The sequence below is a fragment of the Plectropomus leopardus genome, chromosome 11, assembly GCF_008729295.1.
Source record: "Plectropomus leopardus isolate mb chromosome 11, YSFRI_Pleo_2.0, whole genome shotgun sequence".
Lineage (NCBI taxonomy): Eukaryota > Metazoa > Chordata > Actinopteri > Perciformes > Serranidae > Plectropomus > Plectropomus leopardus.
Window position 1 is genome coordinate 17702849 of NC_056473.1, and position 64728 is coordinate 17767576.

Sequence of the window (64728 nt, forward strand, 5' to 3'; positions counted from 1 at the left end):
ATCTAATAATCAAAATAAACAATGTATTGAGAAAATAAACTGAAATGCGATATTTCATTAACAGACTGGGAACAAATGCAAGACGATAAATCAAAATAAAAATCTAAGTTTCGGAGAGAATGTGGTGAAGACCAAGTGCACCATATACTTTAGTCATGTAATGTTGTAAATGGTCTGTGGGAAAATTCAGATAGAGAATCACTAAAATCTTTGACACATACAGTTTATTAACAAAAAGACACTGTGTTAACTTCTAGGGAAAATACCTGAAGAAACTGAGAGGAAAAATTCATATTTGTGTTAATGATAAAGGTAGCAATTAAACAAGTAACAAGAAATTGGTTAAATAATGACAATCTGAATAATAATAAATGGAAAGATCTTGTGAACTAAATTTATGAAATGGAAAAGATCACTATGAGAATAAGAAACCAATACATATATATTGAAAAAAGACGGTAGAAACTGATTAAATATATAACATGAAGAACTTTCTTCTTTTCCTCTCTATTTGTCTCACCTGCTAACTTAGTAATACTGTAACATGAAATTACTCTATATATCAACCTATAAATTTTGAATATTTGCAATCTGCATATCATTTATGAACTCCCCTGAATGTTTTATTATTATTATGTATATTTATTTTAATTTTTCTTCTTTGTCTGTCGTTATTTACATATATTCATATATATTTAGCCTTTTTGATAGTTTTTGTATGTCATTTGTTTTGTTCATTTAACTTAAAAAATGCTTAAAGAATAACAGATAAAAAAAAAATATTAATAAATAAATAAAAAGGATAGTTTTGGCTCATTACTAAGAGCTCGCGCGCACGGGGGCCCCTTGTCCCCACCTTACGCCGCTGCTGCGGTGTTAGCAGGCAGTGAATGATCGGTGATAAATGAGCATGCAGAAGTATTGGTACGGTCCTTTGTAGGCTTGTTCCATAAATGCCCCGGGGGGTTCCCTGCTGTGGATTTTGAGAGCGCGTTGTGAACTGTGGGAACTGTGAGCGTGGTGAGACGGTCTCTTTAAGGCTGGACTGGATGATCCCTGAGGAAGGACGGCAGCAGACAGCGGCAGAGGCGGGTCTCTCCTGCCGTTCACTCCCGGTTCAGACCTGTCAACAGGACGCTGCAAAGCCGCCTGACCGCCCGAACCAGCGTTTCGTCGTTTACCAGCGTTTACTGAAGCGTTTCTCACTAAAGAGGTCCGCGAAGGATCCGAGGCGAGCAGCGGCGGAGGGAGGGAGAGGGAAGGCGGGGGACGGAGGACACACAGCCGGCTCTGCTGGACATTCAGGCGGCCGCAAACCCTGCTTCTGCTGCAGACACAAACTGAACCAAAGCCCGACCTCTGTCCACTGCTGGATGTTTGCCCCCGCGGAATGGACGGAGGAGGACTGACACCCGGGGAGCCGTGAACAAACAAACCGCCTTCTGTTGGAAAAGTAGCATCTGGAAAGAAAAAAGCCCACCGTGTGTTTCCAGCCAGGAGCCGAGCAGAGTGACAGCACCAGCAAAATGTCTGTCCCTGTAAGTATGTCAGCCCTGCGGCTCAGGAAATACTTCCACAGACAGCTTGTCTGCTTTTTCTGTCCTTCAGTGTTTCATATTAGCTGTTTAGAGACACGATAGAACAAGACATGACACGTCCAATGAGAGACAGTCAGTGCATCACACACCCAGCTCCACCTGAGCAGCATTTCAATTATTCATGTGTCAACTTTTTCAACTGCTATTAACGTGTTTTTCATGAAAGCAATCCTAAAAATGCACATTATATTGACCGGCTCTTTAAAACCTGAGCAAATTGGTTTGTTTTCTTGCAAAAACATTGGAAGAAGGCAGCTAGCAACTTAGCAAGACATAGCCTAAGCATTAGCAAATAATTAGTGCCGAAAAATATCTGAAAATGTCCAAACAAAAAGGTAAATAAAAAGAAAAAAGAAAGGGATGATTTTGGGGATTTTTCTGATATCTCATATGCTATTATATAAAAACTCATTTGGCTGATAAACAATACTGATATTGATAAATCCACTTTTTTTTCCACCTAATTTTAGTGATAATCAAGTCTCTCCTGAGGTGGAATGAACATCATGTAATGCATACTCTTACTGTGATATGAGACATGAAATACAGTACTTTTCAGTGTATGCAATATTCATTCATTGTGCAAAATAAGAAAAATGCTTTTGTACATCTTCACATCATCGAAAAAAAAAAAGAAAGAGAAAAAGGTTTGTCATATCAGCAGAAATCAGCATGTTGGCTGATGCCGATATTTAATTTTAAAGCCACCACCTGCTGATACCGATGACATGCTGATACTACTTTGTATCCCTATAAAAATATATGCATATAAAATTTTTTTTTTTTCTGTGACATTGTTTTAAATATATAACTATAATAATTATCAGTATAGTTTTCTGGACATTTTCCCTTTTTTAAAAACTTGCCTCTTAAAAAAACAGTTCTTTTTCATGCCACCTTTTACTAATTTCTTGCAACTTGTGAGACATTGTGTGACAAATTGCTCACTACAGATTGCCCATCCTGTCCAAAGAAATCAACCCAATTTGCTCAGTTTTCAAAGGGTTAAAGTGTTCTTCTTGGTTTGTCATACAAGTGGAATTTGCTGGAAGAACCACTGACTGATAATGTGTAATACTACCAAGCTACTGTGCAGCCTGGCTCATTAGTGAAGGGGCATTAGTGTGGCAGTTTAGTGAGTGCTCTTTGGTTTGAGGCCACATACTGTGTTTGTAGTGCCATAGCTATTCTTGGCAGGCCTGGCCTGTCAACACATTTAGACAGCTGATATTACTGCTTGTGTGTGTCCTCGGGATGGATTTATATGATGTTGCTTTTGCACGCAGTCTTAGATGTTTTAGTGCTCGCTGCTGCTGCTGCTGCTGCTGTTGGAAATCGTCTTTATGGAGCTTGTTTGTTTGTTCTTTATCGCATTCCTGAAGATCTCTTTCACAAACTCTGCCTGGAGGGCCTGATGGAGAGCTGTGTGCGTGCCTGCGTGCGTGCGTGCGTGCATGTGTGCGTGCATGTGTATTTAGCAACACCCCAAATGAAATGGGCCTAGATATTTCGATTATTAGGAATGCACAACATTTACATTGTTAGTCACATCTGATAGCAGATGCTTTCCACAGGCGTTGTGTTGATAATAATAATAATAATAATAATAATAACAATAATAACAACCAGAGGTGTCGGCTAAAGTCACATGACTTGATCTCAACTCAGACTCGAATCACAAATTTGATTACTTCAGACTCGACTTGATTTTGATTTGGTATTTTAAGCTGTAGTTCCACTAATGACCAGTAGATGCTGGCTCTCGGAAAAGTAAGGTATTACAGATGAGACAGGTACGTTTTGAGGTGTATGGTTGATTGACAGCTGTCTCGGCCTATCACAGCCCGCTGAGGAGGCTGCTGCTCTCTGATCAAAGCCTTCGTAAGAATTCCTCCATAATTTGTCAACTATCTCGCCGTAGCAGAGTTGAATGGTCACGTGACTCAAACCTCGTCTCCTAAACAGCTGTTTGATGGATTATATGTGAAAAGAGAGCAGTGCTGCAAAGGACTTATCCACGAGGCTTTGCTCCTCTGCACGGCTGTCATCTCTAGTAATGTCGATTAGTTGCAGCGTAGAAAGGTGTTTCCACCCACTGAGGCGCAGAGGCGGCGGCTGCAGCTCACCTTCTCAGCGTGGCAGGATGTGTTCTGATCTGCTAAACTTGGCATTCACACATGGACCTGCTGCCTCCTGCTATTTGATGAGACACACTGCAGATCTGTGTGTGTGTGTGTGTGTGTGTGTGTGTCAAGCATGTGCGTTCCTGCCACAGAGGGGGAGATTGTGCAACACAAAGGCAGAAACTGTGATGATGACAGTGATGCATTCACTGTGTACTTGATGCACCTGTTGTGTGTGTGTGTGTGTGTGTGTGTGTGTGTGTGTGTAGGTTCTCACCAAAGAAGAGACAGTCAGTGGTTTCTTCTTTAGACAGCTCTCATGTCCTCTGACAGATTAGTCAAACAGACAGACAGATGGCAGGTTGTACTTTCCCCTCAGCAGGGAGGACAATAAGTAGGTCTCCATTCGCCAAACTTCTGCTCACAACACTTTAAAAGTACACATGGTACCAAATATTCAACTGAGTCGTTCCCTCAACATTTCCTTTGTGAAATCTCAGTAGAATAGTGCACTTTTCAGGATAACCTCAATGACTGCGGTTACATGCTCACCAGCATTCCCCTGTTATTTCAAATATACAATATTCAGAATTTGAGGGTCATATGAACTCTGTTTGAATATTCAGAATTAAGCTGTTTCATGAATTAAACATTTTCCAATAAGACATGTGGGATATGACAGTATTATTCAGGTTGAAGGAGCATTCTTTCAACATGTATACTGCCTATTCAGAATAGTCAACTGTTTTTACCGCAGTTTGCGACACATGGCCTCTTATCTGTTCACTGTCGGCTCTGTGCACTGTCATGGATATGTTGTACACGACTCACTAAAAGTTTTCAAAATTGTGGAGTACTGATGCATGCAAAAGAAAATCACCTGCTTTTAAACTTAATGAAGGATATCATCAGATTTTTTGGATGCGTGCAAATATCTCAGTGCTCACCTTTTTAAGAAGGTGAATGAAGGAAAGAGAGTCCAACGAGTCCTTTAGGAAAAACAACTGTTTTGATGCAAAAAGGGGCAAAATGACAAGCAGCTCCAGCTGTTCTACTTTTCCATATTTTGATGTGATGAAGGACATGTTAAGGAGGCGCTGCTTGACTCAGAATTATATCAACCGAATCAGATGTGGCTGTTCGATATGAATATGCAGTGATTCCTTTTGTTCCCCATATAATGTTTTAAAGTTTGAATGGGCTCAGCCTCAGTGAGACATTTGGTGGCTGTGTACCATTTTCACGTCAGTGTACGCCTACGGTCCGCCAAGGAGGCGGAGTCTGCACACCTTTTGACAGGTGTCATAGGAGACAGATGCGCCGTTCTTGCTGCTTAAATTTAAGCAGCAAAAAACGGAGGCAGAAGAAACGGAGATCAAACAGTAAAACGAAGCAGCGCTGATCAAATATAAACCAAGATTCTGTTACGGAGTTGCGTGTTTGTTGCCTTTTTCAGAAACATGTTTTAGCTTACCGTTTAACTGTAATACAAGATTTGGCCGGCCCGCCATTCTTACACACGGACCATTCCACGTCATGTCGCCCACCAGTGGGAGCGTTTATCGGTCTGATCAGGCACGTAGCATTCTGGTAGTTGTAGGTTTTCTACCTCCTGAGCAAAATCACCCTTTTACTCCATTTTCTCTGGTCATAGCACATATTTCAAAAGTATTTGCATCTTTCTCCTGCAGAGACAGCCCAGTTTTATGTGCTGACCCTCTTTATATCAGTAAAATACTTCTCAATGACCTAAAATTTAATGTTTAACATTATAAATTGACACATGTACTCTGATATAGGGCTGATTAAAAGTCTGTTGATCGATTAATCAACTATTTAGACATTTTTTTGACTTCTACTTTGATAATAACTGGAATGATTTCACACATCATTACATGATCCAAGATGTTTCCTGTCTCGTGTTGGCCCTCCAGTGTGACCAGTCAAACACACACAAACAGGATTTCTCTGTGGTGATAGTGTTGGTTCAGCTGCATGTTGCTATGGTTACTGAAAAATAATACAGGTGTTTGCCTACCTGGGTGATAGTGGGGTCACTGCTGATGTGTGTGTGAGTGTGTGCGTGTGCGCACATGTGCACTGTGTATTTACTCAGTGAGTTGGAGAAATGAAGTGCAACCTGCAGTCTGTTTGTTGTGCGTCTCATGCACCGCTCCGTTATTCTGTCACCTTCTGCCATCGCTCCTATTGACATTAGTGACATCATCACACCTGCGCTGTCAGTGAGATCCTAGTTGCCACAGCAACCATTCCCATGATCCCTCTCACCTGGTCACATGTCTCTGCTGTCACGCACGCGAACGCGCGCACACACACACACTATACACTTTCCATGACGTACATAGCAGGTTTGTTCCTAGAGATGGTGTGTGCGTGCGTGTGTGTGTGTGTGTGTGAGAGTGTGTTCGGAGCATGTTCAGCTTTGCGTGGCCTGATTTGCTGATCACACAGAAAAAATAACCAGGATGTGTTTGAATTTCATACTCGGATGTTTGTCTGTTTGATCGCTCTGTTTCTATGTGGAGCAAAACCTGCCAGACTGTGGCTGGAGGATCTTCTAGTGTGTATTATTTTTCAGACACACGCTTCTACTGTAGCAGCAGAAAGGCGGGATGGGTCAGATAAATATAGAATTTGAAGAGAGTGGCCTGATTTTCAGAGGCTCCGAGGAGGACACAGGCTGTTTGTACATGATACATACACACAAACACATTAATAAATGTGAATAGACACAATTCACATTGAACTTAGATGGTTTGACACCCATAGCTCACTATTAACTTATATTAGCACGTACCTTTTACATTTAGTCCCTATACAGATTTAAGCAACTGTAACATGAAATAGCTGAAACAAAGATTTGTTATTTTGTTGTTATATTTGTTATTCCAAATATTTCAGTCAGTAGAAGTGAAAGGCGGGCTGTTGGTGTGCCTATACAAAATAATATGTGAGAAAATAACTATATAGGGAATGATGATACTAGGTAGTATATATACCATCATATGTATGCGTGTGTGTGTACACTATATATGAAAATATGCAATAAACTTTACTGTAAAAAATGCCATCAGTGCACTGAAACGGTAAACTTCATTGAAAATTTAATTATCTTTTTCTGCATTATGTTATGTTAAAAATACGTGTTTCATATTGTGCATATTTGACAATAAATAAGCTGTTACGATATATCCGTGATTGGCCAATATCAGCCGATAAATTCGGCCGACTGGTATATTTGTTGGGCTCGACTTGTGACATCAAAACTTCACAGAAGTCCTGACAGCTCATTTAAAGGCACATTTTCTATAGGGACTGGACCTTTCCATTTGGACTGATTCTTTCACAATATTTATATAACACCTATAGTTGCTTTGTAATAAAAAATACATGGAAATCAATTTTTTACAATGTGTCAACAATTTTCTCAGCTGACGGATTAAAGGTGTAGTCTGTTGTACGAAAATAGTGAAAAATGCCCATTGTAGCATTTTCACCAAGTGTACACTGCATATTTGTGCAGAGAGGGAAATACAAATATTATAATCGGGGTCAGTATCTCACACTCAGTCAAAAACAATCACATTTTATTTGAAATGTGTTAAAAAGAAACAAACTAGTGCTGACTGTTCAGACTGAGCCCTGATGTAGTAGTGGTGTGTGCAGTTTGTTGCTGCAGAGTGTGTGAGATGGCAGAGAGGAGAAGGGCCTGGGGTTAAGTGTTTGTCATGCCGAGTGTGTTTTCTCCTGTTTGCCTCCTCCGTGTGTGTGTGAGATCTCTAAATGGACACATGAATATATAAATCCAGTTTTAAAATTTGATGAAGGCTGAATTGATTTTACATTCATGCATGTATGCATGATACAGGTGTGTGTATGTGTGTGTGTGTGTGAGAGAGAGAGTGTGTGTGTGTGTAAGAGAGTGTGTGTGTGTGTGTGTGTGAGAGTGTTTGTTTTTGTGTGCGCCCTGAAACAGTTGTTCATACATCTCATTTTTTAAATGCAGGTGGGACATATGCATAAATACATACATACATACAATACATACTTAAGTGTGTGTATGTTCATTCATGCAACCTGTTCATGATTATTTGCAATGCTGAATGTGTGTGTCACATTGTTGTGCTGTCCATACATGCTATTTGTGTGTTTGTCCTTATTTAAGACCCACTAAGGGAAGCCCCCCCCCCACACACACACACATATAAATGCCGCCATCTTTAGTAGGATGGGTGGGGTTTCCTGAGAGTATCAACAGGGACTGTTTGGCCAGTACGATGCGAGCACCGTTTGTGTGTGGGTTTGCAATTGCAAAGCTTTTCACTTCAATATTAATCATTGCTGCTTAGATATAGAAGCCCTTCCTCCACACACACACACACACACACACACACACACTCTCGCACACACTCACCTTGCATCTCAATGTCCCTCAGCTCTCCTCGTCAGCAGAGAGTTGCTAGGGGCAACAGGAGGGTTTGCTCAGTGTGTCAGTCACATATAGTGTGTGTTATGATATACGGACAGGTAAAAATCCTGAAGGTTGCATTAGTGCAGCATGAGAGTAACCGGAGGCTGCCGTGCGATGCTGTCATCAGGACGCCATCACTCACACACTGAGATCAGAGCTGCTCACTTTGTGTTTCTACAGTTTCATCTAAATATATGTATATAGATATAGATATAGATATAGACATAGATATAGCTATAGATATATATATAATCAGTTTGTGATATCGGCAAAATTAGCATGTTGGCCAGTTCCCATATTTAATTTTAAAGCCAATACCTGCTGATACAGATGGCATGCTGATATTATCTTGCATCCCTAACCCAGACTGTCTATTTTTTAGGCTTAGGGCTTGGTAAAGCTACTGTGAGGTATTCAGTTAACCTTTGAGGTGTTGACTAAAATAACCTACTACAAAGTAGTTTCAAAATGTCTTCACTTAAACAATGCCTGCATTCCATCCTTTTTGTGCTGCGATTTGCGGACCGTCCTGAGTCTCCGCTGGATCAGCAAACTTTCTGTTGCTTCCCTCTTTGCAGCTGCTCTCCTTGTAGAATGGTCAGTTCAACGTCTGTACGGTTAGCATGAGCTAAGATAGCTGCAGCAGCTAAAATACAACACAAAGCCAATAACCGACAAACTCACACCAAGACCAAAACGACTCTGTCAAATCAGTTAATAAGGAAAGTAACATTAGCTGCGTGATGCCAACAGTTAGCCTTGGCACTGTGTGTGTATCACAACGCAGACTCTCGCAACAGTTCAGAGTTCATAATCCTGCAGAAGCAGCTAATGATACAACCCGTACAGTTTGGAGTGTGATGAGTTCGAGCATGGTGTATTTGACAGAGTTTAGCGTGCAGAGGTGCCACCAAATTTTTCGTAAGTATGGCTATACTACACGCCACTCTATGTGCATTTTAAGTATTGAACAAAGAACTTCACTTAAAGGGTGAGTGTTGGTACTGTTATTGGTACTACTTAGCCCAAATTGTGCCACACAGTTTTCCTTTGTAATGACGGATTATTTGCAACATTTCAACTTAGTTCAATTTTAGTTTGACCTCCAAATAAAGTAGTTTAAATGATCTGAATTAACTCAAAACTGATATAAATAATGACCACAACTACAAAAGTATGACCTAAGTTGTTATAGCGCATCTCCTTTAGCAATCCAAGCTTAGGGTTTGATCCGTAACTGTCTCAGTCTGAGGCTACAGCAGCCTTTTTTTATTGCCTCCATAACTTGCTGAGTTTGCATTATCACTAAGCTAAAATCACAAAAGGTCAGTCTCACTGTTTGATATTGTCGCCACGTTCCTTGAGCTCAGTTGTGTTTGCCTTTGAACAGACAGTGTGGAAACATCCAGTGCAAATGTGATGTACAAAATGATGCAATTCTCTTCTTTCCTTTTCCTCCTAAACCCCGAGTGAAGCTGCAGCACTGATCTGATGGCAGTGACAGTGATGTGGCTCTGAACAGCATATGATTGGTTGACACTATGAAAGCTTTGTGGGTTTTAGCTGATGTTCAAATCGATTTCAGCTGCTGAAATGACACCTGTCACCATGAGATTTTATCAGCTGGATGTAATTATCATAATCTGCGTTTGTCTGGTGTCTGTATTTGTGTGCGTGCGTGTGTGCGTGTGTGTGTGTGTGTAATTTACAGTGAGTTAAATACTTTTGGTTAAAAAAAATGTCAGCGTCACTGTGAATCATTTCGATATAAAGTGGACTGTTTAATATTAATGAGGTCAGAAATGTCTAATCATGTCATTTTAATAATTAAGAGCACATGAAATTATGTGTGGAAGGCTTTACGGTTTATAATTTCATTTGACTTTTTTTGTGTTTGTAACTCACGATACGATACTATGATACTTGGCCTAAAATATTGATACCATCATGACATTGCTATTTTGTAATAATCAATATATTGCAAGACAATTCATCTGTGATACATCACAATATCTGTGACTGAAGAAGAAAAAGTACCCCTCCAAAGGCAAACAGCAGTAATTATGTATTTTTTCACTGCATTTGGGTGTCAGTTTCGCAGAATTTGAACCGAGATGAAACACAGGACAAAGTGCACAGGCAGAGCATAGTGCCTCTTACACACACTGACTGACATTCCAATGTAATACAAACATAAGCTGGCAAAACGCTAAACTGCCAGAAAGCAGAACAGTTCTGGAGTTAAATATTTTAAGGACGCAAACAACTATGCCTTACTTGAGACAGTGAAAATGAAGTATATATAACATTTCAGTGCTTAACAAGCATAACCAATGTGTTTTATGTAACCAGCGATAGGCCTAGTGATAGCCATACCCCTCTGGGTCATAAGAGAAAGCTTTGCTTTAAGCCCGCTATACACTGCTATTTTGGGCTGTTCCAGATGAGAGGTGACCATCATGAAAGAAACATGCCGATATCTTAGGTCGTGGCCCTAAAACAGTGGTCCCACGTCACACAGCAATAGAGGTTTAAAGGATGGCCATTGCCTGGGATGGCTGTATTTGATCAATGTGACCTTTTGTGCTTTTATGCATGAAACACTAAATAAATTTAAATAATTATATAAACCAGATTGAAAATGGAAATACAGGCGAAATGCAACAGTCACACCCCTTCCTCCCAGCCCCACAAGTTTAGTGTTTCATGTGTAAAACATGATATGTTTCACTGAGCAGCTGTATTGATGAGCTAATGCAGTATCTGCTGAATAGGTGCAATGTAATATGAATGAGTGTAAAAACAGAGATATAAATATGCAGGTGCAGAGCTGTCAGTGCTATCAGCACATTTCACACATTGTTGCGTCTGTGTAAACTGTCCGTCTGTTCAAACAGTGTCCTGTACAGCTGCAGTGTGTGAGCTGACTGTTGCAGTTACCCATCCACGCCTCAGTGTTTGACTGCGATCAGCACAGCAGAACACTGACTAACAATGTCGTTGAAGGATTTTTCATGTTATAATTGTAAAAGATGCCTCGTGTGATTGTGTTTAAGTGAGGCAGATATGCAAATTTTTTCCCTTAAAAATCCCAGTCCGGTTTTACTGTATTTGCACATCTTGAATACATTTTAACTAGCAACAGGGGTTCCACAAGACACAGTCATGGGCCCAGTCCTCTTCTTTGTCAACACAAGATGCTGCTGTCATAAACTTGTATGGCTTCTCTGACTACTGTCATGCTGATGACACCCAGCTTTTCTGACTTCCCCTCCTCCACACATTCAGGTGATGGTACACATCACTGTTTTCCCAACAGATGTTAGTAAATGACAAATCTTAAACTTGAACAAGACTAAACTTTTGTTCCTGTTAAAGGAGACCTGTTCATCAACATTGCCTGCCCTCCACTGAGCCATGGTCAAACCCCTTACATCTGCATAACCGATGTGCTCCTCTGCCTCTGGATGATTGGCAACCATATTCATTTTGTCATATTATGAGTATTTGAAAAGACAATAGCTGGTTATACTGAACTGTGGTTGAATATTCCATACAAGCAAATTCAAGCATTTCAGCATCATCCTTAGTTTATCTCAGACGTACTGTGTCACATATATGCTTGAAGTGCAGAAATGTCATAGATAGGTGTGAGGTTAGAAACAGTGTGTCAATGATGTAGTTTGTCCACCAGCGGTGGGTTACTGTTACACAGCAAAATGTCCCACTCACTGCATAGCTTGATCACAGTTCTTTCAAAAAACGACTTCAATGGATGTTGATTAAAATATTTGATTATATTATGAGGTTATGTTATAAAAGCAAGTAACTACTGATACATCATTTGTTTCAGATGTCATTATTAGTCTTACAAATCTCTCATTTTGTCCTATCAAATTAGCATATGTGTGCTGCACAATGGATCATGTCATAGACAGCAGCACAGACAATAATTGACTATTTTTAAAAACTGCCGCAACCAGTAGTGAAAAGGTATAACTCATTCACATGCATGCTGCACATGTTTTAAAAAACTATTGTGTGGAGCCAGGTAGGTGAGTGGGGTACAGCACCCAAATAAGTATTAATCACACAGTTGATAAGTAGCTCAAAAGCGTAGCATGGTAAAGCTAATGCAAAAGCAAAAGCTAGTAACTGATTAAGCATGATCTGATCGCACCCCCACCATCCTGAGAAATAGTTTGAACAGCCAAATTAGCTGTCTTTGATCAAGGTTTTCTAATAGTTATGAACATTTGTTTTCTTTGAGATTTTTGTTGTTGCTTAATGAGACACTCATCGTTAATATATGCATTTTTATTGGTATCGGCTAATATTGGCTTTAAAATGAAATAGACAAAACATACTTATTTTTGCTGATATGAGAAACCCATTATTTTTATGTTATTTTTTTACTTACAAAGAGAACATGTATAAAATATCACTTAATGATACAGAGAAGGTAAAAAAAAAATTATCTGAAAGGTATAGGCACAACAAGTATGTATGAAGAACATAAATGACAAAAATAAAACAGGCAGATAAACAAATGATAAAATAATTAAGTAAATAAATTAAAATACATATAAAAACAAAATTAAACTGAGGCATAATTATACAGATAAATAGGTATATTCAGTCAGAGGATAAGGGGAAGAAAGTTGCAGAATTTTCCAAAAAGTGGATATATTGATATCGGTTTCGGTTATTGGCCAAATTTTAAATTGCTATTTTTTTGCATATTGAATATCAGCAAAAAATCCAATATTGTGAATGCCTACTATCTCAAGTCAAGTTTCCAGTGGATTAAAAGAAAAGTTCCAGATATTTTTGTATATGCTGGTAATTTTAGCCTGTAGAAAAAAAGGAAATCAGAATCTGCAGGTCAGACCTTTAAATAATTGGAAAACGGAATCAGCCAAAAAATTGCAATTGGTGCATCTCTGCCTCAGTCCCACAGTATGAACCTTATTTGTATAGTATACTCTACAGTGTGCTTGGTTGTTGTGTTGTGTGGCTATCTGTGCCTCCATTAGCCAGAAATGGTTTAGTATTGATTAGTTAGTATGCTTAGTACAGAGCTTATTGCTTGATTGCTACATACAGTACATGTTGAGTTTAAATCAAATTTACTGAACCAAATTACAGTCTCCATTCTCTGAAATCTACCTAATCCTCAACAGGACACACTCTCTTCAATCAACCTTTTCTACTGCGCGTGTGTGTGTTTGCTTGTTCTTAATGTAGTTGTTGTGTTGCCCTTTAGTACCTCAGCTATCTATCAAAATATTTTTTCTCATTGCCATACAGTGTTGTAGTTTTGCATATAAAGGATCAGTCTAAATGTTGCACTTGTACGATTGCCTCGGCCACCAGTGTATGAATGTCAGTGTGACTCGTATTATAAAAGACGTTTGATTGGTTGAACGATTAGAAAAGTGCTATACAAGTGCAGGATCCATTTACCATTTACATAAATGAAAAGATTGATGTCAGCTTCATTGCTGTGTGTTTGCTACAGCAATGTCTTTAGCCTAGCTTAGCACAAAGAGTGGAAGCATTGGGAAACTGCTAGCCTGTTTCAGTATCATAGTGAACTGGCATTGATCAACATCCCTTGAAAAACCCTGCTGGCAAATAATGGTCGTTTTGTGCAATGAGGCAGTTTATGATTTTGAGTGATCCATTAAATGCAGCTTTAAAGAGTGTGTGTGTGTGTGTGTGTGTGTGTGTGTGTGTGTGTGTGTGGTGTGTGTGTGTGTGTGTGTGTGTGTGTGTGTGTGTGTCTGTGTGTATGCGCCTTGCTGACATTTTTTTAAAGGGATTCCTGTGAATTAACATTTTTAATGCATGTCCTCTGGTTCCTAGAGGGAATGTATAATATTTTTATGTAAATTTAAAGGTTCGTGAATCATATATGTTACAATGTACTTATTTCTGAAAGCAAATGGCTTAATACTCAGTTTTATTAATAGAAGATTTGTTCATGAAAATTAGAAACATTCAACAAATAAAAAATATTTGGTGCTTTTCTGTATGCATTACTCAAAACCATTGAAATATGCATTCACATTTGCTCTGTGATTTTAAGAAACAAAGAAGAAGCATAGTGACCTCTGGTTCATTCTGATTCATTCTTGCCTCTGCCTGACTGTCTGTCTGCCCTTACCCTCTTCTTCACACCTCTGCTACCTCCTTTGCATCTGATTGTCCATCTGCGAGGCTTTGGCAGTATCACAGTGTCACGATATACCAAGGTATTTAAAAATCCCGAAGGTATGTTTTTCAATATTGGCATAAATACAGGTGCTCCTCTTTCTATTAAACTCATTGTATGTAGTGCACAGCATGCACCAGCAGAGCTCCAGTCTCTACTGGTGGAACAGGCAGTTGAGCTGAAAGACATTACGACACCTAGGGGTTGAAAGATTAATTACAGGACTGTGAACAGCTGGTGGCCAGCAACAACAGAAAGAAACCATAGGGAATAACGGCTTGCTTATTACACATAACTCTGTGAATTATTGATTTATTTCCGCCAAGCTGCTGCTTATTGTTGGAACAGTGGACTTATTAACTACATTACTAGCAAGAGAAACCAGGACGATTTGGCTGAGTTTTATTTTGTTTCTATTGAGTTTTAATGAAGTTGGTTAAGGAGGCAAAAAGTCTTGCCAGTCTTTTGGACCAAGAGAAAGTTGAATTCAAAAGGTGTGCAGTCGTATTTCTCTGTTTTTATAAGGTAAATAAGCGTGAGAAGGTTTTCCTAACATTTTGGGGGTGTCTATTGTGTATTTATTAGTCTGGAAAGGCTGAAAGCATGTAGTCCATATACTGTATACCCCAGTGAAATTTCAGGAAGGAATGAAAGTATGAAATATTACATACCCCCTAAGCCTAGTGTGTGCCTTTACCTCCTTTATCTACTCCCTCTATCTTTCCCTATGTGTCGTCCTTCAGTGTAAATGGCAAAAAATGGAAACATGTTGTAGAAAGGGAGGTCAGACACTCTTGGAATAAGATCTTGGAACAAAACTCGATTGTTGAAGTCCAATTTGACAGTTGTTCACTTCGGGTTCAGGGATCTAGTGATGTGTATTTTTGACTCTTTTCTGAAACTTTAATAGACTCAACAATTCTTCAGGTAATCAGGAAAAAAAACAATCAACAATTTAATCAATAATGAAAATAACAGTTTTCATCAATCTCATCTTGGAACTGCAAAGCTCAGTCTTATTTTCACCTTGAATCACTGAATACCTCCATTTTTCCAGCCATTTCCCCTCCCTCCATCCATCCTCCCAATAGGAACACGCCTCATCCCAGTTTGTCTGTGCTTGACCTCTGGTCTCTGTCATGATGGGGTCTACATCCAGCCTGATTGGATGATTTACACACTGTGGAGAGGCAGACGAGGAAGAGGGAGAGAGGGGAGGGGCGGGAGAAAAAACTGGAAGGAGGGAATGAGAGTGGGATAATGACGTGGTAAATGGATGGAGGAGAAAGGGAAAGACGGAGAGATTAATGATGTGAAGAGGTAGATATTACTGTGCTCGGACTGAGAGATGGAGGGCTTGGTGTAATTTCCCCTGCAGATAGTTTTTCACTCGCCTTTCACTACCTTCCGTTTACCTCACTCCCTCATTGAGCATTCCCATATTCAATCATCTCTCACTTCACCCGCTCTGCCTTCTTCCTCCTATCTCACATACAGCATCACATTTCAAAATCAAATGATTTGTGAGTCCTGACTGATCAGCTGCACTTGGGAAAACGGTGGAACCCATGACTAGCGTTGTTGCCCATCTTTGGGTTCCTCAATAAATCATGGAGAGAACATTTTGACTCAAATTAGCCCCGTTCAAACTTTCAAACTTTATATGGATAAAAAACAAATCATTGAATATTCGGATTTAATGGCCTAATCCAATTCAGCCGGCATAATTCTGAGTCGGATACAGCCCTTGTTAAAAGTCACCCCATCACACATCTTTTGTGTCCTTGATGCTGGCATGCTGTCTAAAATCACACCCTGAAGTGGCACGATGCTGCTGTTGTTTACCTCTGTGTTAAAATGTAAAGGAGGCATAAATAAGGGACTTGGTAGTGGCTCTATAGTACGATCTCTGTGTAAAAAGGGCATCTGCATCTTCAGATAGCAGACATATTGTGTGTTGTAAGTGGGAATCACCACAACTGCAGTGGGACTTTAAAATCATGAATTTCTTGATGAATTTCTTGATGGATGTTTTAAACAGTGATTGATTACATCAGCCTTGGTTGTAGATCTGGTTTGCACCCTGCCCCCATCTTTAACATCGTTCGGGGTGCTGCCCTTGCATTACCACCCTTTTTTTTCTTATCTTTTCTTATTTTAGCCTTGAGAAATTCTTGTTTCTTGTCTATTTGCGAAACATAAATTAGTAAAAATCTTAATAGTGGAAGCTTAAAGTGTATTTCATTAGTTTCACCTTGAGATACTTCTTATTCACAGTTTTTAGGGAGCCTTTAGGCTCTGCCATGGGCAGAGGTTTCTCTACGGAGTGAAGACTGACTCTCTAAAAGTGCAAAATAAACATACACCTATTAAAAGCAATGAAGGGGCCTCAGGCAAGGAGGGTGCGCTTTGAAATTCCTTTAAAAGCATCATTTTAGCCAACAAAAAACATTTTGTAGAGCATTAAGCTGTTGTAGTAGGAGATCTTAACACATTTCTATGTTCTGCATTTTAGATCACACTGTGTGGTTTGTGAGGGGGCTGTTTGAAGCCAGCAGGGTCACATGTCATGCTAGTTTGGAAATGGTATAATTAGATGAGGATTAAAACCTACGTGTTGCCTACGTGTCGAAGCAGGACAGCATGAGTTCAGCTTCAGCTGCCGTTGATTCTTCTGCTGTGTGTTGGCACAAAGACTGTGAGTCACTGAGATAAGAGTTCTGGCATGTTGAGAGTCAACAATGAGAATCCGAACCTCTGCACATTTCTCATTCTGTGTGCACTGAGCACACTCACGTCATGTGTGCTCGGGAGTTTGAATTGGTGGCCGGAGGCCAAAACTCTTCTCAAGCTGTTGTGCGCCTGACAGGGCAGCAGCAGGAGGTATACTGTAGCTCCTAACTGTTGGGCCAACAAGTGTTGGTGCTGAAGGTGGTCCTGCAGGGCTCCTGGCTGCCTCCTTCAAACACCTTTCTCAGCTTGTCCTCCCAGCACCTCAGTGATACGGCTGTTGGAGTCACTAAAGCAGTCTTGGAGCGGGTCTCTTCTCATCTGTGTAAAAGGAGGTTGGTGATTTTAATGAAGTAAAACTGTAAACGTTGACCACAAAATAGGATTTTCTTGCTAACTGGATTTTCAGATCCTTGTTGCTATGTGGATGCGAAAAAATATAGACCAGCCTGTATTAGAGGCCTTGTTGGCTCCTCGTTCAGCCAGCTTTTCATTGTAGAGCTCTCAGCTTTGCCACTGGCCATTGATGCAGTCATTTCTGTGGTTTCCATGCAAATGTTTAAAGATGTAGACTTTTTCAGGTTGGGATTGAAAGTTCATTGTTGACCATAGAAAGAGCAGATGATGAAACAATCCTCCACTTTTCAGCCAATATGGATAAGAAGTCCTTAATAGTTGCCTTACACCAGACAGATTTCCAGATGATTTCCTGTGATGTTGATCATTTAGTATAAGGAGGTCATAAAACTCAGTCCAAGCTGTCGTAAGTTGGTCTTTTTCTCATTTAATGTTCCAACAAAATCCATCGTGTTTAATATTACTGTAAGTTTTTAGTCCTGGTTCTCTCTCTGCTGTGAAAAAAAGGCTTGTTGTTGTTCTGCCCAGTGCGAAATAACGCTGATAGCAATGTTACCAGGGCAGTGGAGCCACTGGGACTGGACACAGGAACGTGTGTTTGTATGCATTTGAACACATCATGGCATTTTTTTTAAACTTGATTTGACAGCCATAAATAGTAGTATTGATCTACTCAGTGTCCTAAATGAAGGACTGCGTGACAGAATTACCAGCAGGTTACATCTTGCCGATATTTGTCCAGCCTCTGTACCAACTGTTCAGCATCACCTCAGTGCTACATATAAAGGCTCCAGTGAGCGCAGTGCCACAGTCAGAGAGGCAGCTGGCAAACAGAAGCTGCTCCTGTGGGACAAAGTGCTGCTGTGACCTCTGCTTCACAGCTCTGAGCTCCCTGCTAACTGTGTGTGAGAGGCAGAGTGGACTCTAAACCCTGCTGTCTCTAATGCACACACACACCTACACGTCACAGAGGAGCACACACATTCATGCAGCCAACTCTCCTGCAGCTCTGTCTGTCTGTGTCGTGTCAACATGTTGTCACCTCTCTACAAGAAGACATGCAGGAAGTCGTAGGTGATAGCTTCAGTTTGATTTCATTTCTATAGTAAGATTGATAAGTACTGATAGTCTGTAACAAGCCTTAAACATAATTATTATAATTCTGATCCTGCAGTACCCATGAAGATGTTGTGTTTTGATATTTTCCTTTTTTTTTCAGTCCTCATTAGGAGTCGACCTCTTCAGAAACAAATCATGTATACTGCGTATACTGTGTTCATGCTGGAAAAAGTTTTTCATTTCATTTTCATAGTTTGAAAAAAACTGGTGAAAATATCTCTATAAATTCATTGAATCAAATTGTGCTGCAATGATGAAATCATGGACCGGTTTACCTGTAACCATTTTGAAAATGGTGATGGGTGATTTCCCTGTTCCCTGACATAGACTAAACCTGTGCAGTCTAGCCTGGGCCTCTCTAATGCTAATGGTAAGTTAGCAAGATAAGCTGACCAAATCATTACAATGATATAACACAACGTGACTCAGGTAATGTGAGTAAAGCTGTCATATTTCTGTATCTATTGCCTCAGTCTCGTCAGACAGACTTTCATTGCTACTTCAAGTCATCAAAGTCCGTATTCTGGTATTGTTTTGACTGAGAAACAGCAGAAATTTTAAACCGTGAGTGTAAAACTTGTACAGAAAGTACTAACCACAGTTGAGGTTTTTTGTTTAGTCTGTTTATTCTGTTTCCATTGTCGGCTAAAGCACTTTATACCAGCAGGTAGAGCTGATGATGACGTCATCATAGGCAGTCAGAGCTTATTTATGTGACAGTGTGTGTTGCCCTCTCAGAGAGGACTGTAAGAGCTAAACACCCCCTCATCCCCTTCACCTTTATCTCTCTGTCCATCCAGTCTGTCCATCACTCCTCACCTCCCTGTAAACAGTGCCTTCACTTCCTTCCTCTCATTCCCCCTCCCTCAATTCCCAGCATCCCTCTCTCATTTGCCCTGATCCTTCCAGCCCCGTCTCCCTCTGTATCCCCATCATCTATCCAGCCCTCCACATCTTTCTGCTACAGCGCTCTTCATCCTACACATATTCCATCTATCCCTCCCCTCCCAACCCATCTCAATTCCATCGCACACACACACACACACACACACACACACACACACACACACACACACACACAGGGCTCAGTGGTGTGGAATGGCCTTTGTGAGGAGTAAATTGCTTGGCCTCTCAGTTCACAACCAATTCACAGGATGGCAGCTGGGCAGATTAAACTCACAGCTCCCATAGTGTGTGTGTGTGTGTGTGCGCGCGTGCGTGCATGTGCGCGCACGTGAACACGACTGACCACCCAAGCTGCAGTCACCTTAATGTCAGGATGTGTGTTTGTGTAAGCTTGTTTCAGCTCAGAATGTACTTCATGAATAGAGAGTGAGTAGATGGATGGAGAGGAGATGGAGATGAGCTGCTGATTATTGTGCTGATCAGCTGCACTTCCTCCAAGTCATTAAAACAAACAAACAAAGAAGACTGTAATTTGTGAAAGTATAGAATGCTTGCACCACTAATTGTCAGCTAAACTGTTGCATTATTGATTTTTCTCCTTTTTTAAGGATCATTCTGCTTTAATACAACCAGACTTTTATTTTTGTAGTTTGGGCCATCGTTCATATCATTTATACACACTCACCTAAAGCTGATGTTGTTCTATATGGTTTCTTAATATCAACAAATGCCATGTGTATAATGTGATTTAATACACAATCGATGGCAGTGTGTTGGAGTAGGTCTAGTGTCACTGTGAGTCTTCTCAGTGCCCCTGAGAGGAAACGGTTTATAAAACACGCGTATTCCCAGCACTGACACTGAGCGTCCTCAGACCCATCTGTTCCTGCATCACTTCTCTCTGCAAAGCAACTCCTGTTCAGAGAGAAGACAATTTGGAACATGTACATCTATGTAAATATATGTATAAATGACTCTTTTTTCTTTGGACAATCTGTTCATCATGATCTTATTTGGGCCTGTACTTTGGGTCATTCTGCAGGTCCTCTTCTCTCAGCAGATGACCTCAGTGTTTTATGACACTAATCTATCATAAATTCAAATAGTAATAAAAAAGAGAAGCTATTATTAAAATTAAAAAAATGAATTCAAAACCGAATTCCAAAATAACATGAAAAATTACCAATATCAAATAATTAATAATGATATTTTTTTTCAATAGGATTTGCGGCTGAGTGCAAGAGAGAAACAAAATATAGAAAATATCATGAGTGTGCAGCTGAATCTGGAGCCTCTCAGCTCGAGGTCAGTAAACTTCCAGGAGACTGGAGCACTGTGATAAATTTGCAGGGACAAAGACAGAAGGCACATATGTCATATGTCAACCCTTGAATATTTGCACAGTTGTCATAACCTGCGGTTACATGGACATTATTTCTCCAATCTGATTACAGATTCCAACTTAGCTGTTTATGTGAAAACTAAACAAAGTGATCTGATAAGACGTGCATTTACATGCCCCAAAGCAATTAGTCAGAATTCAACATTTTGACTTTTGCAAGAAGCTAATACCTTGAAATGACATAACTGCGTGGCCAGAGAAAGGGGAGCCAAAACTGACGTCTCTGTTTGGTTATTTCATCTATCAACAGTTGATTTAACATTAAATTTACTATATTGTGTAATATCCATATTGTGAGATAAAATTACATGCGAGTGACGGATGATCGTAGCCATATCGCCCACTGTGTGCGGATTGGTCGCTATAATACATCTTTTTTAGACACTGTGGTTTAGACAAAGAGAGGAGTGGAGACGACATCAGTGGAGTTTCTGCTGAGTGAAGCTTTTAACACCGAGATTTTCTGCTGACTGCTCCAGTAATAGCACTGCACATCAGCCTCAGATGTTACATTCATTAGGGTGTGTGTGTGTGTGTGTGTGTGCGTGCTTGTCCTCCTGTATGCTGGCACTCTACTAATGAGCCTAACAATGGACAGTCAGAGAGAGGAAGACAAAAAAAGAGGGTGTTAGTGTGTCTGCTGATAGAATGATGACTTCGAGAGAATACACTGAGTCAGCACATACACAAGCATGCGCACACACACACACACACACACACACACACACACACACACACACATAAACACAGTCAGCATCATACCCAGTTGATACTTATATTTGTCCATTTTAATTATATGATGCTTTTAGTGAAGCTTACTGACAAAATAAATGTGTGTCATGGATATCTGCATTGTAATATACAGCAGGACTGAAGTGAATTTAAGACTGTTAAAGATCTGGTGTGTTGGATTCAGTGGCACCTGGTGGTGAGCTTGCAGATTGTAACCAAGTGAAAATTTTCCCGTGTGCCAACCATAGACGTGTAATAAAATGGACTGTTATTGAGTCTTGAGTTTGGTATATTTGCTGTTGCCATCTTGGATTTTTGGAGCTAGGGGTGACCACATTTTTGTCCATCCATTTTCTGCAACCACTCATCCCATTATGGGGATGGGGGCTGGAGCCGATCCCAGCCAACATTGGCAGGAGGTGGGATACAACCTTGATAGATCGCCAGACTATTACAGGGTTGGTTACATACATTTAATGTTCGTAATTTGAAAAAAAGAGAGAGGACGCATGTGCAACCAGTGGAAGGATGATAGTTTTGCATGAGTGAATTTAATTAGGAGCTGATTTCATTTTTTAGGAATATGTGAAGGAGGAGTGGTCAAGCTAGAACATGGTGTTAAGTAGCTCTTTAAACAGAGAATCAAACCTCTCAGTCCTGATATTCAGCCGTCTGCACAGACACAGGTACTAGAAATGTTTTGCAACCACCAGTCAACCACAGTCATTGTAGCAGCAGTGTATTTCTGCACCGAGGCTGTCTTTCATCTGCAGTACCACACTTGCCAGTGTATTGACTCATAAAATCTGACCCCTTGCTATTTTTACACGGATATAACAACTGCTCTATTTTTAACTACAGCTCCCAGGGGACTTATTTCAGTTGCTGGAGATGTGAAAGCCTGTGAAAGATAGTAAAAAGAAAAAAATGTCTAACTGTAAGGAAATAACAATCTTAATGACTTCCTCCTCCCCCCAACTCTATATTCAAAGTACTACACATATACTACTAAATGCAAATAAATCAGATATAAATAAATAAATCAATCTTGCTCTATAATATAACAGTTAAAAGTAACTACAAATTTACTTCCTAACTGAACTGGGATGTACAGATTTTAAAATTTCTGGGCTGATACCAAAAACAATGTTAAAGTAACAATTTTGCCAATAGGCGATACCAATGTTTTTATATTATTGTTTATTGTGTTTTTGTTGTTATTTATTCTTCTCCTGTGCCAGGGAAACACAGAAATCTAAGCTAAAAAAATAACTAAATGTTTTAAAGTAATTTAGCCCTTCATCAGTCTACTTATGAATGAACATAAAGTCTAAGATAAACATTTATGAAACAACCTTTAAATAACCTTCTTTCACATGAAAAAACTATTTTTTAAAAAACAAATAAGCAAAAACCCTTTTACTATTTATATAATAACTCTCCAATGTATATATTTTATGTTGCTGTTATTTCTTCTTCAAACTTCTTTTTTGTTCAGGTTTCTCACCAAAAGCTACACTTAACAAGATGACACTGAACACACCATGAGAACGTTACAGTTTAACTACACATTTTTACTGAACAGAGCATCAAAATGTAACCCAAAGTAACCTCCATGAGGTGTTCATTGCGATTTATAATAGATCCATGGTTCACTGTGGCCACAAGCTGCTTAGAGGAAATGTTAATTGACTCTCCTCCTACTGATTTCGGTACAGATTTGTTGGCTTTTTTCCATCTTCTTTCTCTTCACATACACTCCTCAGGGGTGTAGTGGTAGTTGATGAGGTGGGCGGTCTACTAGTTAGATGGGTGGAGGAAGGAAGGAAGAGGAGGAAGTAGTTATACTCTTCTATATATTCCAGTGGCTTTGTGTCTGATGGTGGAAAGAAGTAATCTGACATCCACTTGACATGCGCATCACGCATTGTTTAGACTGTGATGATGAGCTGTAATTCTGCGCGTAATTTTTGTGCCTCGCTCCCCCTTGGGATGGCGCCCAAGCCGGCTGCCTATATCACCTTTGGCAAGTGCCGCCACTATCCTCACCATTATCAACAAACCCTAATCTTAAGCTTTAACCAGCATCAAATATATCCCAAATTCACTTCAGTTGATTTAGGCAGATCTCATGGATGTGAGTCATGTAGTTATTATTGTTCCACTGTCACACTGCCATGTAAACTTGTATCACATCATGCATTTAAATGTCACCAAAGCTCTTAGTTCCTGGAGCTCTTGGAAAAGTACACTTGAAAGATGTTTCCAGAAAAGCAGGAAAATGGCTCAGAACAGGAATGTAGATTTGAATGGGAAACAGCGGAGTGGTTTCAGTAGCTGTTGTATGTACTACCAGCAAAGACTATTTCCTTATCAAGCCGCTGGGATCTGTTCAGAGGCCTGCTGGGAAGCAGTCAGTGTGCAGTGATCACAACACACAGGAAGCGGAGCATTCCTTTGGCCAGACAGAGAAGGAAGTAAGACGTAAGCCAGACTGCACCGTGTGTGTGTGTGTGTGTGTGTGTGTGTGTGTGTGTGTGTGTGTGTGTGTGTGTGTGTTTGTATGTGTGTGTGTGTGTGCGTCTGTCTGTGCGCCCAGAGAGAGAGAGGTGAGGAGAAGGGGTAAGACAGGCCAGATTATGCACTTCTTCTGCTCTGTGTGTATGTGTGTGTGTGTGTGTGTGTGTGTGTGTGTGTGTGTGTGTGTGTGTGTGAGTAGTTGAGTGTATCTGTACATCTCTCAAACACAATTCTTGACCTCGCTGGAGGAGTGTAGCAGTGAAATTAGGTCAGGATTATTCCAGCTCACATTACAGTAGTCTCCCACCAGACCTTATGTAAGAAACGGCCGGCTCCCTCAGACTGTTGTAACATTGTCCTCATTTGTACAGTAGCTTTACATTAAGCTGCTGCGCTGTATATCCTCTGCGCTTCACTGCACAGACAGCCAGACAGCGGTGTGACAAAGATCTCAAAGCATCTCATCTGCTACTGGCCAGATGTCATGACATTTAATACACGTTCATGTTCCCCAGAGGATAATCCCAATGCTGTTCACGGCCCTGACCTTTCCTCTGGCACCACTCGAGTCAGAATGTTAACTTCGCCATTATAATTGCAGTGGATGTTCATGTTCCCCAGAGAATTAGACTATTGATGTTGATGATCGTGCAGCCTTGGAAACAAATAGATTTGCTGCTGTAGTCTGTGTAACCAGTGTTTCACTGTGTTTGGGCATACACATAACAGTACTTGCCCTCTGCTTTTTTTGCTTTTTTTTTAATCAATAAGTTGGATGAAGAATTCTTTATTTTTAAGCTCAGAGCATTTGCTCCATACAGCAGCATCAGAAATGCAGCAAAGATTACGCAGGGGGTGAATTTCAAGTTACAAGAGAATGCACCGACTACCGATTTTAGCTCACAGCATACAGGAGTTGCTGGTCTGTCGCTGACTTAATTGTTAGGTTTGTTTGTGAAATGTGTGACTTTCGGAACCGTATGGTTCACAGCAGTACGTGGAGTAATGTGGCAAAAACATCCTGCAGAAACCTATATGAGGTCACGTGGAATTTATTTATTTATTTATTTAAAAAATACCATTTTGATGCTAAAACATGCACACTTAGGTTAAAATTAAAAATTTCATATTTAAATACATGTAATGCACTACTACTACTATCTACAGAATGATTTAAAAAAACGAATAAAACATTGAGGGATCTTGGATGAGAGTTGCTTCGTTTATGTTGTAAAAGTCAGAATATTTCATAAAATAGTTTTGTTTTGTGACAGGTAATTTTTATTAAGGACAAAAATCACTTTTAAAGGAACTTCTCTCCTCCTCTTGTGAGCTCCCTCTGCTCCAGTTCATTAACAGCCTGAGAGGACAGAAACCTGCTGAAACTATCTAGTGTTAAATGAGGTGATATTAAAGGCATTTAGATTACTAGTTGTGGAAAAATGTAATTAAACAAAAACACATAAGTATTACATGTCACCATTATTAACTGTACTGAGGAACATTTAGCTGAAAGCAGTCTACATAAACTATACAGCTGAATGAATCTCAGCGGCTTCCTGGATTATAGCATAAATGGATAGAAATGAATACATGTAAGAAGCATCACAGTTGTTCACTGACTCTGCTCTATTAGAATAATGTAGGTCAGTCATGTTACTGTGTGCCTTGTTCAAACTGACATGCTGTGTGCTCCTCCTGTTCACCCTGCCTTCCTTCACTTTACTCATCCTGCATTTACAGTTACTTATTTCAGATAGTCAGTGTGTGAAAGAATCGTACAAATAACAAGTTAATAAAAAATCAGAAGGTTTACAAAAAACATCTTTGCAATACTGAGTGCTTGTATGACTGCACAGTGTCGTTTATCGTAAAGAATAGTGTAACACTGAAAGGGCAGATGCATTGATCAAACCTAGATGACTAGAAGACAGGAAGAACAGTTTGTCCTAAGGGGGACACTAGACTCCACTGTGTCCAAAAATGACTTCTGACTTTTCTGAGAGTCAGAATCTCAGACGTCATTCACAGATTGCTAGAATTAGTGTTATTTACTCTCTTCAGTGATGAATGTGGATAAATCTGCTTAGAAGGCATATTAAAAATATACTCCTTATAATTCAGCTCTTGCCTCATAATTATTATGTACTGACATTTTTTTCCACATCGGTGCAGTCCAATAATAGTTGTCTGTCTCCATGGTTACAGGGTAAAACAGAAAGTGATGCAGCGTTACTCTTCGTGGGGCAGATTTATATACATTTGAAAACATAAAGGTTAAAAGATATCAGGGTGAAGTTAACTTCGCTTAGTGATCCCACAGCAGAATTATCCCTCATCATTAAATCATCCAAACATGATGGGGACCCTGGTGCAAAAATCTTAATCTTCCGCTCACAGTCTAAAGACATGCAGGTCACTTTTTGGCTCTAAATCGGCGGTCAGTGTGAATGTGAATGGTTGTCTGTCTCTGTGTGTCAGCCCTGCGATAGTCTGGCGACCTGTCCAGGGTGTACCCCGCCTCTCGCCCAGTGTCTGCTGGGATAGGCTCCAGCCTCCCTGCAACCCCTAACAGAATAAGAGGTTGGTAAATTAATTTTGCTACTCTTCAGTTTACTGCACTGTGCCTCCCTCAGGTATGGTAGGAGCTAGCTAGCTAGCAGCACCACTAATTTGGCGATTATCGTGATTGATCACCCAACAGCATTGCTGGGGAAACTGTCGTCGCCCCACAGCTCGCTTGGCAGTGGGGCACTGGATTTTTTTTTTAATTAACTGATTAATTATTGGCCCATCGAAAGAAAAAAATGACTGAAACTGATATCCCTAATACAGATGTTTGTGGTGTGTTGAAATCTAAACAGTTTTCACTTGTCACAGAAGTTCCAGCACGTCTTATACGACTGACAAATTTCATCACAATCTTTTCTCATATTGTCCAGATATCTAGGTCAGGACCAAAGTGTAAGTCAGCTGTTGGTTAAAGATAAAGAGAAGATTAATATGATTGGTGATACAATAGTATTATTCAACAGGCCTCAACACAGGTTCTGTAGGAGACCCGATGGTGCAAATCTATCTGTAATCCACACAAATCTCTTCTAATCTACATATTACGTGGATTAAAGAGCAGCCAGTTGCAGCTGCTGATCAGCCTCCTGCGAGGACAAAAGGTCGCTGATGCAGCGTGATGCTTTAAAACTCATCAGTCAGTTCTTAATATCAGCTCTAAAGCTAACAGTCACCCAGAGTGAAGAGCCTAAACGGAGCTTGAGATGATCTTTCTGTGTTGTTGCAGCAGACCATGGCCAAGCGTTCTGCTGCTCTATATTAAGGCAGAATGCTAATTAGCCTACTCCACTTCTGATGGCCTATAAAAAGACAGCATGGCCTCTGGAGGACTTTGAGGGACTGATCTGTCCTTCTGCCTTCCCTCTCTTCTGCAGTGTGATGATGTAAATGGATCTGTGTATTTACAGGAGATAGACTTCCATTACAGCACATAGGCCTGACGCTGGCTTCATGTTGCAGAGAATGGGATGAGGAACGTGGAGGAACAGGTTAAAGACAGATAGATTCCTGAAAAAGATACTTGTTATATAGGTAAACACAGAAACACAGACAACCCGTAAAGATGTAATCAATGCAGAGAACTGTTTTCTAGGGATCCAGAGACAGCACTCCTTAAAATGTTCGAAAAAAAATTGATTAAATTAAGTTGTTTTTTTTAATTGGTCATGCATAGGTATTGAACTAAGCTTGTTTGGTATCACAGCATTACGGTATTTTGGGATATTTAGAAATCCCTAGCATATGTTTTTCAATACCCTCATACATACAGGCACTCTTCTTTCTAATGAACTGATTGTATGTAGTGCACAGCATGGATCACCAGGGCTCAGTCCCATAGACTGTATATAAAAAAGGATGACACAACACAACAGCTCCCCAAAAGTGAGGTCAAAACATCTTGATCGCCCCCTGGTGTCTGGCTGCAGTACAAGCCATAAAGCCTGCTTCCTCAGTGTCAGTGAATGGGACATGAGCCAAAGTAAAAACTCAAAGTACACGCCAAATACATTCTTCCCAAAGATGGTTTCTGTCATTTAGGGTAGTTCTTATCACTCTAATGTATGTTCAAGTGATCTTTTGTCTGATAAAATTGTTTTTAATTTGTTATTTAATTATAAAAAGTTTTTTTTTCCCACCATATTGACAGCTGTTAATCTGTGTGCTCATGCTTAATGGCGCGGCTCACGATTGGTTGGATGGGTGTTTTGGTGGGAACTCTAGATTGCGACTGTGCAGACTCTGGCTCCAAATAACGCGACCAGCGCAAGATGGCAGCGACTGTATCCTGGATATTTTTGGCTTCAGTCAAGCACAACGGGGGGAAGTGGGGACATGTCCATCTTTATATACAATCTATGCTCAGTCTCCAGTCCAAACAGGAACAAGCAATTTAGCTGAAAGCTTTGTGTGCCATACACTTATACCATCATATACTGTACCTCTGTGAAATTTCAGGAAGTCCTGAACGTATGAAATATTACATATTCCCAAAGCCTATATTGAACATTCACATGATATTGACCATTATACAAAAATGTCTTTAGGGTGCCATCAAGCTCAACATGCATGTAACAGTGTGTGTTGTCTGTCTAATGGACTGTGACAATAGCAAGCAGTTACTGCTGGCAATAGTAGGCTTTCTGTGTGGGAGTATAATGTAGCGGTAGCTTCTGGACCACAACTTATTTCCTGACAGTCTGACTATTGAACATCATATCACTTTGTATTGCATAAATCAGGCAGCAGAATTTGACAGTAGACTGTCTACTGGAAGAGCTCGAAGGCTGACTAGAGCATGTAGAAACAGGGGCAAACATTTTTCAGACTCACATGGCCATCAATAAAGCCAAAAAGATGAAGGTAAATCAACTGGAAAAAAAGGTTTTAAAGGCCTAGCAAGAGGGATTTAGTGGCATTTATAGATGAGTTTATAGATGAGTTTGCAGATTACAGCACCTGTGTGCCAAGTGTGTAGGTGAACTGCAGTAGCTGACCATAGACTGTATAAATAAATGGATAACGAAATTAGCCATTGAGCACTCTAAGGATGACATTTTTCTGCAGTCCGGTGTGAAAGCTTCGCACTGGTTCCCTTGTCAAAAAGCCAATGGGATTTTTCCAATGAATTTTGGATTATTGCAGAAAATAAGATCTGCTACAAACAAACGTTTTTGATACTTACACATTTTGTTCATCAAGAAAATTAATGCAAAAAAAATCACAGTGGGGTATTTACTGACATTTTATGTTTTCATAAAAATCAAGACAGTCTCTTCAGCTTGTGTTAACCACAGACCTTATTTTAGGACTCAAACCAAAGAACATAAAAACTAACTGACGTTGAGTTGAGGGAACCAGCTGTGCTGAAATGCCAACTCATTTACAGCCTTTAGGACTCTAAAACCATTTTTTGTACCATATAAGCATGTTTATAACTCAAAAATCCCATTGGCTTTTTGACAAGGGAACCAGGGCGGCTCATAAATGGCTCATTTTAAGGTAACGAAAACAGAGCAGTTCTTATTTTAAGGTTCTTAAAAACATAGTTATGAATATAATATTGCATTTAGGCCAATATATATCCCTAAATCCTGTACACTTGACCTTTAAATCCATCATTTCATTTTCCAGTCCTTGTAAAGGTCCTGTCATGTAAAAGCCATCACAAAACATTTATGTAACAGACTTATGATTGTATGATAAAAAGGCCATTACTTTAATATATCTTACTCTAAATATCTTATAATCTGCCATTGAATTACAGGAGCTGTCGTTTTTGACAGTATTGTATTTATTCTCTCCATCATGAGCCCGTTTCCATCCCTATATATAATCCCCAAGCTGTCATATTCATCATTTTTCCTGAACATGTCCTCCTGTCAGGGTGGAGGGTTGTTTAAAGTATTTACTGCTTCTGGAAAACCTAACTATGCATTCTTGTGTTGAATCAAATTCTTATATGTGTCATTGTAATCAGTGTAGTGTTAATAAATGTGGTAAATATGTTACATTAACCCTTTGAAACTTGAGCAAATTGGCCTGATTTCTATGAAAAACGTGAAGAAGGCAATAAGCAATGAAAGACGAAATGACCCAAAAATTAGCAAGAAATAGTGAAGAGTACAAGAAAATTACAGTACAAAAAAGAAATTTACCTGGGAAAAGTTCTTAAAATATAATTAATTCTGTAACATAATTTTGAATGTGCACTTATTACCATTATGAATAAGGTTTTTCCCTAGCTTTAAAAAAAAACATTTTCTAAATCTACCAATTTCTTGCAATTTGTCGAACATTTCTAAGTTTCTCATTACATTTTTCCCACGTTTTAAAGAAATTGCACCAATTTGCTCAGGGTTCAAAAGTTTAAACACGTGTGAAAGGCGTCTGAAAGCATCACAGATTAGTGATATGTTTCCAGGTTTCAAAGGGTTAGATATCTGATCAAACTGTGTTTTCTGCATCATGTTAGAGGAACAAGCCAAAGCAGCTTTTCAGTATGTTGAATGCGTTCAGTGTGTGAATGTGTGTTTCATATACTGCACCATCTGTTTGTGTTGTCTGGACATGCAGGTGCATGTATGTATGTTTGTGCTTATCCTGTGTTTTGTGTGAAGATGTGTGTGCTGTGCAACTGCAAGTGTGTGTGTGTGTGTGTGTCCTTTATATGTGTTATCAGCAGATCTAGATCAGTCCAGACTGATTCACTGGCCCTTCAGGCTTGGTTGCCATAGTAACCTCCCTATGTGTGCGTATGTGTGTGAGGAAGGTTCGGGCCAGATTTCTAATGATAGCCTGTATGATCTGAAGGTAAGCCTCAGTCCCATCGGGTTGAGGTGTGTTTTGCAGACAGTTATAAAGAAGTCTCCATAAGGTATAGAACATAAAAACATTCTCCGTTTATGAAAATTATCTTTGCCACACACAGTTTTCCTGGTACATATCTATGCTCTGTGCTCATGTCTGTGCTGCTGTATAGATTTTGATGTCCCTTCCTGTCCTGCAGGTGTTCTGTAGAATGTTTGACTGCCTGCAGGGGGCACCACAGGTGGAGGTAGGTGTGACAGCATGGAGTGGAGCAGTAACAGCTGACCTCTGCTCTCGTAGATCGTTTGATGTGTCGAGATAGAACAACAGAGGAGTGATGTTTGAACACTGCAGCTGGGTTTAGTGACTCACAGGATGCATGTTGCACACAGTGTCATGATCTCCAACAGTGTGGTGAAGTGACATTTAATAAGTGTCATTTAATATTGATTAAAATAGTCTAATCTTAAAATGTAAGGTATTAAAACTGACAGTGTTTGACACAGCTTTTAATTGATATATTTTGATATATCAGGTAGTCCTGATCTCAGGGTTCCTGCAGATCCTTTAAAATTCATAAAAGGTATTAAAATCATTAATCCAAAATAAGGCATTAATTAGCATTAAGATGTACTGAATGCCTCTAATACCAAACAACACCAAAGAGTCATGTTTTATATTCCGATAAATATTTGAAAAATAAAATAAGAAAAAAATAATACTAAATAATGTTGGTAAGTTTTTTTTTCATTGGCTACTGTAAAATTAGTTATAAATTGGCATTAATGGAGTTTTCAAAAGTCTAAATTCCACTTGACTTAAGTTGTAGGAACCCTGTGATCTGCTCTATGACAGTGTTGTAGAAGTTTTACCCGTAAGTCGATATAAAGGAAAAGTGAAGCTTTTTTTAAATGTGCTCTTTTTAATCAAGAGCCAGATGATCTGAGGTGTGAAGCTGCATGGAGTGGAGCTTCAAAAGGCGCCATGCGGCTTGAGCACATTAAAATTTGTCATGTTAGTTTATATGTAGATGCTGCCAACACATTTAATGGATAAGTGGTTTTACTTACTTTACTTTACTGGGACTTGGAGCATTAATCAGTGTGATGTTGAAGAGTGATACAAGCCCTAAGACTGCAGACTGTGTGGACTGTTACCGCATGTATTTGTTGAAATCTATACCTGTGTGAACTAATACGCAAGCGAGACTAATTTATTGAGCTGGTGTCTCTCACTTTGTAACAGTCTGAGCATGTTCTCTTTGTTGGGGGCTGCCAGTGATGTGAATTAGCTTTTTTTTCCATTGAGATTTTCAAATGCAATCATTCTTTTTAAATTTTAGGCTTCAACAGTGAAGAAAATCATGCTGATCAAAACTCAGAATACTGAGACCTTAATATAAAAGCAGCTCATTTTAAGTGCGACAGAACACAGCTGGCTCAGTGTTACAGATTTCCAGTACAGTGGAATAAGTCAGGCAATTAATTGTAGTGTACAGCACTTACTACCAGAGGTCCGTCTGTACTGTTGAAACTGATAACTCAACTAAGAAAGATGGCATCAGTGAGAGGTGGAGATAACATTACAGGACTTCTAAACAGCTGGCCAACAGCTGAGTTGGCCCGTGAGGAAACAAAAGCAGTACACCCAACAAATTTTCACATAAACTTAGCGATTTAATTCTTTTTTTTTTTTGACCAAACCAGAGTTAGTGTTCGCTGGAGCAATGTAAAGACTTACTAAGGCGGTTTTGTCAATATTTATTTTGTGTCTGTATGTATATATGGTGTATTTTACAAAAAGGGCACAAGGTACGTAAGCTTGACTTAAGGCCTTTGTACATCAAGTCCGTTTTTATGCCTCTGCATCGGCAATAGCTGGGGCCAGAGGTGTTATGTTTTTGGGTTGTCCGTACATACAATACATTGTATATAAAGATGGACGATGCCTCCCCACTTACTCACACTTTACAAAACTGAAGCCAAAATATCCCACACACAAACGTTGACATCTTGCGCTGGTGATGTCATTTAGAGCTGTGCAGTATCAATCGCTGCAGTGTTGGAATTCCCCCCAAAACACCCATCCGACCAATGCAAGCACACTGATTGGCACACACAGCTGTCAGTCATGATGTCAGACCCCCTTTTTATAGCATCAAATGACTAATTAAGACCAAAGTTCTCAGAGAAACGAACACTTGAATATTCATTGGGGTAAAAATATTTGACATGTACTTCATGTTTTCAGTTTGACCCACGTCCCAGTCGCTAACATGGAGGGGGCTGGGTTTATGCCATATTTCCCAATGATCCCAATGTTTTGGATTCACTTTTGGGGACCTGTCATGTTGTCCATTTTATATACAGTCTATGGTAGCCACATACATAGAAAACATGTGGACGAAGCTTGTAAGAAAACAACACTTCTGCAACAATACAGGTAAACTTCAACAGGTGTTGATGCTAACTGTAGATCAATGAGATTTACACATCATGATGATTTCAAACAAGCCGATTGGTTTATCCAACTTCCTGTGAGTCCAAAACAGAACACTGGACACTGTCTCAGTGTCTAAGAGAAATTATATATTATGATATGAATGTAATGAGACAGTTAGTCTTAGAAGTACAGAAGCAATTTTTGCAGCAGTAGTCGTGGTACCGTTAGTGTGTCCCCTGCTGATGTAAACATTCTGGCTGCAGGAAAAAGAGAAAACTCAACACAGAGAAAATGGTGTGGGACACAGGAAGGTGAAGAGGTCCATGCTTGAAACATCCCATAGGCTGTGTGTGTGATGTTTCCTACAGTGGCTGTCATTTTACTTCACTGTCAAAGAGCTGATTGTCTGACACAGTAGAACAAAGTGTTGCCTCTGGCACGACTGATTCTCCACTGTGTCAGTCTGTGAGAATGTTTTCACCGTAATCAGTGCTGGGATGGCTGGGCTTTGACACTTTATTAATACAGCGCTCATCACCACCCTCACATGTTTAGCTCCTGTTCCATGCCTGGATCGCAGATACATAGAGCTGTGTCAGTCAGACTGCACCCCATTAGCAGGACTAACTGACTGAAACACCATAAAGACTGTGAATTTGTGTGTGAGTATCTCTCTACAATAGGTGTCCAGTATGTTTTGTCTTCTTTCTGCTACAGTTACAGGGTGGCATTCATGCCACAGTTTTATGATAATGGCCCAGACAGCTCTGAATGGCTGATACTGTGCAGTGAATAGGATGCATTCACACTGTGCAGTCCCATATTGAAAGAGATTACAGCTGATAAAAAGACTGTTGACCTCCAGGATGGAGGCATGAGAGACACGACTGCACAAGCCTTTTGTGCAAAGAGCTAAAAGCTTATTTTATGATTTCAACTGATGAATTAAGCTATTTCCTTTTTTCATTATTATATTTATTTCAGTTCTGCTGTGGAAGTAAAGTTAAAAGTTGACTTCTGTTGTGTGTGTGTGTGTGTGTGTGTGTGTGTGCATGCGTGCGTATGTACGTACATACGCACGTGCATGTGTGCGTGCAATAGTGTGTGTGAGCATTCTGTTGCTTCAGTTTTTGTGCCTGACCCCTCTGACCTCACCAAGCTCACACTCACAGACGGACCGTTTGTGCAAAACTCCCTACACTCTCTCACTCTGTGTGTGTGTGTGTGTGTGTCTGTGTGTGTCTGTGTGTGTGTGTGTGTATGAACACATAAACTGAATTTTTGAATTATTTCAACCCGCCGCTCTCAGCAGGAAGTCTTAACCCATTCTCTCATCTTTACTAAATAGCCTCAAGAACCAAACACTCTTCTCCAGCAGTTGAAATAGGTGAATTATGAAGTCTCAGTGGTGGTTATAAACTGAAGTTTAAAGTTTGGCAAGTCAAAGACAGCCAGTAGCAATCGCTGGTTCTGTTTTTAGTCAAGTGTTGCTGGGAGCAGGGTGAACTCAGATGTTATTTGAATTGAAAACGCTGGTTTCCAAACCTCAATCACGTGGTTGTTACTGTAACTGTGACCAAAAGAGAGAGGGAAACAGAGAACATGTTGGTCCAGATCCAAAAAACATTTGAGATGCAGATAACAAAGACAATGAATCCATTGGGGTCGTTTTGAAATTGTACACAATGGCCATTCTTTTCAGAATGGTTTTATTATTTATTATTATTCATTATTTGCATCTGTGCTATTGATAATCTGATTGTAAACTCATTTAATAACCCAGAATGTGATCATGGTGTCTTTTTCACAGTGGAAATTTTATATCAGGCTAAATGTTCAGGCAAAATTGAAATTCTGTAACTCATCAAATCTGACACTCACGAATGATCAGTCTGACGTGTGACTAAATGAAAAGGATTATCATTGATGTAAAAAAAAATCTCTTGCTGACAGACAGACTCTCCTTGTCTCTCTGACTTTAATTGTCTCCATAATAAGAGTTAATGGGGGGAATAACAGATCGTGAAAAGAAAAATCTTTCTAATAGGTAGAGAAAGGTGATTTGGCTCTTTTGTCATTCCTGTTTTTTAACTAGATGCTGAATCATAAAACTTGGGGAGTGATACGCTTAAGTTTAATCTGTTATCTGTTGTCCCTCCAGAATGAAACTCCTCTGATGTTGTGATGATATATCACATCAGTCTGATTAGTTGCAGGGCTGAGCTGCCTGTTAGTAACTGATATCCTGTCAGAGTGTGTCGGTTGGAAAAAGACATCCGTAAAGGCTGCTCTAGTGTATCCTCGCTTCCCTAACCTCTGAAAGCCTCCTCGACTCCGTCAAACATATTAAACAATTGGGACGCCTGTCAAAATGGCGGGTCTTGATCGATTTCCAGGTCAAGTGATCCACGATAGAGGATAGCAGAGTCAAAGAGGGATATTGGGATGAACCTACTGTGCCCCCAAAACCAGATATTTTAAACCATAACTTAATATTTTCATGACGATAACTCAGTGGTTTTGTGTGTTAAATAACCACACGTTAATCACAGTGTCGTTGACATAGAGTGTAAACTTATCCACAACATAACGTACAAATGTCACATATCTGTGGGTTGCAGACATACACCGCCAACATTTTTCCTGGTGATTGGGATGGATAATACATAAAGCAGAGCATGACAATGATAAATCCTCAATCAGCCCTTTGGGTAATTTGGTGTGTGTGTGATTTACTTGTCCTGCACTGTTGTATTACAGTAGGGTATGGAAAGATTTTGTTTCTGCACACGTCCAAAACCAGTTGTCTCCCATGTCTTACATCAGCACTGCTCTGAAAATGCATCTGGCTTTAGACAGTGAAGAGAAAAATGGAGAGAAAATTCAAATGAGCTGCTGATCACAAACTGTAACAGCATCTGTCCTCCCAGCCATGATTACACACTGCTCACACACACTCACACACACACTCCTTGTGTCTGCTCTCCTGGGTGCTTTAGCTGAACAGGACCCAACAATAGAATTCCAGCATTAAAAATCACTGACTCAACACACACAACATGACAGGAAATGAATTTCATATTGGGACAAACACCGGTGCTATTGTGCTCCTGTGTGTGTTTGTGTGTGTTTGTGTGTGTGTGTGTGTGTGTGTGTGTGTGTGTTTTGCCATTTGGTATCAATACAAAGATCCTTTTGTCCCGTCACTGCCGCTTGTGCTGAATTAAAAATAACTGGTCTAATGTCCGGCCTAAGGTATTAGCACCAAATGCCACAGTCATTAGACTTTGTGTGAAACACGTGCGCAGCTCGGTCTGCATGTGGTGAACGAGAAGCGTTTCAAAGCTGTTAAGTGGAAACTTTGTACCTCCCAAATGTCAGCATAACAAGAACAACTTGTTTCATTTCCTTGATTGAAAATGTATTTTTAAGTTGGAGCCAAAGGCTTCTTTAAGCCTAGGTGGAATGGACACGGTCATCAGCCTGTGGAGATATCAGTAGTTAATGAACATCAAAATGCAGACATAAAAGGTTTTCACCCAAGACCAGCCATTTCTATTTTGTGCTTGGGGGTGAGAAAGATCACTTGGTGTTATAATAAGCAGCTTAAATGACGAACACACAGTCCCATGTATAACCACCCACCCACACACACACACACACTCCAAGCTCATCAATTAGTGTGTCAGCCACTGGACCAGAGCAGAGAGCTGACAAGGGTTAATTAAGTTATTAACCATGTGAATGGTAGGAGAATGGAGGACGAGTGATCAGAGGAGAGGAGATGCTCATCCAGAGACACGCTGTCATTCATCTGACTGGACTTTTCTTTTATTAATGGGATTTTAATCTACACTAGAGTGAAGGGCTGGGATGCAGAGGAAAAATAGAAATTCATTTTTGTTAGCTGGGCAAGCGACTTACAGCCACTGTGTAAGATTTACGGTGACAGACACAGCAAACGGCCCCTCTCAGCAACCAGTCCAGTCACCAGAAGAAAATGTTTGAATTGTATGTTTCACACGTAACATTTGTACGTATTATATCAATGTTTCTAAAACAATGTTGAATATGAGCCGCATTTCTCACTGGGTGGTAGTTGGTGTGTCACCTGGGTGAGATGCCTCTCAAGCTGCATACTACTGTAAGAGCTGAAAATATCAGACCTGGTGGTTTTTTAGTGAGTCATTGCTGTGTTTTCTGCAGCTTTTCAGTCCCCAAACTTGGTTGTTTTTTAAGTGACCCATCACTCTTTTTCTAGCTAATATTGTGCCACCACAACTATGTTTTTGAGCCAAAACATGATCTTTTATACCCATAACCAAGTGGTTTTCTGTTCCTAAACATAACCTGACTTGGCAGTGTAAATCCAGAGCTCCAGTATGGAGGCCTTGAACCTGAACTGTGAGTGAAGACACACAAACCGAGTGCTCATGAAGCCACTTCTTGAGCAGAGAACATTACCATATTCAGATTCACACTGACCTACATGGCTTAATCCTCAATGGCTGCTTTTTGTTCTTGTGTGTGTGTCTGGCATTCATTTGCCATTTGTAGGTCAGTGTGACAGAGGCTGTTGTTGTCGAGTGTGGCGGTCAGAGAGGGCACTGCCCAGGTCATGGAGGGTGAAGTGTGTGTGTAGGTGTGTGTGGTATGTTCTGCTGGATAGTTGGCACCAGGCTGAGCAGCATCAGACACAATGTAACTCCTGTTTTTCAAATATTAGAGGAGAGGCAGGGAAGACCACAGGGCACGTGACCATATTTGGACATCCTACATTTGATACAGACAAAAATGCCAATAAATAAAATGGGACTTTAATTCAAACACCTCTCACAAAAACTATTTATCTTAGTGATAAATACATTTCAAATGACAAATAATAGTGGTATGATAACAGAAATACAGTAAATAATGAAGCTGTATGTGAGGAATAATAATAAGCCAGAATATCTGAACTCTGAGTCAGGTTTAGTCTCGGCCGGTCACTGTTGGGAGCTATAATCATAGTGTGTAATGTTAAACAACCAATTTTTAAATTTCTTAGTCATTTCCGTTTGAGGGTAAGGCTGACAGTGTTCTGAAACACTAGCCCTTTTTACACAGAGATCGTGATATATGCCCGCTGCATAGTCCCATCTTTACTCCAGAGCCAAACACCAACAGCATAATGCCGCTCCAGTGTGTAATTTTGGACAGCATGCCGGCATCATGGAAACAAAGGAGGCGTGACGGGGTAATGTGTAACACATCTACATCGGCCTCTATTGTGATATGTAACATGCGCGCTGGCAGCGCTTTCTAAACAATAACAATGGCATAACATGTCACCCACAATCATTTAGCGTCCCTGTTGTATGGCGGCTGATCTCATCCTCCTCTCAGAGGATAAGGAGCTCCTGATTCTCGTTATTTGTGGACATTTACGGCTGCTGTTCTTCTTCGTTGAATTAGCCACTGATTGCTGTTGGCTGCTTTTTTGCTGCTTTTTTGCTGCTTTAAGACGTCACATCCGTCCTGCCGATGGTCCCCACCTGCCAGCTGTCGATTCTACACAGATGTCAACTCAGTGCTGTTATTTCCTCCGCAGCTGAGACAAATCTGTCCCCTGATTCCACGATCGTACCTTTCATACGGAACAGCAAGGCGTCATGACTGATTCTGAGTTTGATCTAACAGACTTTTTAGGAGCCGATACTTCCTAATAATTCCCTAGGAAGTTTCTTAGAAATACCCTCTCTGTTATTTAGTATTAATTTAATACTATTATTTTTTAAGAAACATGGAGATCAAATTGTCATCTCAGTTTAGTTAGTACTAATGTTTAATTATGAATCATTTCAGATTCCGATTTAGTTACTGCAATCTGTATTCATCTTACATGCTGAACTGTATACTTGTCTGACCTGTTGTGCACTGTGAAATCTGAGAGTAAAGATAGTAAGATGAGGTAATGTTGCCGTACGCTCATGTGAAGTCCACTGTGTGTGTGTGTGTGTGTGTGTGTGTGTGTGTGTGTGTGTGTGTGTGTGTGTGTGTGTGTGTCTCAGCAGCACTGACAGTCCCTCACAGCCAGGGGGAGAGAGAGAGAGAGAGAAAGGGAGAGAGAGATGGGGGAGTCCGACAGTGGGAGGGCAAAGCTTATTTGCATGAGAAGAGCTCCTCGGGCCAATGGCCAGACTGGAATGAGTGGATATCAGGACCCAACAGGAAGTGACGTGTCGGGTTACACACTCCTCCCTCTTTTCCTCAGGCAGGAGAGAGAGAGAGAGAGAGAGAGAGAGAGAGAGAGAGAGAGAGAGAGAGAGAGAGATCAAGGGAGTGAGAAGGGGCGAGCGGGGTAAAAGTAAATGGGCCAAGCAGCAGTCTCATTCTTGCTGTGTGAGATCACGGAGAGGCAGAATGTGTCGGGATCTGCACGACTACTGAAAACAAGACTGAACAAGACACAAGGACAGACACAGAGAGGAAAAAGGAGGGAGGACAGAAGGACATAGGGAGGAAGGAAGGAAGGAGGGAGGGGGAGGAGACCTGGAGGAGTTTTTGGGATCTTTTGGGATCTACTCTCAGCAAAGGAATCGAGTTGGCAAAGTGTCTCACAGGGGCTGAGCTACAGCCCTGCCCTGGAGTCAGCACAGCCGCCTCACTGCAGCAGGGACAAAATGAACTATCTGGTGAGTGTGTGTGAGTGAGCATGTTAAATCACTGCCTCTGTGGCACTGTGTAGCTTTTTAAAAACCCTGTGCCTTTTTTGGTGTTTGTCTAGTCCTTCATCCCCTGTGGTTGAGTGTGTGTGAGAGAGTTTCAGCAGGACCTGCTCTGCCCCAGCTGTGCACAGACTGAAGTGGGGAGTGAGGGGGGGTGAGGGAGACTGGAGTATGAAGAAAAGGAAAATGTGGAGGGGGAGGAGAGGGAAACCGGAGTTAACATTTTCTCTGCGGATTCCTACCTTTTGTTGGCTCTCAGCAGGGAGTGTGTGTGCGTGTGAGTTGGTGGGAAAGGGTTTAAAGTCAGTACACACAGGTCGAGGAGACTTCGCTGTCCTGTAAAGGAATGTGTCAGAGATATTAAGGACTGAAAGAAGTTTAAAGTTAATGCTTAGAAACCAGAGCAAATTGGCTTGATTTCTTTTCAAAACAAGGGGAGAAGGTAATAGCCAATGAAAGAAGAAATGACCCCAAAAATAGCAAAAAATCAGTAAAAAAAAAAAATACAAGAAAAGGTTAAAAAAAAGGCAGACAATATTTGGAAAAAAGTGACTTAAAAACATATAACAACCCTTTAACCAAATTTTAAATATGTTATTATGACAATTTCTTGCAGTTTGTAAAACATTTCTTACTAACTTGCTCATTTTCTTTTTTCCATCTTTTTGAGAGAAATCACACCAATTTGCTCAGGAGAAAGATTTAAATACTTGAGAAAGGCATCTGAAAGCAGCACATGAAAAGTGATGTTGCCCTAGGTTTCAAAGGGTTAAAGACTTTTTGTAAGGCTACTAAATATTAACAAAAACATAAGCTATATGCTTTAATAAATAAGTAAAACATGAAAAGAGAAAATGAAGCAAAATTGTGACATTTCTAGGTCGCATATCTGAATACCAGAAAAAGACTTAAGTAAAAGTTTGTGACTTGATGCTCGTAATCCCCTTAAGAGCTTTCCTGACTCAATCCCAAAGATACACTGTGCGTGTTTTCCTTTAAACTTTCTTCCTTGACTGCATCGCTACACAGCAGAACTGGAACACAGCAGAGGGCCGTCGTCCGGTTTAAGGCAGAAAGAAAGAAAGGGGAGAGAGAGGGTGGTGGAGAGCCGTGGTCTGTCTTTCTGCTGACTCAGAGGAAAGTGGAGAGAAATGAAGGTTTTATGGCCAGAGGACAGAGGCAGCCCATCAGCCGGCTCAAAGAGAAAAATGCTTCAGTAAAACAAGAGCAGAGAGACGAGGAGAGCAGAAAGAGAGGCAGGGCGAGATGATATGTGCGAGTATTGAATATGACATTGATCGAGTGAAACAGAGAGAGACAGAGGGGCTGTGTGAGAGGAGGAAGAGAATAATGGTTTGCTGAAGAGGAGAGACAGAAAGAGAAAGAAACTGGCAGCAACAGTCCTTCCCTGCTATTGTTTGAAAAGCTTCTGCGTCAGTGTTGGCTCACAGCTCATGTCATACCAGTGTGTGTGTGTGTGTGTGCATGTGTGTGTGTGCATGTGTGCATGTGTGTGTGTGTGTGTGTGTGTGTGTGTTTGGGGTAACTACACAGCCAGGAATGTGGCAGACGGTGAAATACTGTGGAGGACATCGCTGTGTGTGTAACGAGTAATTACACGCCAGTAATTAGTGTGTAATTAATATAAAATAACACTCCACTGTGTTGGAACTTGGAGGCAGCCATGTCAAAGCTCTTCTATTGACTGTACAATGCTGCCATGTTGTGTCGGCTCATTCTCACTGATTATTCACATTTAATGACCATTTATTACTTTTAGTGGATAATGAATAGCTTATATGTGAAGCTTATGGTTCATTTGTTGCTGCAAAACCTCCAGCATTCAACTCTTAAAAAAAAGGAACAGCTAATAAAGAAAGATAAATTGCGGATCAGTGTTTTTTTTTTCCCTGGTATTTAAGATCCTATTAAGCTGTGTTACAAGACAACAAGTAGATCAGTGCATTTCAGATCAGGACCTGAACCTAGTGGCTAACTTTGGTACAGTCCCGTTAACTTCTGATTTGATTCTGTGGCTGTTTTTAAATGGGCTATAACCATATCTATGTATGCATGCTGATAATCAACACTGGTCAACCGGAAGAAGGTCCAATAGCAACTAGCTGAAAGGGGACATATCACCACCTATCGTGGCAGAGTCGGTGTCTGTATACTGGGACAAGGACAGCTGTTTAATTAAATGGCCTAATCCAGTCTGACATACTTCTGTCAATAAATCAAATTTCTCCCATTGCTTATATACTAGAATAAAGACAGTAGTCCAATTAAATGGCCTAATCGAATTTTAACAAATAGCTCAACTTAACTGTGCATGAGTGTTTTCCTATAATGCACTGCATTTTAGAGACCCCCCAGTCTGGAAATGTAAAGGTGGTGCTATAGTAGTGTGTGATGATGTGTGTGTGTGCATATATACAATATATATATATATATATACACACACCACTTAAACTGGAGGAATATGTGCATTTTGGGGGGACTATTTTCAGCAGTGGATTGATCTATATTTGGAGCAGTAATGAGTATATCTGGCAGCAGGACAGTGGATGTAATGAGGGGACAGGCAGTACAATGGTGTGGCTCACTGATGTGTTTTTAATAGTTTTTGGACAACAATGGAGCTCTGTGGCACAGAGGAAGACGTTTAGATGTTCAAACAGCTTTTATGCTTGAGGCATAGTTAGTCTGTAACAACCACAACACAAACAGCATTAAGCTGACTTTTCTTCCCTGATTTTTGTTAAGATATGATACATACATGCATTGCAATCTGAATGTAAAGATATGAAAAGTGGAGCGGTCCTCATTGTGTCAGTACACATTCTTTGCCCATGTATTCCTCCTGACTCACTGACTGAGTCATGGAGGCCGAGCTTACAGCAGGAATTCCATTCTGTCTCCTGCATTACACACACACACACACACACACACACACACACACACACACACACACACACACACACACACACACACACACACACACACACACACACACACACACACACCAGGTTGTTTGGCTCCAGTAATTAGCTGCCCACCCCCATCTACCAAACTTTGCACATACGGATCCACTGAGCTCAGTCATCTTCACTGACCCCTGAGGTAAAGCACACACAGGTGTCACCCTTAAAGTCAGTGAGTGAATCAGCCAATCAAAACACAGGTCAGTCAGTCAGTAAAGTTCGGTTATTTTTTCTCTAATTTGGACATCTCTGAGATCCTGAGTTAACCTGACAGTTTGTCCCAGTCCAGAAGCACAAGTCGTTCTGTGCGACTCATACATGCCAGCAAACGTGACTCAGTAGACACAGTCACCTTTGACCCAGATACCGAGGGGTTCTGGGACACGGCACAGAGCACCTGAAAGGATTAGAAGATGCTGGAGATGGAAAGTTTTGGGCCTCGGTAATCACACTGAACATTTTACCAACATCAGTATATGACTTCTCTGAAAGAATAAAGATGATGCAGTTTGAAGTATAGTAATAGTTATTGTGTCAGTCTCATCAGTAGTAACAATATTATAAATATTTTATTGGTGTTTTACAAGTATGGCTGTAATGCAGGTTAACCCTTTGAAACCTGAGCAAATTTGCTTGAGTTCTTTCAAAAACATGGGAAGAAGGCAAAGAGCAAGGAATAAGAAGTCACTGAATAATTTGGAAGAAATGAGTAAAAAGCACAATTATTTAAAAATCAAAACTAAATGACAACTAAACAAAAACAAAATGACCTGGAAAAAAATATAAATGTAGTTTTTCCCAACTTACTAATTTCTTGCAATTTCTGGAAAATTTCTTACCAAATTGCTTTTTGTTTTTCGCCCATGTTTTTGAAAGACATATCACCAATGAACTCAGGCTTCAAAGGGTTAAATACTTGTGAAAGGCATCTCAAAGCAGCTTAAATTTGCTGAAATTTTCATGTATGCTCGACATAAGCGGGTACGTCCCTCCTGTTGTATCCCTGTCTTTCACCAACTCTCTGCAAGACCCGATGCTACAACAGTGCTACATGTTGAGGTTTTTGTGGGCACCTCTGTCTATATTTTTTTTGCCATTTACTACAGTAATATTTATATTAAAAAAAATCAATGTGACAGAATGCTTCAGTGTTGCTGGTACATGAAAGATGCCATTAGATTTCAACTTCTAAAAGCTCTGTTTTTTCCTGTCTAGAAAATATCCTTTTTGAAAAGGATCTTGTCTGTATGTGTGGCCATGCAGGAACAACCCTCATTTACATTGATTTATTATTGATTGATTTTAAGTGTTGCGGCATGTGGTGCTCAGCCTGCACCTGCTCACAAGACCTGAATCAGGGAGGATGGGATTACACGATTAGCATCTTAAGCCTCAAGACCACCAAAACACCAAACTTTTTTTAATAACCACAACAAAGAATCAATTTGTTTAAAAAAATGACAATTGTTTTGTCACATCAACTTTCGTGAGTCTGTAAAAACTACCAGATATGACCATAGTCACTTTGGGCATAAATGCTGCATCATCTTTGAGACACATTGAGATTTTGACCAGTGCTGAAAGACAAGTATTTGTCCTGTTGTGGACTGACTCATACCGCTCTGGTCATGGACTGCCCATTAGAAAGAGTGTTCCCATGCAAATTAACATTCTTAGTGGTCATTAGTCATCTCCCAGAACGTGCACAGACTGGATCAAATGTAATGTCATCACTTATTAACAGGTCAGGTTGTTTTCCCAGACTATTCTACTATGTTGTCTTTATAATTAGCATGAATAGTATGTCCCTGTTTTACAGCTGTGCACACGTCTGTAGATGGATTTAAGGCAACACGCCGATTCAGTTGTTACTTTAGCTCTTTCCAGTTGTAGAAAGAAAAGATTTGGTCTAGGATGCCTCTTCTTCTAAAATGGGACCTATTTTTCTGATGTATAACAAAATAATCTCAGCTCAAAGGTCATTTCTGTTGCTCCTGGTGGTCTTTGGGCCCTCAAACGTACCTGGGAGATGAGACTAAACCTTTTTTAAAAGTGATGTACTGAACCTTTTAGCTTATAGTTTTACAAATTTGGTTCCCAAAGATCAGGAATGAACTTCAATGCCAACCTGTGGTGTTTGGCTGAATTCACCAGAAAGACCCACAGCATTGGGAGGAAATATCAGGTTTTATTTTATGATTCGCGTTTTGCAAGTAAGCAAAGTGGAAACACAAATGGTAGATTCAGCAGGGTAGTTTTGCTTCTGTAAGGGACTTGGATAAAAAAGTCTTAGTCAGGAGTGATGTGCAAGATAGATGACAAAAATGAACTCCATCTCTAAATATCTGCAGGTTCGTATTAATATATTCAAGGTTGCTGAAAATGTTACATTTTATGGCACAGTGTCCACTTATTTTTCAAGTTTAGGAACAGGCTGAGCACAAGTATGTATTTTATGTGATAAGCATTGAGGTAAGGGCACACTGAGGAGTATACACAGCATTTGCCCATTTCACCTTAATTCTAACCTGAAACTTTCATGGACTTTTGAAGGAATACCTCAAGCGTAAAATTATCATTTGCATAACAATCACACATCAGGTGACACCTTGAATTTGTGAAGAATGTTTTTTTCCCTTGCATGCCTCTATGGTGAATGAAGGATTAAGGCACCGAGTGAAGGGCCTGTCTTCCATAGTGATGGTTAAAACCACAGAAGGATTAGATGTATTGAAATGGTTAAGACACTATGGCTTTCCTGCTGATGTCTCTCTGTGAAGTGTTCCCCTGTACAGGTGTTCAGCATATACCAATATTTTTTCCTGTGGTTTCATAGTACAGTTGCGTACAGTGAGCAGACAAACAACAAGCTATGAATCACTGGATGTTTTTCCCCTCTGCTCCGTGCTGAATCATTGAGTCAACACTGCAGTCTCAGCTGCAGCTTTCTCAACAGATTTATGTGAGTGATCAAAGTGTCACAGTTCACCAGTGTGGAGATTTACGCCCCTGTGGTTGTGAAACCATTTTAAACCATACACCTCTGGTCGCTTGTTATTCCTAGCATTTCTGCGGAGATACAGCATTACAAAATGTTGATGCATTAATGCTTTTCATGCAGCTTCATGTCACAGTGGGTTTGAGCTTCTGTGTTGTGTTCCAGTGTAAAGGAGGCTCCAGCACTTCATCATAAGTGTGTTTTGAGCAGAGAAATAAAGACTGTAATCTCTCTGTCACCACACACACACACACATATAGTGATCAGAGGGTGTGTCTGCAGGGTTTAGCTTCAGTCTTTGCTACCTATGTAAGTGCAGGTTAGTAAAGTCCATAAACACAGGTGTGGGCAGCTCTGTGGACACACACACTCTCAGATTTGCTGTTGCAAATAGCACATACTCATTCCTCAAGGTGTTTGGTCACAGTCATGGTCCTTAATACTCCAAATTTTCTCATTTCCAATCAGAAATGTGTTTACAAGATCATGTGGATAAATGGATGAATGAAGTGGAACATAAAGTTAATTCAGTCTGATAGATGCTCCAATTCAATATTAAAGAAAGTTACTTGTGTAAAAGCCAACTCTGAACCGTATTAAAAAGAATTCTTCTTGTGTAAGATGTTTTGATTCTTCCACCCTCCATTTCTGGCTGTAGTGTGTAAGGAGGAGCTGCTTTGAACTAGCCAACTATCTGTGTGTGTGTGCGTGTGTGTCTGGCAGCTAAGTTTCTATTAGGGCTGTCCATCAACAGGTTAAGCAACACTCAGGCCACGCCTCGGTGAGCCTCTCCTGTGCTTCAGGCTACACAATCCCCGCTGTTGTTTCTGCTGTTAGTCACAGCCTGAAGGCAGGAATTCCTCAGCTGGGATCATCACTTGTTAAAGCAGCAGCCTTAACTAGCACTTAGCAGAGCACATAAAGCTGGGGCTGTTTGGAGAAGACAGATTGTGGGGTAGTTTTTAGCACCAAAGGATGCAAAGAATGATCCATAACATGCATGTCTATTTATAATCTGACATAGTTGTAGTGTGAGCCTTAAAACTGAAAGATTTCTAGAGGGCTCCTCAAAAGGCATCATAAGGATAACTTTAGGGACCATTTGAATAGGGTCGCCTCCCTGAAAATCTTCAGGAGACTTAAGAATTCCTAGGGACAGATGCAACTTTGGTGTCCATCAGAACTATTAGAGGTATGTAGAAACAGCATGCCAGCGCTCTCACCAGCTAAGACGCATATTGTTATTACCCTTATGGAGAAAACACACGTAGAATTAATATATTTATTCCATCTGGAGAGAAACAGTCAGATGGTTAGTATGGTGCTTATATTTTCCTACAAAAATGATTGTCAGAGTTTTACACCAACACTCTCAACATGTTTGAAAATTTCTTCTTATCAGGCCAGTGTCTTCCAGTTGAGGTGGTTACATAAGCCATTTCTATTTTTATTGGGCCATTTTTCTGATTATTAGTGGAATATGAGGGTTAGGCTAGAGTATTATTTAATATTTCATACCTTCATACTTAAAATTTCACCAGGGTATACACAGTATATGACGGTGTAAGTGTGCGCCACTTGGTGTTGGTGTGTCATTCAGCTCAACTGCCTGTACCACCAGTAGAGATTGGAGACTGAGCTCTGGTGGTGCATGCTGTGCACTACATACAATGAGTTTACTAAAAAGAGGAGCAGATGTATTTGTGACGTTATTTAAAAAGATACCTTCAGGACTTCTAAATACCCTGGTAGACCGTAATACCGCCCAAGCCTAATTTAGGTTCATGTTAATGTACCGAGTGTTGCAGAAGCCAAGATATCCTGACTTTTAGTCCCCAGTATTGATAAAGCTCTAATGCATTTCCGATAATGCAACTCAAAAGTGTCTTGTGTTAGGGTTGGGTTAAGCTAGAACAGAAAAACTTCATTAGACTGAACATGTCTGAAATCAAAGGTATTTGTAGTTGTTCTGGATGTCACACTTGAAGGTGGAATGAAATTTCATAGAGACATGATGCCCTTTATATACAGGTTATAATGGTGTACATTTTTAGACAGTCTCTCCCGGAAAGCATTTATTATTGCACTTTGTTGTTTACATGAAAATTTCAAACCCAGCTTACTGTCTCACCTCCACACACCTGGTCAAATCACAGTGTATTGTCAGACTTAGCATATCTCCTCCAGAGCCACAGAGACATGATTAGGGCTGTAACCAACTCAGGATTAGCTTGGTCAATTCAGGTATGGCTGTTCAATTCAATACAAATATTTGCTTTTTTTCCCCCTCTACTGCTTTGTTCCCTCCCTGCATGTCTGCAGCTCCCTGTACCAAAGAGTAGCGTGAAAGTCAAGGGCACTTACTCCGCAGCAAAATCTGGGGGTCAAAACGTCTCCAGGAAGAGCAAAAAAGCAAAAAAGAGAAGAAAATGACTGCTCGAATTAAAGCTATTTTAGTCAACTGAGGGGTCTGCGACCAATGATTCGAATCGCTGACTTTCAAGAGGCAGCCTTAAACATGATGGATCTGTTTTCACAGGTGGCAGTTAACTGATCCTCATGGGTAACATCGGCAGAGTGCCCCTTTAACGTTCACAGAGTGTCCTCCAGGTTCTGCAGAATACACAGCATGCAAGGTTTCCTTCAGAACTGTGTTTCTAAGAATCTGGATCATTGAACACTACAGCTTTCCACTAAAACAAAATCTAACTCATTACTGTGCCCACAGAGCAATACTGACTAAGAAATTATAGATGACTAATACAGAGAGTGTTAAGATGAAGTCCTGTGGGCCTGTAAACATGCTGTAAACGTCCCAGCTCCAGCTCCGCTGGGTGGAGGATTCTTTCTGCCGTCGTACAAATCAGCCGTGCACTCACAACTATTTCTCAACAACAGTGTGACGTGCCAAGTCCGGGAGAGAGGGAGGGGGGAAGGGAAGGACAGACTGAAGGAGAAAGAAGTGGAGGTTGAGAGGGTTGAAGAGAGAGAGAGAGAGAGAGAGAGAGAGAGAGAGAGAGAGAGAGGGTGCAGAGGGAAGGATAGATGGAAACAAAGAGAGGAATGAAACAGAATTGCTCTGCTTTATTTGTCGGTTTCTCGTCTTTATGATGAATTCAGCAATCTGTGTGTGTGTGTGTGTGTGTGTGTGTGTGTGTGTGTGTGTGTGTGTGTGTGTGTGTGTGTGGTGACACCTCTGGAATGTGAGGTAATAGGAGAGTTGTGTGTTTGTATGTGAAGGCAGTGGAATGCTGTAGTAAGTGGGACTCTGTGTGTGTGTGTGTGTGTGTGTGTGTGTGTGTGTGAGACACAGAGAAAGAGAGAGAGAGCGAGAGACAGGCCCAGGCTCGCTTCAACAGGCACACAGACACACACACCTCAGCTATGCAGTGATACACACATTTAGCTCCACAAAGACATCAGGCTGAGTTACAGTAGAGTATCTGCAGCTGGAGTACTACAAAAATCCCCAACCAAAAATAAATATTTAAATGCTCTAACTGCATCTACCAGAGGACCCATATCTTTATATTTCATGTTTCACTAAACCAAATAAAAAAAAAAAACAGAGCAGAGTTAGTACCGTGCCAAACACTAGAAGACTATATTACCCTCAGACATTTTTTAGGTTTTTAACTCAGAATCAAACACACATCAGGTCAGACATGTTGTACAGATACACTTAAATGCAGTAAAAACACAACCTGAGACAAACTATATAAACAACAGAATTTGCTTGTGGAAGAAACCAAAACACACACACACACACACACACACACACACACACACACACACACACACACACACACACACACACGGGTTTGTCCATTTGGCTGTGTCCCAGCCGAAAGATCTCTTGTGTACTGCGTGTCTCTTAATGACTGTTTTCTGTCGTGTGTGTGAGGAGACAGAGAGTCTTGTGTGTTTTTGCCTCGTCCTTGTACCTCATCGCTTTTGTGTATGTATCTGATTGTGTGACTGTGTGTGTGTGTGTTTGTGTGTGGTATCATCCATGACAGCACCAGCACAAGTCATGTTTTGCTCATATTTTGTCACATAACAGAACACCAGACTGCAGTGTTTTACTGCATAATGGATTAACTGAGGTAATGAGAGGAGCTGCTCTTTATTGTAAATGCAGTATATAATCACGTTGACTCTGGTAAAACAGATAGATACAAATCATGGAGGACGTCAGAGAATGTGATGGCGAACACTCTGGTGAGGTGACAGGATGTGACAGAGGTGTAACAGCAGAGTGTGTCCTCTCCAGACAACCCTCTGTCATCTCAACAACTTTAATATAGCTAAATACACAGCTGCTGTCTTTAATCTGTACAATCATGGCGTAAAGGGTTTGGTGGCTGTCTGTCCCACTCCACATGTTGGCTGTAATGCAGTTGTGCCACCCTAAAAGACGACTCAGAAGAAGAGACTGTTTCTGTTCAGGTGTTTCGCTCAGGCCTCCAGAAAGTTCACTGGGCTTTTAAGTGCATTTTCGTAGAAGGCAACAGTGGAAATACAACCTTCATGTCCTGTCATGTGATGCCAGAGGGACAGAGCACATTTAAGTCCTGCTCCCTAAGGGGGGGGGCAATCCATTGCTCTCCATTTACTTTGTATTGCTTGAAGGTACCTCTGTGCCTTTTCCATCTGCTAGCAAACAACAGAAAAATGTTTACTGAGCTTGTGTTTGGATGCACTACCAACAGCGTAAAGAATCCAGAATTACATTTTTATAAGCTTCTGAAACAAAAAAAATTGAGTGTTTAAGAGGACAAAAGTTGATACAGAAGTGAGGGCTGAGCAGAGACAGTGGGTGAAGCAGTGGGATCCTGATTCTTACTGTACCTTACTCTCCTTCTCTGAGAGACATGGAGTGCTAAAATATACATTTGACTTGCTGATATCAAATGTTTTCAGCTAGTTAGAGGCACTTTGTTGGCTTTTTACCTTTCAGTTACATACTATGGCACAGCTAGTTTTCTTCGTGGTGGGTGTGGCTTCATGCTCTGTCTTTATTTGGCCAAAAAAAAAGACTTTTTATCATAGTTACTTTGTGAAAGGGGGAACTGTAAATCAGTGGATATGGGTTTTTTTAGATTCAATCTCCATGACATGACTCGTTTCACCATTAGTATTTGATATGTTTTGACACGGTAAGACGTAGTCTCAAACTTCTGCACCTCAGGTTGTCCCACTTTGTTCTGCCTAGCTTCAGATAGCCCATACTCCTCTGATTCACTCCAGGCTGCAGGGAGAAGTGAGCTTTGTGACTTACTGCGTGAGAGTTGAGAGACTGACAGAACAGATGAACAACCGAAGAGAAGGAAGAGGAAGAGCAGATATGAGTTGTGACTGCAGCAGAAATGGCAGAGTGGATAGAATAGATGGAGAAAGAGACACACGGGGGGTGCCATAAAGTGCCTTTTTGCTTTCTGCATTGTGAAGAATAGGCACACACGCACACACGCACACACACACACACACATACACATACACACCTACTCAAACACATAAAACCTCTTGTGGCAGGCTAGTATTTGTCCCCAGGGGTCAAACAGGAGGCAAGAGACAAAGGACATTAAGCCACACACACATGCACACACTCACTCACACAGATGAGCGACCTGTCTATAGTGAGCTCGCTCCACCAGCTGTTCACATTACTTTCTCCTCACTGGACATCTCTCTGTTTCTCCTCTCTCTCCTCTTTCTTTTATAGCGTTGGAGTTGCTGGATATTTAGGCGAAAAACTACAATAAAACAAAAAATTATTTCTTTTACTCTTAACATTTAAATGTGTTGTCACATTACCTGTTAGTTATAACACACTAAATGCTGCTACTTCCAAAATTTATTTAGAGCTAGTCTAAAGATGTTGATGCAGTTGGGGACTTCACTGGCAGGGTCACTTTCGATCAAACTCGCATGCATATAACATACAGTGAAATAAATGCCAACCAGCAGTCCATGCAACTTTTAATTACTTGATTACTGATTACTTTTTTAGATTAATGTATTAATTGTTTAGTCGTCAAATTTCAAATATTTCCAAGAGTTCAAAGTTATCTTCAAATGTCTCATCCTTGTCCAAGATGATTTCAATGATATAAAACTTTAAAAAGCAGAAACATGATTGGCATTTTGCCTGATAAATGGTCGGGTGGCATCACATTGTGTTTTGATTTATGAATAGTGTGTTTAACTTACCTTTGAGGTAGCCTGTTTTCTTTTTATGTGTAAAAATCTTTCTGAAAAGGAAGTTGTCCCTTAGTCAGACATAAATTTTGGTGGAACACAGGATGTGCATTTGCCCTCTCCATTCCCAAATAAAACATGAAATTACAACATGACAAAATTAAAGCATTTTCATCTTAAATTATAAAGAGGAGGGGTTGGGAGGGGATTGCAGGAGAGTAATCTTATACCCACTTTTCCACCAAAATTAGCATGTGCATGTGGGTTTTTTAAGCACAGGTAAATCTGCTTTTCTATTGCTAGTAGAGCAGAGCTGTGTACACGGCTCTGCAGCAGATGGGCATGTGTGCATGTGTGGATTGTTTTGGTGTGTCCATGTAATGTCAAAGATAGGCTGGAGAAAAGGTAAACAGTAGACTGCAGCATGGACAGAGGTCTGTGAGAACTTGACCGTGGTTTCTTCTCTGTTTTATTTATTCAGTCTCTCTTTTAAACTCGGTGCAGACTTATTTGGAGTGATGTTTTTTAGTGCTGCTTAGGTGGAGACAGAGGGTAATTAGTGGTGGCCCATCATTGCATCTCATCATTTAAGGAGCTGAAATTAGTGTGTTCACCTGGATGTTGTGTATCCATCACTGCAATAAATACCCATGTAGAGTGCAGAATCATTTGACCCAGGTGTGAAGCTGCATGCTGATTATACACTTTCCCATTGCAAAAAAGCCAGATGTTAGCAGGGTTTGGCTTTTTTGTGCAGTGGAAACTAGGCTTTTATTAAAACAAGATAAGCTAAGATGGACACTAGTTGACTAAAGCTTGGATTTTTACACAATTTTGTCCAAAAGGTGTGATGATTGACTAGAATTGCACATGGGTGGTTGATTAAGTGATTTAATTCTAAATGTTGCAAAAATCAATTCTCCATAATATTACAGGGATTTTACAGCATTTCTCCTGGAGACATGGTTCATGTTTCTTGATAGTTGCAATGTTGGAGCAGAAAGATGTTTTGTATCAAGTCTCCATGAATGATGATTTAATCAAAGTATGTACTTAGACATATATTGTATATGCATCAGTGTTTATATGTTGTTGGGTGAGGAGAAAGGTTGGAAAACAACCAAGGCAACAAAGCAGAAAAGTCTTGTTATGGATTTTCTTGCTCAAAGAAGTAGCACAGTGACAGAAAGGCCAACTTACAAATACCAGAGTGCACCAATGTTGCTGCAGGCTGCTGTTTTCCTTTGAGAGTTCTGGAAGTGAAATCTTCATCAGAGTCTCAGTGCTTCACTTAACCATCAGCCCTTTAAACTCCTTTGTCCTTATTCACCCTCTCTTTTGTGTGACCGCTGCTCTTTCATCCTCTGTCGTCTCCCTGACCAGACGACGCCATTGAAGTTTTGGCGTTGCTCTGTAGCAGCTGGTTGTCCTGGCAACGGTCGTTGTGGTAACATCACATTGTCGAGGCCTGATTCTGCATGGGTTTACCCAGAGAGTCTGGGTAATGTGATTAGCTCCTACTGTTTTCTCATTTCTCCACAGTCCTGGACTACCTCTGTGGAGTGGAGGAACAAGTGTCTGCTTGATGGCTTTCTCACGCTGATTAGTAGACGTGGATGTTTACGGGCTTCCAGCCATGTCAACACACAGCTGATTGGGCTTTTTAAGGGATGAAACTGTGAATTTAGCACTCACAGCACTCAATTGGTGTTTAGGCTACTGTGTTTACTATTAGAGCCTACATAGAAAAACCCTGACAACACATGCCATTTACTTTCTGCTCTGCTGGTCTGTCAGGTACTTTGGTCCAGAGCAAATAAATAAATGAGACACTTGAGACATTTGTCCTCACACATTGCAGACCACAATATACTGTGTCCTCAAGGTTTTCACACATCTCAAATTTTGAATTTGGACCAAAATGGATCTTCTGGAACAAAAAAAAACAAACTTTTGTAATTAAAATTTTTTTTTAAACCAATTTGAAAAGGACCTTTTGGAAAGCTCAAACTAGAAGAGCCAAGTGGACCCTACTGTGTCCTAATTCTTTCTTCTGCAAAGGCCAATGACTGCTGACTTGACCCTTGTTTTGCATTTCATATGCAAATGTCTACATGTAACATAAGATGCCTAAAGGGAAAACTACAGCTTTTTCTAGTTGTCTGTTTTCTGTGAACTTACTGTTAGAACCACAGTTGCAATCTGACAGTACTGATGCTCATCGGAAGTGGTCCTAATTGACAAATAGTCCGCCACTGTGCTCTATAACTGTACAAAAAAAGAAGAAAACTGAACGATCATTGCATTATGAATCTGCTGTTTGAAATAAAAACGTTGGGTGCTTTTGTTGGACATGAGTCTCAGCTGATATCTCGTTTGAGTCGACCAAATTAGAAGCACATCCTGAATCCGATAACATGTCACTGTGACATGACCTGACACCAACCACACCAGCAGTTGTTCAGCAGTAGTGATAAAATGTTAAGAATACATTTGGCAGAAAGTAAATCTGAAAGTGCATGCTTGTATTCAGGCAGAGACCGTGTCGTTCACCAGTGAATCAGTCAGACTTTAGTTTTCACAGAGCTGATGTCGTTCAGTCATTCAGGTGTGGAATTTAGTCGGTAACCATAGAAATGTCTGGTGTTCTTTACAGAGAGGTATGGGATGGAAATGTCACGGCTTCGCATTTCTGCTCTCTCTGTCCTCCAGCTGCTCTCTGCTTCTGTTTTATAAAAATCAGGAGAGATTCCCACATTCACTCTGTTTGTTGCGTCAACATGTTCATTTGATGTTGATACACAAGATCACTGTCGTAGAAAAACTGCTTGGAGGAAGAGTTCTTGGCTGGTTATTGTTAGAAATGCTCAAAATTATCATCTATGTAATACCTGACTTTAAGTATCAAGACCAAAAGACACATTTCTACAAAACTAGTATTTAATATGTCTGATTAAATAATAACTTAACTCTTTTCTTCTACTGCTTTCAGAAACATTTCACAAGTATGTAAACCTTTAACCTTTTTTTCAAAAACATGGCAAAAAAAAGCAATGAGAAACTTGGCAAGAAAGGTTTCAGAAATTTCAAGAATTTGGGAAAAAAATAACTGAAATGACAATGTACTTAAATTACTAACAAAAAGTAAACAGGAAGTGTCTTTAGTTTTAGTCATTGTCCATTTGGTCAAATCTGTCAGCAAGCATGAGGAGGCATTGGTTTATGTGTTTATTGAGACTGGGATGTCCTCACAACAGTGAGTCAGCTTCCCTCTGAACTTCTGTAGTCTTTTCCCTGACAAACAACCCTGATGTAACAATAAAAAAAACTCTGATGTAATAATAAAAAAATAAAAATGATACTGAAACTAATAAAAACTAAACAAAAACTAAACATTTCGAAACAATAAGAACTAAACTGAAATGAGGAAACTCACTCCAGAAACTAACTGAAACTAAACTGGACCGGAAGCAAAAACTAAAACAAAATAAAAATGAAAATTTAACACTTCCAAACAATAGAAATGAAACTAAAATGAAGAACTTCACTCTGTAAATCAATGGAAACTATATTGAATTCAAAACAAAACAAAACAATAAAAAAACAGTGAAAAATGCAAAGCTTTAATAACGTTGATGATCGTGATGGTCAGAAAACAGTTTTCCTGAAATCATTCAGCCCTCAGAACCTGGCACTCGAAGTGAATGAGAGACAGAGCGATAACAGTGTGCTATAAAACACTATACAAACTAATTAGGATAACTTGAACTTGACTGGGTGTCATTATCAAACGGATCTGTTTTAATGGCGGGTACATTCGGAGACACACTAACTCGTTTCTGAAACTTGAGCTGAATCTTTGATTGGAGAAACCCAACTGAGATTCACGAAGAGACAGAAATAGAGTGAGCATGAGAACCTATTCAGGGTGACTCCAAGACCTCAGGGGTCGGGTCACTGACTCATCGTCCAATCAGGAGGGTGTGTGAATCATCCTCAGCGCACTTCCTGTTTCTCTGGAATGCACCAAAGCGGGGGATTTCTGTCTTTTGTGTGTGAGTGAGTGATTCCTGTCCAGGCGTCTACCTCATAAAAAGATGCTTTATTCGAACATGTCTGAGAGATGATGAAATTGTGTGTCTGTGTGTGTGTGTGTGTGTGTGTGTGTGTGTGTGTGTGTGTGTGTGTGTGTATGTGTGTGTGTGTGTGTGTGGGTGTGTAGTGTGTGTGTGTGTGTGTGTGTGTGTGGGACAGACAGTGACCTAAGTGTGGCCTCAATAGCTGTGTTCATGTCTCTATAGAGCCTTAATGAGAGAAAAAGCAGAGACCAGACAGAGAGGTGCATTCATCTTCCACTCAGCACTCACACGACAAACCGAGTGTCTCTGGAGTGTGTGCACATGCAGTGCACGCTTTCTGATAGTGAAGAAACCCAGAGGGAGAATAATACAGAGAGAGATAAGGCACATTATATTTGAAGGAGTTCAACAGTGAGTATCATGGACTGTGATACTCACTGTTTAGAGATGTCAGAGGAACCAGCTGTTCTGTTGCTGTTTGACAGAGAAAACAAATGATGATCCTGGTAGTTATCAGTCGTCACAGTCACCTTACAGTGTAATATATTGAATCAGGATTGGTACACAATGGAAAGATGAAGGCGAGAGAGTGTTTCAACATTATGGAACTATCTGCTCCATAATAATGGGGCTGAGGGATCTTTGTCCCTCTGACTGAAGGATGTCAGAAGAGTCTGAGCTGTGACAACACGGTGCATCGAGTAATATTAATGATTTAACCCTTTTAGACCTGGGAAATTTGGCTTGTTTCCTTAAAAAAGGGGGGCAGAAGGCAATGACCAAATTAAGAGGAAATGAACTAGAAATTAGCAAAATAAATACCTGAATATTTGAAAAATAAAAATAAACAATCAACTGATCAAGTTAAAAAAAATAAAGAAAACAAAACAGGGAAATGACCTAAAAAAACCAAACATAACAATTATAATAATTCTATAAAAATAATTTTAAATCTATAATTATTACAATTTTAAATATGGTTCTTTGGAAATCTTTTCCTTGCTTTTTTTTCTTGAGAAGTTGCTCATTGCTTTTCATTGCCTCTCAAATGGTCAAAGATGAGACATAGTGGTGAATAGCTGCATTAAGTGACCAGTGTTTCACTGACTCTCAGGTTTCTGTTAGTGTGCTCTGTTGCACCTGTAGCCACACCCAGCAGTGATGTCACAGTGTCCTGACACATCCTGCAGCACACTTCTGCATCACCGTCGCTAGTTCTCTGATGTTGGTTTGGCGTGTCTGTCCCTTTAAACTGAGATTTAAGGTGAGTTCAGAGAAACTGTCCTCCCTCAGCAGCTGAATGTGAAAACAGCCCTTGAGTGTCAAACTCTGCACAGTGAAGTTTAAACATGCCAGTGATGGAATGAGAGGCAGTGCACTTTGACTGGAGGGCGACTTTAAGTAAAGTAGAAGATGACAAGTCAGACTGAGGAGTAGTAGAAAAGAAATCTGTCTTTTAATCACAAAGTAACTGGATATCGCATACCTGTTGAGTGTCTGGCAGGTACTTGTTTTGTTAAAGGGAATTCTCTGTGCATGTTAACACAACTAATAAATGAAGTGAGTAAATTAGGGTAGAGAGTCTTTCCCTGTCTTGCTGCAGCCCACTCTGAAGTCATGAAAAGGCCATCATTGCAGTGAAAGAAAAGTGTGATTGTAAATCTTGAAGCCAATTACATGGCCTCATTTAGATGGCCAGTGCTTTGTACTTAAGAAGGTGTGTGTGTGTGTGTGTGTGTGTGTGTGTGTGTGAGAAAAGTTGGCACAGGGCCAGTACAGGCTGTACTAGTCTGTGATGGTTGGGGTGAAACTCTGACACAGAGAGGGAGGAGAGCCGGCTGAGTTTAGACGTGGACGACAAATATTGGTTTAGTTTCAAAGCGTTCCAGACAGACTGAGGGGGGGTGTTTCTGTTTGCATGCTGGGTTTGTGTGTGTGTGTGTGTGTGTGTGTGTGTGTGTGTGTGTGTGTGTGTGTGTGTGTGTGTGTGTGTGTGTGTGTTTGTGTGTGTGTGCATTTGTGTTATGATTTACTTTAAAATTGAAACAAGGCTTGAGCAATATCTATTTTCTCAGTTACGGAAGACTGTAGAGGCTTAATTGCCTTGTTAACTTATCGTAAAACACTCTTCATTCAAACTCAACACAAACAAAATAAAACTTACCCAAACCATCTTAGTTATTCTAGTTTGTGAGTCCACTGTTCCTGCAATCACCAGCTCCAGTTTGGTCAAAATTAAATCCTTAATTCACCAAGTCAGATTCCCCACGGTCTTTCTGCTGTTGGTGGCCACTGGCTGTTTATGTACAATGAGTTTAATAGAAAGAGGAGCGCCTGTATTTCTGTCGGTATAAAAAAGCATACCTTTGGGATTGTTAAATACCCTGGTATACCATAATACCACCCAAGCCTAATTGAAACTACCAAGTAACTGTATTTTCATCTTGTATTCTTAAATTTTACCATTTCTATCATGTGGGAGTTTAAGCTTTTTGACCCTAGTGTGAGTGTACTGCTGGTGTGTGTGTGTGTGTGTGTGTGTGTGTGTGTGTGTGTTTGTTTGTTGCTGTGTGGACAATAATGAGAATGCATGCAATGCAAAGCAATACCCATTCTGTTCACTAAACGACAGATCAGGTGGTTTTTGAATATGAAACACACTCATATTTATCAGAACTCTTGATTTTATGGTTTTATGTTGTTTGTCAAATGCACCACTTTATCCATGATCAAACAGTATTAGTAGTTCAGTGTCCTTGTACTTTGCCCTCTGTTGGGCTGCACTTAACACATGTACTGTAAATTGAAAATGAATTCGAAAATGGTTGTAGCTCCCGCCTCTATGATGTGCGCAACTGTGGAACTGCAGCTGTGTAATTTTTAGTTTGTCTCACATGTAAGGACAGACATGTCCTCCTTGGCTTAACACAAGAGTATCTATCAGAGCTGGTGGGTTATAACTCCATACTACATGCTAGGATTGGGCAGTATGTAATATTTCATACCTTCTGAACCTCCTTAAATTTAATTGAAGGATATGGTATATGACGGTATGGTGTTCAGCGCTGAAACCCCCCACTCTGACGGCGAGTGCGTCCTAAAAACATAGGACCTTGTGAACATAGATCCACTCTCCAATCTAACATAAAGTTTGGAAACAATAAGCTGTGTTATCTTCCTCCACTTTTATGCACTGTGTTGCTTTCTCTGCAGTTCCTCTTGTTCAACACAACAAACCTACAGAGCTCAGATATCTAACAAGCCGCCCTTGGGACAACATGTTGCTTTATTTAAACTGCATTTAACAGAACATGAACCAGTTGGAGTATGCAGAGTAGATGTCTTACATATTTCTGTCTCTCCTTTTTTCTTCAGAACGTGTTGGCCAAGGCGTTGTATGACAATGTGGCGGAGTCTCCGGACGAGCTGTCTTTCCGTAAGGGTGACATAATGACGGTGTTGGAGCGTGACACGCAGGGTTTGGATGGCTGGTGGCTCTGCTCCCTCCACGGTCGCCAGGGCATTGTCCCCGGCAACCGTCTCAAAATCCTTGTCGGCATGTACGACAGCAAGCAGCAGCAACAGGCTACACCTTCTACTCCAGAGCCAGCAGCTTCCTGTCCCTCTTCCCAGGTGCAGAGACCCCTCCCGCCTCTGAGCGCCTACGCCAATCCAGCACCTGCTCCGTCATTGGCTGCCATAACTGCTTCCTCCTCCGGCTTTCCCAAGAAGCCCCTCCCCTCAGCTCAGTACACGTCTATGCATCCGGCCTATTCCGCCCCCAGCCCCGCACAGCCCAACCCTGACTCCGTCTACATGATGCCCCCCTCCCACGGCCCAAAACCAAGTCCACAGAGTCTGTACCAGATCCCCTCTGGCCCAAGTGGACTTCCCCCAGGACCCCCCAGCAAGGCCTCAGCTCTAGCCCAGAGACAGTACCAGCTGCCTGGGCAGGACATCTACCAGGTGCCCCCCTCTGTAGGGCCGGTGCCAGGCCAGGGAGCGGCCCCAACCGGGGGGACAGGAGCTGGGCAGGATGTGTACCAGGTGCCGCCCTCCCTGGATAAGAGGAACTGGGAGAGCAGCAACAAGCCACTGGGCAAGGTAAGGATGGAAGGAAGGAACTGTCTCTCTAGAGAGACCTTATTGGATGGAGATAGTATGAAAGGCGGGTGAGGGTGAAAACAAGGCACCAAGAAGGAACGCTTTACATGACAGACAGTAATAAGGGAAGAAAGAAGGATGCAGTTATATTAATGACGTCAGTTAAAAAATTAAATATAAAAATAACATAAATAAATGTAAATATTTATCAAAAACAGCAAACATAGCTAGAATATTCATTCTTTTTGCTGTAGAAAGCTGAGGTTTCCATCTTCTATTTCATTGTGTTTAATGCAAGCAATGACATTACTGCACTATTTTGTCTGTTTCTGCATTTAACAGTCTTTTGGATCATTATGGTTTTTAAAAATTTATTTTGGTAAAATCTGATGAAAAACATGTCCTTTTTTGACACAGTTTAAATACTTCTATTAGTTATTGTGGTTTATTCACTTATATAACTATTTAGCTCAGGATGTACAGATTTTAGGGATATGAAGCATTTGAAGGCACTGACTGACCATTTCTGTTGCAGAGTTCAGAGGGTTAATTGTTTCTGTCCAGAGCTGTGGATGTTTTTGTATCATGTACACACACACACAAACTCACTCACTCACACATACACACAAACACACACACATTTCCTGCTATTGTCACTGCTTTCTGGGGTGTGTGTGTGTGTGTGTGTGTGTGTGTGTGTGTGTGTGTGTGTACAGTATGTGTCTATTTTTTTTTTTGTGAAACCAATAACTCAAGGTTGTTCTTTGTTCTTTGTGAAAATGTTGGCAGATATTGCACGGTTGTTGGATATCAGCCAGTCAGTATCATCTGCAGTGCTGTATCACAGAGTTGTGAAGGTGTGGTCTTTCACCTAATGAGTAGCCAACTCTAAACTGACTTTCTGGTTAGTTGTCACACTTTGGCTGAGCCGACAGATTCACACAGTTCAGAACAATAAACAAAGTGTGAAAACTTAACAGAACACATTTTTAAATAATATTTTACAGTACATTACAAGACCTGCACCTGGTGTCTGGGAGGAAGTGTTATCACAGTGGCATGTGAGTTAAGAGGTTTAATCATTAAAGGAGCAAGATTTTCTCTTTCTGTTTTCTCACAAGCTGAAAAGATATTTTGCTGTTAAAGCTGCAATTCATGACCATCTTGAGTGCAAGAAACACTCACCCCCTCTTAGTCGCCTGTGAACCTCCTAGTTACTGATCTCATCAGTCTCATCACCAGATAATTCCACTGGCTGATCTCTAATCTCTGGCAGTGCACAAGAGTGAAAAGACATTACATTGGTGCATTTATATAGTTGCTATTCGCTCATATGCTGTCGCCACCTTGAGTATTTTGCTAATGACTTTATTATCAGTGGTGGTGATGGAGAAAAAGAAAATGTTGATTTAATAATTCCTAACAAACCATAGAAACGCAACAAAATGAATTGTTGTCATGCTGGAAAAGGGGTTAAATTCTTTTTTCTTTTTCTTTTTTTTTTTTAAAAAAAGAATTTAAGTCTCCACACACCACACCACAGTAAAATAATCGGCTGAACAGTGAACACTTGGTGAGAAGGAAAAGACAGAGAGGAATACTAAGAGAGCTCAGAGACAGGAGAGGTAGAGAAGGAAAAGACAGCAGGGATGACAAAAGACAAAAAAAACGCTGACAGAATAAACAGTAGGCTGTGTGTGCGCGTGAATGTGTGTGCTTGTGCTTGTGTGAGTGTGTGTGCGTGTGGAGGAGGACCGGTGAAATAATAAGATTGTTAATAATTCAGCCCTGATCTTGTGGTTGGGTGAGTAAGCACTTCACTGCGCCAGCAGGTGACATGCTTTTTGTGTGTGTGTGTGTGTGTGTGTACGTACTCTGGGGAAGCCCCTCCAGGCCTGCTGCGGTGCAGTGAGCCATAGTGATATGTGTAAGCACCACTGTGAGCCAGAGAATTGTGTGTGTGTGTGTGTGTGTTTAGATGGGGATGTGGGGTCCAGCTGCTCCCCTGTTCCTTAACACGTGACCTCATCTGTGTTCCTCTGTCTGTCTCTCACGGCTTCATCATAAATTCATTTCCAGTGTTTCTTTTTAAGCTCTGACTCTCTCCCTAAGCATCATGGGACACTATAGGTGGACATGTTGTGTCTCAGACAATGTTGAAGGGGTTTACTTTATATTGGCTATGTGAGTGGGGGAAGGATGCTGCCAGTCTTATATTTCCACACAGCTAGCATGCACACCGAGCCTTGTGATCAGCAACTGCAATTAGATCAAATCATTGCACAGTACGAATGATTTTTAAGGACAGCGTATGATAAAAGTTTTTGTTTCCTTTAATGTGTTTGAGGTAGAGTCTTTTGTCTGCAGCTCCTCACCCAAAACATTTCATCCCAACTCGCCAAATACTGCCGCTTGGTCAGTGCTGTTTACATCCATATGTACGCAGGATACGCACGGTGTATCCTCCTGCATCTGTTGGTGATGTTCCAGGATGCCGTGTCAATTTATGCCTGTTAAATGCATTGTGTCTTTTCAACATACCCCTCTATTTTTAAAGGAAATGTACAGCTTCTGATTGTTAGATGCATTAAGTCTTTTTTAAACATACTTACCACTGAAGTGAAACACCTTGTATTTACATTTATTGCCTTCTGCAACAAAAGGAGGTGGTGAGGTTTAGAAAAAAACATGGCTTACCTAAACATTCACACGGAAAGCGAACAAGCTTCTCAGTGTTTTTCGGGCCGTGTTATAACTTGACGCTGCTCAGCAGCGCGTCATACTGTCGCAAAAGGTGCCTTTTTGCATCTGTAACAGATGCCAAAATCAATGACCAAGTGCTGGTATTTGACAAGTTGGGAATGTTAACGGACTGCTTCATCCAACAGCTCACTGTGGCTGTTTGTGTTTGTGCTTTGCAGTATTTAAAACTGATTCCTTGGTCGCACTGTATGTTTATATTGTGTTTTTAATATCAAACAACACCTTTGTCAGTACTAACTCTAATACCCTGGGCAGTTTTATTGGTGATATTGTAGATTTTTTACCTAATCATAAGGCTTTATACTAGTTTACGCATCTCTTTGTTGTTTAATGGTTGACCATTAACCATTTGCAGCCCTTACACCTTCGTCAGTGCTTTCACTGATTGTCCATTGGATGAGGTTATACGTGTAATGCTCTGCTTTGAGGCCAAAGTCTAACTACATATGACTACATGATCAAATTTGCCAAACCATGCTCATGGAAAACAGCCAAAAGTGAATGAGGAGTGACAAAGGCTAAGTGGTGTTGCTGCAAGAGCTCAATAAACATCTCACAAAATGTACAACTTGCAGCTACCAACCTCTTCCAGCACCAACATTTCCATTTATAGCCAATGCCTGATATTCCATAAAAAAAATGCCACGACATTTCCTGAGATCATGCTCCCTGGAGGATAAACCCTTTAGAATTTCATGAATCATCATGCAGAAAATTAAGTTGTCTTAGCTTCAATCCCGTTTCTTTTAGGATCCAGTAATACATAAATCATTGATTTTTCCCTCCAAAAGGTTCCCATTGTAGGATAGAATGAATATTATAGCATGTAGCAAGTACTCCCAATGCAGGGCTGTTGGTGTTGTTTGTAGAGGCTGGATGTGGTTCCATATGGGTCTAACAGTTTCATCCTAATTAACTCTAAAGGGAGTGAAGTCATACCGTGGGTCTAGGAATTCACTAGGGACAGAAAAATTTCCCAGAGGTCAGTATATGTTTACCTCTGCAGTCTCACTGCAGTATTCATAGTGAGATTACAGAATTAGGTGCCCATCCAAGAAAATAAAGTTTCACAGCAGATCCTTTATAAACTGAGTGAGAGGAAGGATACATTTACAGAAACCGTTTATACCTCCCACATGTGTTAGTCAGAATTGTGTGTGTTTAAAGGATGAAGCCAGTGTCTTTACACACTCTTTGCTCTTTATCCATTTACGATGATTGCATAGCACATGGACTTGACATTACAGCAGACCATTATACTATACTATACCAGTATACTCTATCGTTTTATATGTTTCAATGTGTTTTTCTACCTTCCATGCAGCCATTAGTCTCTATTATTCCAGTTTTGAATGAATAGCTGTTTTTTTTTTAT

At 40.5% G+C, this 64728-nt stretch overlaps 1 protein-coding gene across 1 annotated transcript; it reads left to right on the forward strand.

Moving 5' to 3' along the window:
* Window positions 1–39855: 39855 nt before the first annotated feature.
* On the forward strand, window positions 39856–60662 carry LOC121950148 (breast cancer anti-estrogen resistance protein 1-like). Its single transcript, XM_042496067.1, has 2 exons — window positions 39856–40191; window positions 59862–60662. Exons 1-2 carry the CDS (start codon window positions 40180–40182, stop codon window positions 60660–60662), a joined length of 813 nt encoding a protein of 270 aa, XP_042352001.1. The 5' UTR covers window positions 39856–40179.
* Window positions 60663–64728: the final 4066 nt, after the last annotated feature.